The sequence below is a fragment of the Prionailurus viverrinus genome, chromosome D1 (genome assembly GCF_022837055.1).
Source record: "Prionailurus viverrinus isolate Anna chromosome D1, UM_Priviv_1.0, whole genome shotgun sequence".
NCBI classification, from domain to species: Eukaryota; Metazoa; Chordata; class Mammalia; order Carnivora; family Felidae; genus Prionailurus; species Prionailurus viverrinus.
Window position 1 is genome coordinate 111052610 of NC_062570.1, and position 67987 is coordinate 111120596.

Below are 67987 nucleotides of genomic sequence, written 5' to 3' on the forward strand. Positions count from 1 at the left end.
GCCTCCGGTTCCAGCAAGACTCACGTGCAAAACGAGTTTTACAAACTGTTCACTTGAGTCTCCATTAAGCCCAGTTCTGGATTTTTGTGTGTTTAAAAAAATTTTTTTAATGTTTTTATTTATTTTGAAGGAGAGAGAGACAGAGCGTGAGCAGGGGAGGAGAAGAGAGAGAGGGAGATGCAGAATCTGAAGCAGGCTCCAGGCTCTGAGCTGTCAGCACAGAGCCCAGCACGGGGCTTGAACTTACACTCTGCCAGATCATGACCTGAGCCGAAGTCGAAGGCTTAACCGACTGAGCCACCCAGGCGCCCCCCTAATCCAGCCCTTTAAAAAAAAAACTTTATTTATTTGAGAGAGAGAGAGAGAGAGCGAGCATGCGTGTGTGCACTCACGAGAGCGGGGCGGGGGGCAGCGAGGGAGAGAGAGAATCCCAAGCAGGCTTTGTGCTTATATCGCAGAGCCCGGGGCGGGGCTCGATCTCATGAACGCTGAGATCATGACCTCAGTGGAAATCAAGAGTCGGACATTTAACCGACCGACCAGACCACCCAGGTGCCCTGCTAATCCAGTCTTCTATCCCGGGGGCCCATCATAGTGCCTGGCACGTCGTAGGTGCTCAATAAATGCGCGGCAAAGGAAAGGATACCAAAGGAAGAAATGTCACGTCCCCCGCTGTTTGTCCCCTGGGAGTGATGGCCGCACCATGCATGGGATAGGATGGCGTTTTCCACTTTTTTACTCCTTCTTCCATCTGGGCCTCCCTCCCTCTGCCTTTTGACTCTCGCTGCCCCATCCTGGGCCTCTGCCTGGGGTCTCCAGGTGGGGAGAAGTGATGCCCCCAACCCACACTTCCCAAACCAAGGCAGCTCCAACCAAATGGTGTCCTAGCTGCACCCCTGGAAGAGGCTCAGAATAGCAAGCTCTAGAAGGCTGGGGGTCTTGGGCACCCTGGGTCCCCTTTTACGTGAGCGTCTATCTCCCCGAGAAAGTCTTAGAGGCCAAGGGCGGGGCCCTGTTGGGCTTCTGAGGGGTGGGGAGGGCTCAGGCATCCACATGGGTCTACCACTTGGGAAGCAGGACTGGAGAAGACACTATAGGTGGCAGGGAGTTGGTGGCTGTCCTTTGCCCGCTTGGCTACGGGGGGCCAGGGTGGAACCACCTGAGCTTAAAGGGCCTCGTTCAGGAGAAGGTCACTGCCAGCCAGTCCTTTGCCATGGAAGGACAGAATCTATTTTTATCATCCTTTATCATCCCTCTGAGCGAGGAGGGGGCGGATCTTGGTGGCAGAGTCACCAATTTCCCACCTGTCTAGAACACACTTCTGCCGCCTCTTCCGGGGGCCCCTCCCCCGGAGCCGAGTGGTCCCGTGAGATACTCTCAATGGCACCCACAGCACAGATGAGGCCACGTGACCAAGTAGGGCCAATCATGCGGGGCCACTTCGGTCGGGCCAGGGCTGGACACATGACCCGAGGTGGTCCAATCAGAGCCTTCCCTGGTACCCGGCTCTCGCGGAAGGTTTCCTCCTTTCCGTTTGGATTCCTTACGGCTGGGAGGTCGCGAGGCCGGCAGCCCCTCGGTCCTTCAGCCCAGGCAGAAGACCGAGGGAAAGAAACTTGTCAGGCGAAGAGAATCAAAGATGAGAGAAAGGAAACAGGGAGGGAGAGAGAGAATGAGCTGATGGCATTTGATTCCTTGGGTCCCCGAGACCTCTGGACCTGCTCTGGTTCCTGCGTCCTGGGGTCCCCAGTAGCCTTCCAGCTGGAGTTGGGCCCCTCTCACTGGCGGTCCAGGCTAGATTCTGGAGTCCTTCCTGATTCGGATGCACCGCCCCGACCCAAAGAGAGGTACTCATTCATATTAGCACCGTGGAAAATGAGGTCTTTTATTCTCCACTGGGAGAAGGGCTTTGCAGAGCCGAAGACACAGTTCAAGCCGGCCCCTGGGCAGGAATGCCCTGACTGCGGGGTGTGTGTGTGTGCACACGCGTGCGGGTTTGGGGTGGGCACGGTTGCTTCCTGGAGCTGGCCCCAGTGTTTACACTGCCAGGGCCAGGCCAATCCTGTTGTTTTCTCGGTCGAAGACGGTGAAATACAACCTCAGGAAGACATCGCCCAGGATCCAGGAGTCTGAGACCAACAAGCTGTCTCCGCTCTCGTCAAAGCCGCTGTAGCAGGTGCCCTGAGGACCCTGGAGGAGACAGAAACACTCACCAGTCAGCAGCGGCGGAAGTGGGGTGCCCACGCAGGAACCAGAACTGTCTGCAGCTCTCACGGTCAGCCGGGTCTTTCCTTCTGACTCGCGCCGGCCGTTCCCTCTGCAAAGTATGCCCTCTCTCCCCTCGCCCCTACCGGCTCCTTCCGACTGAGCTCAGCCCCTGCAGGCAGCCTTCCCGGGGACCCACGCTGGCCTTCCCTGGCCACTCAGCGGCATCTGCAGTGACGCGGCTTGGCCTCCAGGGGGGGCTCTTCCTCCCAGCTGCTCCCCAGCCTTCCTGCAAGTCCCGGATCTGAGGACCGGCCCCGGGGTTGTGGGCTCCTCACCTCCTGGATGTAGGCACTGGCTGGCACCGGGTAGTCGATGCCGTTGATGGTGAAGACGATGTCGGGCAGGGTGTTGGCGGCATCACAGTCAACTAAGTACTGTCAGAGAAAGCGAGGGAGAGGAGGTTGGCCCAGCCGACCCTTCTACGTGTGGGGAGCCCTAGGGCGACCCTGCCGCCTGACCCTTCACCTCGCCGCTGTGGGACCGGTTGGCGCCGATGATCATCTGGATGTTGAAGACCACGTGAGATGGGCCAATCAGCAGCGAGGTTCCTGTATCAATGATGGCCTGGCAGCCGCCATCACAAGCAATGACCTCCCCGTTCATGGAGATGCTGGGAGGCAGGGGGACAAAGCAGGCCAGAGGATGACTCTGCGGGCTCCCTTCACTACCCCCCTCTCCCTGGCTTCTCCCGCACACCCCCTCAGCTCAGGCCCGCCGGCTGTTTCCCTGTGTTCTGACCCTGCTGACCTTCTGTGACTTCCTTCAGGTCTGCAACTGGACCAAACTCTCTTGGGCCTCAGGGCCTTTGCATACGCTGCGGCCCCTTTCTAGAACCACCCCAACTCCCTTGGGCTAATTTCTCCTCATCCTCCGGGTTCCAGCTTCAGGCAAGTCTTACGCCCACACTTGGTCAGGTCTCCTCTCTGGGTCACCTTGGCATACTTTCCCTCATTTCTGGCATGCATCAAAGGGGGTGATTCCTTATTTGTGTGACTCGTTTCCTGTACACCTGCCCTGTGAGATGGTGAGCTCTGGAAGAGCAAGTTCTATTCTCAGGGCCTCCCTCAAGAGACCAGGACTCAGCAGCTGTTCAACATGTTTGTTGAATGAACGAACGAACGAACGAATGAAGAGGAAGCGAGCGAGGGACAATGAGAGACCCGAATTTGGTGCGTGGCTCATGATGGGGCCCCCACAGTGAACATGGAGGTTCCCCTTGGCGGACGGACGTCTCTCTGATCCCCTTTCTGTCTCAGCCTCCCCCACAGCAGGGGGCGCAGACCTGCAGCCGCTGCTTCTTCCCCGAGAGAGGTCAGCTCCCCACGTCGGCGGGCCTCCCTTGCCCCTCGCCTCACACTCCAAGATCCGGGCCTGGGCCCTCTTCCCTGGCCAGGACCTCGCCGGGAGGCGTGGGGCTGTGAGGACCCGTGGGCAGCGGGTGTCCTGGTGTCTGGGTGCGTGTGCCCGCGTGGGCATCACTCGGGCCGGCGCTCCGAGGGCCGGGCCTACCTGTCCATGGATAACTGCCAGTACAGCCGTTTGGACACTGGCACCCAGTTGAGGTCTCCGCTGTAGTAGGAGTGGTCCACACCGCCGAACATCACCACACTGCCCTCCTCGTCCTTTCTGAGGGGGGAGGGAGAAGGAAGGGCTCATCGTGAGTGGAAGATAACCGGGCCGGGGGGGGGGTGGTGGTGGTGTGGGATGCTTTTCTCAAGCTCAGCAGCACTGTCTGAGGGCTGTGTTTATCGTGGCTCACTTGTCCACACATCCTCTGCTCTCCGTCTTACAGACAGGGAGGTTGAGGCACGGAGAGGTTGAAGCCTGGCTGATGAAATGGTGAAGCCGGGTTCGAAGCCGGACAGTCCGGCTTCAGGGCTGGCTCTGACCATCCCCTGGGCCGACCCCCTCGAGCGATCGGAGCGCTCAGATAGGCGGTCGGAGGACGCGTCGGCCAGAGAGGTCTGGCCTGTCATCTTTCAGAAAATTCGAGCGCTCAGGCCCACCCGGGGTGTGGGCTACGGGCCCCGTGCTCGGCGAGGCCCCACATCTCCGCCATCCCTGTCTGGAAGTTCCCAATGCTTGTCAAACAGGGGCCCTCACGTTTTCGTTTTGCACTGTACCTGCAAATTATGCAGCGGGGCCTGGGAGCACGCAAACAATATTAGTGAGGGAGGAAACTTCTCTGCCGACCCCTCTCCTTCCTTCCATAGCAAGTCTATGGGCACATCTTGCTGCCTCTTCCACCAACGTATCTCCTGACTCGTGCTCTGTTCCCGCCCCCCCCCCTCCACCTCCCCGAACCAAGCCGCCACCCTCTCTCTCCTAAAGAGGCTGCTGTATGTAGCCTCTTCCCCGGCCTCCCTGCCTCCGCTCCACGGCATCATTCTCCGGGGCACCCCCAGGGTGAGCTTCCAAAATTGTAAATTGGATCATGTCTCTTCCTTGCCTAACCCCTGCCAGAGGCCTCCGCTCCCCTTTAGAGCAAAACCCCAGGGGAGCCATGGGGCGCCTGGGGGGCTCAGTCAGTTAAACGTCCGACTTCGGCTCAGAGCATGATCTCTCGGTTGGGGGATTCGAGCCCCACGTCGGGCTCTGTGCGGACAGCTCGGAGCCTGGAGCCTGCTTCGAGTCTGCGTCTCCCTCTCTCTCTGCCCTTCCCCCACTTGTGCTCTGTCTCTTTCCCCCCCTCACCCCCCTGCAAAAAAAAACCCCAACCCAGGGGAGCCTTGTCTCTGCCTCTCTGCCAGACTTCCTTCCCACCTCCCTCCTCCCCCAGGGCTTCGGCCGCATCCGCTCCCTTGCTGGTGCTCGGGTGGTGCTCAGGTGCTCCTCTGCCTGGAACTTTGTCTCCCCGGCCCGGCTCTCTCCCATCACAGAGGTCTCAGCTCAGAGAGGCCTTTGCCGTAGCCCGTCTGCAACTGCACCCATTGCTGTCTGTTCTATCACCTTGTTTTGTTGCTGCCGCGGAACCAGTTACCATCCGGAGGTACCTTTTCCCTTTCTTTATGTACTTATTTCTTGGCTGCCTCCTTCGCCAGCCCATAGTAGGTGCTCAATCAATACATGTTGAATGAATCTTCTCCTTCGACTGGCTCTTGTACTCCTGAGGCTCAGAGGGGTTCAGCAGCTCTGGGGTTTGAACTCAGGCCCCCCTAGAACCCACAGCCTCCACCATACTCTCTGTCCCCTACACACATCTGTGGGTCAAACTCAGCCTTGGGTGGAGAAGACACAGTCTGTCAACAGGGTCTGGGCTTCTCCCCTGCCCCCACCCCCTCCCAGACCCTCAACCGGTCAGGGGACTTCAGCTTTTCCCGTTACTGAGCCCGGAGACCGGAGACTGGAGATCTGACCTGACCACACACCATGGGGGAGAATCCTACAGGCTGAGATCGAGTCCTGCCGTCCGCAAGTACCTGCCTGGGCAACCTTGTGCAAAGCTCCTCTCTGAGCCTTGGTTTCCCCATCCGTCAGATGAGGGACTTAGACTGCGGGGGTCAGCAAAGCTCTCCCGTCAAGGGCCAGAGTGTCATTATTTGAGGCTTCGCAGGCCGCACGGTATCTATTGCGATTGCTTGGTGCGGCCGTAGCAGAGCGATGGCAGCCACGGGCAGGACGGACACAAATGGGCCTGGTTGTGTTCCAATAAAACTTTATTTACAAAAAGCAGATGGTGGGCCACCTACGGCCCCCAGGCCATTGTGTGCTGACCCCCGGACTAGGCCCTCTCTCAAGAAACGTTAGGGTCAAATAGCCTACCATTTTTCGACAAAGGGCCGGTCCAGCCCGGACTTACTTGCTCAAGTAGAAGGCAAATTGCTCCTGAGAAATGAGACCCTGCTTCCACAGGTTGTCGAAGACAGGGACGGTCCCTCTGAGGCTGAGGCTGGGGTAGGCCAGGCCCAGGATGCCGTCGAAAACTGCGTATTCCATGAACTTGCCGGGCTCCCTCAGGCTCAGGCCAAACGCCTGGGCCACGTCAACGAGGCCCCCGAACTGCGGGAGAAGAGGGTGTTACCGGGGACGGATTTGGAACGTGGGGCTGGGCTGGGCGGACGTGGGCAGGGAGATACCAGTAACACCGCAGAGAGAGAGCGAGGCGTGGCCGTGCCCTGGGCGGACCTCAGGTGGCCGCGACACGCCGGGACAGACACACACGTTCTGTCCGCGTGGCGCTGGGGATTTTAACCCACACCTGCTCCCCCGTGACGCCATGCCTTCGTCACAGGCGGGGAAACCGAGACTGGAAGTGGGACCAAACTGCTCCCACTTGAGGACAAAAGGAAGCGAGAGGAGGGTGGCCGTCTTATTGGCATTGCTATGACGCGGTGACTGAAATGGCGTGCGTCCCTCGCAATTCATTGTGGATCCTGTGTCCGCCCAAGGGGTGCGTGTGTGTTCAGGTGCTTTGGAGGAGGCAGTCCAGGGTTTTTATTAGATTCTCAAAGGCCCCCGAGGGTAAGGACCCATTTATCAGGCCACTCCCACTCCTGTGGCCCCTGCTTTTTTGCACCCAGACCCCGCCCCCCGTATCAGTTCCGCCCCCACCTCCCAAACACCCCCCACCTGTGTGAGCCCTGCGCGGCCTCCCAGTGGGAAAGGGACTCCCTTTCGTCTAGAATACCTCCCTAGGGACGCAGCCCCCCAGGGCAGGCGGCCAGCTGCCGGGGGACTTTGGGAAAGACAGGTGCTCCCCCCTGGCCCCACATCTAGTCCTCTAAGCAGTCATCGCTCCCACGGCCGGCCTGCCGCAGCCTCCGGTTTCCACGTTACCCGAACGGTGTCGTAGGCCAGAAATCCTGACATCGTCCCGGAGCCGTACTGGAGGTGGATGGGCCGGCCCGAGATCCGGAAGGTGGAGGACCGCAGAGGGTTGAAGACGTTGTGATTAGCTGCAGACACAGGAGGTGAGCGTCCGTCAGTCTGCCGAGGACCGGGGACGGGGCGGTGGGGACGCGTGTCGGAAGGCTGCACTCACCGCAGGCAGGGCTAGAGCAGTAGACGGAGGGCACCCACAAGTCAGACGAGCCGGTGTCAAAGATGACCTTGAACTCCTGCGGGGGCGTTCCAATGCTGATGGTGCCAACGTAGGCCAGCTGCAGGGGCCGGGAAGGGGTGGTTACGGCAGGCCCTGGGCCTCCCTGACTCCCAGGGTGCCTGCCTCCACTGGGTGTCCCGGGTCTCCTGAAATCATCTACCTTACAGCCTCTGCTCAGGCCAGTGCCTCTGTTTGAAAAGCTCCTCAGTGTCCCCTGCAGCTCACTAAATCCTTTCCAGCCTTTCAAGGCCCAGCTTGAGTGCTTCCTCCTCTAGGCAGCCCGCCTAGGCCAGCCCAGGCCACTTCCTCTAAACTCAAGATGTATATCAACACCATGCGGCTGGCCCTTTTACTGGACCTTCATTTACTTTTTGTCTGTCCTCCAGGCTGGGCTATGCCTCCCTGGAGAAGAGACAGTAACTCTCTGTCAACAATAACAGTAACCTCACACACTGGTAGGCGCTCAATAACTTTTTTCCTGGTGTCATTCTTGGGGCTGTAGAGGCCGAACTTCCTCTGCCTGGGGTGTCGGGCTGGGTTCACAGTGGGCTTTGTCGTTTGATCCGATAGGGCTCGCCCTTCGAGTATAACTCAGTGCTTTGCTTAGTTCAGAAAGAACAAAATCCCACCAGCCAAGCACCGTGATTCACAGGTGCCCAACGATGTATCGTTGGCACTGAAATGGATGTTTATCTGCCCCCTTGTCACTGCTGGACCCGGTCACCACGGGCCAAGTGCTGAGGTTAGGAGTGCCTTCTCCCCTGGGAATGGGGTCCCCGCTCCCCAGCGTTTCTGCCTGCAGGAGCCCCAGCCCCAGCCTCCCTGCGCACACCTCCAGATGAACCCCAACGCTTGGCCGGAGCCCTAGTGTGCTCTGTAGAGTCATTCTCCTCCCCCCTCCGCCCCCCCCACCGCACTCACATCCAGGTAGTTCCTCATCGGTTCAAAATATATCCCCAGGTCCAGATTTACAGAGTCAACAAACTTGTAGGCCAGGTTGTAAGGATGGTTCTCCAGGAAATCCTTCAGCCTGTCTTTCTCCCTGAGGTTTTCTCGCATGGACTTGACCCTCGTCAGAGGGATTCTTGAAGCCAGCATTGGGAAAGAGACACAAATGAGAGATGGCAACGGCCTGCCCCGTGTGACCCTGCCCCCGCCAGATCTTCTGCTGCCTGTCACGCTATCGGGGGTTTTCCCAACATTTTTACGATGTCCTCTTACTATCAGGACAGGCCCCCCCCCCCCCCCCCCCAAACACGATGGAAAGACCGAGACGATAAACTTAGGTTTGGATACAGGTTCTGTTGTGTAATCTGGGGTAAGCCATATGGCCGTTCTGTGCCTCACTTTCCCACCTGCAAAAAGGTGGAATGACAATAATCCCCCCCCCCCCCCGCCCACGTAGCATGTAGCATGTTTGGGCGTTAAGCAAAAGGATGGCTAGGATGCACCTGACTGGTAGGAGGCCGCGACAGTGGCAGCCATCCCTGTTGCTACTGTCACCTTACTGTGTCTTTGTCAAAGAAGCCCCGGGAGGGAGGTGGAGCAGAAATCATCGTCATCTTTTTACAGGGAGTGTGCGACTCACCTGTGGTCACACTGCTTGTTAGAGGCAAACCTGGGCCTACAAGTAGCCCCCTTGATCTTTTTCCGGGGCTCAGCCAGAAGACAGGGGTTACAGAGGAAGTGAGGAGGTGGGGAATAAATTAGGGAAATGAAGAGGGTAGAGAAACAAGAAAGACTCAAAATGGAAAAAATACAGTGTTTTGCATTCACAGAGACGTCCAAAGAGACAGAGACGAATAACAGAGACATAGACATGTGGAAATGGAGAGAGAGCAGAGAAGAGACCCAGAAACAAATGCAGGAGAAATGCTGTTCCTAGACAGAACCATGCGTGCAGTTGCACAGGTTGTGCACTGAGCAATTCCAAGGAGCACCTTTTCACATAGCTCGTATGACTGGCACCCCTGGAGCGGTACAACCCTGCAGGCCTGCCCAAGACACCCGGGGCCCCAAAGTGCACATGGTAAGCTACTGATCACTAAAGGGAGACTTGAACTTTAAGACAGTCTGGGAATGATTAGATTCTCTTCTCTACCCATGGATGGGCAGGAGAATAAGATGGCCAGAAAGAGCCCAGAAAGAGAGCTGATGCCACCTGCAGTCCCTGTACTTACGTGACTAAGCACTCTGAGAGGGCCACCAGCCCAAGGACCCAAAACCACTTCATGCTTTCTCCTCGGGTTCTGAGCATGCAGTGGCCGGCAAAAGTTGTTTGCTATATGTGCTCTGACCTGTCCTAGTTGTCCCCTTGAGGGCTGCTAAGTGGACCTGATAAGACACACAAACCTCCCCGATAAGATCTTCAGCCCATCAGTGTTTGTGAAGAGGGGATTTAGAAAATTCACAGAATACAGAGATTTCTGGTGTAATCTCTTCCTTGGGGCTTGGCTGGAAAAACAAAAAACAAAAAACAAAAAGCCCAAACCACAAGATCTAACGAAGAGCGGGGACTTTTGCTGTCTTGGAGATAAAGGTGCTGCTAATAATGTGATAAAAACAAGAGCCAGGTGTTATGCTTGACTTTTCTGATTTCTGCAGTTCCCCCAAGGGTCCTGGAGGTACATGCACTGGGAGCCTCATTTGGAGAGGAGATTGCTAGGGGGTCAAATGTCACAGTGAAGACACTGAGGGACAGCACACTGCATACAAGTGACTTGAGGTGATGGGATGGCACAGACCAAGGGCACTTACGATGTCTCTCTGTTCCAGAGATTAGGCTAGAGCAATACTATCATTGCACCATTAAAAAAAATTTTTTTTAATGTTTATTTATTTTCGAGAGAGAGAGAGAGAGAGAGAGACAGAGCATGAGCGGGGGAGAGGAAGAGAGAGTGGGAGACACAGAATCCGAAGGAGGCTCCAGGCTCTGAGCTGTGAGCCTAGAGCCTGACTCGGGGCTTAACTCAGGAACCGCGAGATCATGACCTGAGCCGAAGTCAGACGCTCAACCGACTGAGCCACCCAGGCGCCCCTGCGCCATTTTAATATTAGGAGAAATGTGATGTGTGCATCCAAAAGAGATCTTATTCATAAACAAACATTTATTAGGGGCCCACCGTGTGCTGGGGTCTAGGCTGGATGCTAGAAAGTCAGAGTCCAATAAGACACAAGTGGTCCTTGTGTTCAGGAAGCTTGCCATCTAGGGCAGGGCTCACACGCTCAAGATCCAGGAGGTGAGGGAAACGAATGGAAGGGCTGGATGGGGCATCCCCTGCCCCACCACAAGGGGGCACCCTCTACCCCATTCCAACCAGCAGCTGCCACGTCTGGCTGATGATGCCAGCCTGGCCAAGTTTTCAAGAGAGGTCAGAAGCCTGGATATTTATGTGAAATCCTTACTTTCAAATGTGAGCAACTATTTTCTTAAAAACAAAACGACCTGCAAACATAGTGTGAGACAAGCCTCAAGCAACTGTGGGCTGTGGGCTGCACAGGTTTTTATTTCTAGCCAAGCGGTGGGAGTAGAGCACAGACTGAAGGGGTGTTCAGTTCACGTTGGTTGAACGAATAAGAGACTGAATGCATCCTCGCCATATTAGTTTTCTTTGCCTTTTCAAAAATTGATGTATTTAAATTCTAGTTAGTTAACATACCGTGTAGTATTGGTTTCAGGAGCAGAACCCAGGGATTCATCACTTCCATACACCCAGTGCTCATCCCAACAGGGGCCCTCCTTAGTGCCCATCACCCATTTAGCCCACCCCCCACCCACCGCCCCTCCAGCAACCCTCAGTTGGTTCTCTGTCTTTAAGAGTCTCTTATGGTTGACCCCTCTCTGTTTTTATCTTATTTTTCCTTCCTTTCCCCTGTGTTTATCTGTTGAGTTTCTTAAATTCCACATATGGGTGAAATCATATGATATCTGTCTTTCTCTGACTTAATTCACTTAGTATAATACAGTCCGGTTCCATCCATGTTGTTGCAAATGGCAAGATTTCATTCTTTTTGATCGCTGAGTAGTATTCCATTGTATCACATCTTTTAATCCCTTCATCAGTCAACGGACACTTGGGCTCTTTCTATATCTTGGATATTGTTTTTTTTTTTTTTTTTTTTTTTTAATTTTTTTTAAATTTATTTTTGGGACAGAGAGAGACAGAGCATGAACGGGGGAGGGGCAGAGAGAGAGGGAGACACAGAATCGGAAACAGGCTCCAGGCTCCGAGCCATCAGCCCAGAGCCCGACGCGGGGCTCGAACTCCCGGACCGCGAGATCGTGACCTGGCTGAAGTCGGACGCTTAACCGACTGCGCCACCCAGGCGCCCCTATATCTTGGATATTGTTGATAGAGCGGCTATAAACATTGGGGTGCGTGCGTCCCTCCCAATCAGCATTTTTATATCTTTTAGAATACCTAGCATTTGTAAAGAAGGACCACCAGGGTCAGATGAGCCAACAAACTTACCAGTAACCTCCGTTTGCTGAGCACCTGACTTAATTTCCCAAGAGGATTCATGCCTTGAAACATTTTGTCTGCCAAGCCAACACACAAAGGAATAATTAAGTTTTAAGTTTGTCAATCAAAGAAAGCAAAAAAAAAGCTTCTGCTTAGCCTGAGATGAACAGGGCTGCCCAATTAAGCTGGTGTTATTCCAGCCAAAGAGAAGGGAATGGAATTTTCCAGCTCCTATAGGACTGCCAGGACGCTGGTGTTGGTTCCTCTGTGAGATCTGTCCAGGACTGACCCTTGAGTAGAACAGTGGGATGCTGGCCTGGTCCCCAGGCTTGGGTAGTAGATGGAGCGGGGGCCCCTTTTTAATTTTTAAATTTTTAAAAATGTTTATTTAATTTTGAGAGAGAGAGGGAGACACAGAATCCGAAGCAGGCTCCAGGCTCCGAGCTGTCAGCACAGAGCCCGACGCGGGGCTCGAACCGACGAACCGTGAGATCGTGACCTGAGCCGAAGTGGGACGCTTTACCTACTGAGCCCCCCAGGCGCCCCGACACATGCCCCCTTTTAATGTAGCGATTCTACTTCTAGGACTCTCACCCAAAGATACATTGGCAAAAAGCCTCTTACAGGCTTTTTCAACCTGTTAATTCAACCGAGTAAAATTTAAAGATCTAGTTGGCTATACAATTCATGGATCGGGCAGCATCCTGTCTAAGCAAAGAGAGGGGAGCCCCTGAGGAGCTGTATGAAATGGAGACTTTTCCTACAAGTCGGGTGGGGCGAGAAAATTACCAGCAAAAGAAAAAGATTGTGCTAGGCAGGCCTGCTTTCCCTCGAAGGGAAACTAAGGGGTCTTATCATGAAGATCACCTTACCTTCCTTTAGGGGATCCAGAGGGCCCATCAGAGAATTCCTGACTGACCGGTTAAGACCACATTTCTGGGGGAGGTTGAAGCTGCAGTGAGATTATGCGTTAAGCCTCCACTGGGGACCTGGCCTACGTGATGCCCTTGGGGCCCGTGATTCTGTTTTTTTAAGGAAGATGTATGTACTCATAAGCTACATGCACTATTTGCAAAAGCAAAAAATTAGCAGCACTCCCAAAGTGACGGTCAAGGGGAGCGTGGATACGAGCTGCAAGGTGGCCGCACAACGGGGTATAATGCAGATGGAAAAAAGAAAGGGACGGGTGAAATCTCAAGGGTATATTGTTTGTTTAAAAAAAAAAAAAGACAGGGTAGAACAGAACACAGAACAGTATTTGTAGCTTGCTGCTTTTATATATGCCTGCTTTTACTAAGCATCCGTGGAAGAAGAAACTCAAAACTAACGAGCACAGTTACTAATAGGGAAAGGCAGGGTCAGAAGTGACATTTTTTCTTGTTTTCTTGTGTGGCTTTGCAACCATGTACATGCTCCACAGAATCCCTCAACCGAAAAGACGTCCCCCCGCATGGAGGATAAACTGTGGCAAATGAACACAACGGTCCTCCAGCTGGTGACAGCTTGAATTGGAAGTCTCAGTTGGTACCAATTATTTTTCTTTCTCTAACTAAATATGTACAGTGGACCTGTGAATAATGTGGGGTTTAGGGGCGCTGACCCCCTCTCCCCAGGCTGCCGAAAACCCACATATAACTTCTGACTCCCCTAAAACTTCACTACGAATAGCCTACTGTTGACCAGAAGCCTCACTGGGAACATAAACAGCCGATTCACACATGTTTTGTACGTTATACGTATTATATCCTGTATTCTTAGGATACAGAGAGCTCCAGGAAAGAATGTGTTACTAAGAAGATCATAAGGGAGAGAAAATACACTTGCAGTCCTGCACTGTATGTATTGGAAAGACTCCAATGGAGTTTAAGTGGACCCGTGTGGTTCAAACCCGTGTTGTTCAAGGATCAGCTGTATTTCCCGGCTCTGGCAGGTGAAAAGCCTGGGAGCAGTGATAACCTGATAGCGGAGACTGCCCTGGGGTCCAGCCTGTGGCCTCCAGATACCATTTACTACTTATTAGAGGATCAGGGATTCTTGAAGAGATGGCCGATTCCAGGGCTGGGCCAAGAAATGCACAGGGTGAGCCTAGGATTGTCTCGTGGGTCCAGAAGGTTGGGAGCCTCCAAAGATCACTGAAATCCTGTCCAAAGGTTCAGGAATCAATAGGAAGAGGCTTCCGCTGGCCAAAAGTGGGACGCTTTGAGCAGCGCCTCAACTTGATCGAAACAAATCAAATATACAAAAAGTCATGAGTTCCGTAGGATATTATACGGCATCTAATTTGTCACCACGGGGCATTGCTAGGGCACCGACTCGTTAGTCTGATCATTGATGGAGAAAGGGAAATAATCATCGATATTTACGCTATTTTTGTCTGAGTGAAGTATATTTCAGGTAACTACAACTAATTGGCAAAGGCAAGTTCTTCTTTACTGAAGCATCCTAGAAATTAAATTCAGAAGGAATGGTGGAGTGAAGAAATCGCTGCTTTGCAGCCCCTGATACAACAATGGATCTGGGGGAAGCATACAAAGGGGAGACACTATTATTTATTCGAAGTCTTAAGAGACAACAACCAAATGCAATGCATGTGTACGTCCTTTCTATCCTGATCCCGAATTCAAATCAGTAAACCGTTGAAAGGCATTGTGAGAGGGGCGCCTGGGTGGCTCAGTCGGTCAAGCGTTCAACTCTTGATTTTGATTCAGGTCGTGATCTCACGGTTTGTGAGTTCAAGTCCCACATCCGGCTCTGTGCTGACAACACGGAGCCTGCTTGGGATGCTCTCTCTCCCTCGCTCTCCGCCCCTCCCCCACTCAGGTTTGTGGGCTCTCTCTCAAAATGAATAAGCTTTAAAAAAATTGTTGAAAAAAGGCATTTTGAGAGTACGAGGGAAATTCGAGCATGGACTGGACATTAGACGATATGAAAGTTATTGGTACTTTGGTTTGGGATAAAACAGCATTGTGGTTATATATATTTAAAAAATCTTGGGGTGCCTGGGTGGCTCAGTCGGTTAAGCGTCCGACTTTGGCTCAGGTCGTGATCTCGTGGTCCGTGAGTTCGAGCCCCGCGTCGGGCTCTGAGCTGACAGCTCAGAGCCTGGAGACTGTTTCAGATTCTGTGTCTCCCTCTCTCTGACCCTCCCCCATTCATGCTCTGTCTCTCTCTGTCTCAAAAATAAATAAACGTTAAAAAAAAATTTTTAAAAATCCTTACCTCTTAGAGGTGTACAATAGTCTTAAAGTGAAATGGTAATCTGTGCCTTAAAATACACCAGCAAAAATGAATGAATAACCAAAAATTTTATTTTATTTTATTTATTTTATTTTTTTTTTCAACGTTTATTTATTTTTGGGACAGAGAGAGACAGAGCATGAACAGGGGAGGGGCAGAGAGAGAGGGAGACACAGAATCGGAAACTGGCTCCAGGCTCTCAGCCATCAGCCCAGAGCCCGACGCGGGGCTCGAACTCCCGGACCGCGAGATCGTGACCTGGCTGAAGTCGGACGCTCAACCGACTGCGCCACCCAGGCGCCCCAATAACCAAAAATTTTAAAACGAGGGTCTAGATAAAACAAAGATGTGTGTAATTGCCATGGGCTGAATTGTGACCCCCTCCCTGTCCCTCAAATTCCCATGTTGGAGCCTAATGCCCAACATGATGGTATTTGGAGGGGGGCTGGTGGGGAGGGAGGGAGGTTTATTTTTTTAATTTTTTTTCAAACAATTTTTTTAAAGGTTCCTTTTATTTGAGAGAGAGATAGAGAGCAAGCAGGGGAGGGACAGAGAGAGGGGGACAGAATCCCAAGCAGGGCCCGCTCAGTCAGCTAAGCATCTGACTCTTGATTTGGGCTCAGGTCATGCTCTCACGGTTTGTGAGTTGGAGCCCTGTGGCGGGCTCTGTGCTGACCGTCTGGAGCCTGCTGGGGACTCTCTCTCTCTCTCTCTCTCTGTGTCCCTCTCTCTCCTGCTCCCTGGCTCACGCTGTCTCTCTCCAAATAAATCAATTAATTAAAAAAAATTAAAAAACAACCAACCCCCCCACACAACCCTTACATTTTGAGGTTTCTGCCTTTAGTGTTACCCCGATGGACCCAAGAAGAGCAGACTTGAGCCGGCCCCCTCTGACTGGGTCACTGGGAGCTGCTTTAGCTCTTCCCCTGGGAACTGCCCCCCCACCCCCACCCCCACCCTGGGGCTGCCTGACCAGCCAGCTGGAGATTCTGAGGAGCCACGACAAGGCCCGGATGTGGATGAGCGCATTTTTAGAAAAAACCAACCGGGCATCCCCCTCCCTGGACTCATCTTCAGTGCTGTCTGCAAGGTGAGGGACAGGCCTGGGTAGGGCGGGAGCCAAGGAGTGAGGCCGAGGGTGAGGGGGTGTGGAGCTTTGGAAGAGGAGGGAGGGCAGCTTGGGCAAGGCCCGGGAGGGACCGGGGTGTGGAAGAAGCCCCGGGCAAGGAATGGTACCTGCCCCTGGTCCAGCCCCAGCGGGTCTCCCCGTAAACTTGCGGGAGGTGGCATCCTATCTGCCAGAATTCCGGCTCCGGATGTGGAGGTGACATAGAGCCATCCTCGCTGCTGGTGAGCCACGGGAAAGAGGCACAGCCCCAGCCAGCGGCCCCTCGATTGCTCCCTCGCTGGCGGCATCATCTCAAGCCGGACTGCAAAAGGGCAGGCCATGCAAAGCATTTAAAATATTATCTGATGGAGCTCTCCTTCCTGGCAGGTCTTGTACCCAGAGTCCTTTTATCGGTATTTATGCCTTTAGGAGAGATGATTCATCAGCCTGAGCTGGGGTTTCTGTTGAGGAAGCCGCAACCTTCCCCGTCAGTAACATCTGTGTTTTAACCACCTGATCTCAGCCCAACAGATGCCGAGCGGCAGAATGTTCTGCCGGGCAGGGCCCAAAGGTCCTCCGGCTCAGGGGTGGCAGTTACATCATGGCACCTGGTCTGCCCCTGCCCACCTGGAGTCCACGGCAGACCCCGCCGGGCAGTCCTGGGCAACACGCACCCCTCAGCCACTTGTCACGCTAACCGGCACTGGCGTGCGGTCTGGACCGTCTGCTGTCCTTGAAAAAGTCCAATCCCTTCATCCTCGAGATGAAGCAACTGGGGCCTGGGGAGTGCGACTCACCAAAGAAAAGCTAGCGAAGCGCTGGGACTCCAGACGTCTGGTCCTCAGGCTGGGAGGGCGCGGAGCGGGGACAGCTCAGAGAACGCTCAATGGCATCTGCTGCCGTCGCCTCCGTGGGCGACTCTCGGAGGTCCTCGGCTGCCGGGGCCGAAGTCCTTCCCCTTTCTTCTCAAGTCTGGGCTGCTTCCGTCACCAGACCTGCCTCTGGGGGCAGCAGGAGGATGATGTTGGGAGCTGGCTCTCCCAGGTGCCGGGCACAGCGGGCACGGCCCCAGCTGGAGTGGCACCAGACGGCAGTCACACAGTCAGCGTCTGACTCAGGCCGAGCCCCACGGCTCCCCTTCCTCGTTCATGCAATCCCGGGACTGCCTGGCACTGGCCTGAATTTAGAGCACTGAGCCTCCTCTGCTCAGCCTTTGGCAACTTAGAGCCGATGTCTTATTCGTTCTTTAGGGAATGCCTAGCCAAGTCAGGAGGCTCAGACAAGCCTGCATTCAAGGGGCTTGTCCATGCTCAAGAAAGACTTTGGGGGCGCCTGGGTGGCTCAGTCGGTTGAGCGTCTGACTTCGGCTCAGGTCATGATCTCACGGTTCGTGGGTTCGAGCCCTGCATCGGGATCTGTGCTGATGGCTTGGAGTGCAGAGCCTGCTTCAGATTCTGGGTCTCCCTCCATCTCTGCCCCTCCCCTGCTCGTGCTCTGTCTCTCTCTCTCTCTCTCTGTCTCAAAAATAAACATTTAAAAAAAAAAAAAGAAAGAAAGACCTTGGAGCTTTGAAGGCCCTGATGGGGGATGAAACCACTCGCACTCTCTGGGGACTTTGCTGTGTGGATCCGGATGGAGGACAAGGGCAGACCCATAAGGACAGGCTGGGCATTACCTGGATCTCAACTGCTCGCGGGTTGAGTTCCAGCGCCCGGGCCTCAGGGTCAGGAGCTGATGCCGATGCCCCACGGCCATCTCTGGAGAAGGAATGGAGGGACCAGATCGGCCGAGGGCACAGCCACCTCGGGCGGCCCTGCGATCACACAGGGGAAGATCAGACCAGAGCGTTTTCTTTCCTCTTGGCCCTATCGGCGTGCTGGAGGTTCTGCCCAGGAGGACAAGCAAACCGAGAGAGCCAGAGTCGGTGGTGGTAGCAGTGACATCCCCTGTGCCCCTGGAGATAAACAGCTTATCCACACGGCCCGAGGCCTGCAGCAAACTTCGCACTATCTCTCTGATCGCCTCAGGACGCACGCAGCCTCGGAGGTGTTGGGGAGGAGGGTGACCGCTCATTGCTGGTAACTTGCAAGTGAGGTAGGTGATGAGGTCACGCTGGGCGACCTGTGGCCGAGGTGTCCCCTGCAGTGTGGAAGGAAGACCGGAGCTGGAAAAGCAGCCATTTATTGAATTTGGTTACCTTGGGCCTCTGCGATCGCGGTTCCGTTGTTTGGAATGTTCTTCTCCCAGGCCTTTGCATGGCTGTCTCCTTCTCCACGTTCAGCCACCACCTCAACTGTCCCTTCCTCGGCGAGACCTTCCCTGGCCGCTCCGGTTTCCCAGGCACAGAGCCTGACTCATTCAAGGGGCCCCAGAGACACCGGATACGTTTTGCCACGTGCTTCTCATGGATGCCCTGTGAGGCCGAGATTGTCCCCAGTTTACAAATGAGGAAACTGAGGCTCAGAAGAGTCAGGTACTCCCTTCAGGAGATATGGCTGGTGAGTAGGAGAGCCAAGATTTGAACCCAGATCCACCGGACTGCAAGTTCCATCTAGGACCTAAAGAGATCCTTATCACCAGGGATGGGACATTCAGCTCCAAGAAGACTATATATAAACAACCCTTGTTCATTTCTTCCTAATTTACTGCCCCGGCTCAAATTCCGTTTAGGGTTCCTAACTGAAGCTCCCCAGGTTAAGTTTTCTTTGTCCTGTTCATTCCTCACAGATTTATGGCCTCTTTGTCTAAAAGGTGTGAAAACTTGCCTTGAGATTTCTTTGGATCTCAATTTCATTATTGGGTTTCTGCGTGCTTGTAATAAAACTTTTGGTTTTTTTCTCCTGTTAATCTGCCTCATGTCAATTGAGTTCTTAGTCGGGCTCGAAGACCTTGAGGGTAGAGGAGAGTTTTTTCTTCCCTTCAGTGGCCTTGGGTGGAAAGTGAGGAAGGCTTCCTGGTGGGGGAACTGCATGGAGGGTGAATGGATGAGAAGATGGGCATAGGGAGCAGAGAACATCAAAGAAGGCATCACCAGCCTCCCAGTGAGCTCAAGGGATTGTCAGTCACCTGGCGAGGTGGAATTGCGAGGGTCATAGGCCTGAGTGACACATGCTATCAGTCAGAATAGACAGCAACAGGGGCGCCTGGGTGGCTCAGTCGGTGACGAGTCTAACTTCGGGTCAGGTCACGATCTCAGAGTCCGTGAGTTCGAGCCCCGTGTCGGGCTCTGTGCAGACAGCTTGGAGCCTGGAACCTGCTTCGGATTCTGTGTCTCCCTCTCTCTCTGCCCCTCCCCCGCTCACCCTCTGTCTCGCTCTCAAAAATAAATAAACGTTGAAAACATTTGTTTTAAATATTAAAAAAAAAAAAAAAAGAATGGACAGCAGCAAGCAACGGCCACCTGAAAAATCATGTGTCTTTCTCGCTCTTCCTGTCTGCCCATTACAGGCCCTGTGACTGGAGATGTCACCCCTCTGGGACGCAGATGGTTGGAGACTTCGCCATCTGCAGTGCCACTGGTTGTCATGGTGAGGACAGGTGTCGGCTCGCACGGTGGCCGTCACAACGTTTGCCGGGAGTGACGTGCGCCACTACCGCTCGAATTTCATTGGTCTGAACAAGTCACGTGGCCGCCCTGAATGTAAGAGACCACGGTGGAAGTGTAATCCAGCATGCGTGTAGAATGGAGATTCGAAAAATCTGGAGGACAGCCCTAATAACACACGGGCTGACGTGGGAAAGAGCAAAGACCAGGTCATGGGTGGGCCTTGAATGCCGTGTTCAGGAGCGTGGAATTTTTATCCTGTGCGCCATGGGCAGCGCTGAGTAGGTGAGTCGATGTTGTTAGGCCGTGGAAAGCAAAGGAGTAAAAAGGCACGGGAGGCTGGAACACGAAGAGGCTGCAAGAGAGGAAAGAGGGGGGCTGTGGAAACGGGTGGGGGCGGGCGTGTGGACCGGTCACGGGGAGGGGCGGAGTGGGGGGTGATGGGAAAGCGGGAGAGGCCACAGACATCCTGGGGGGCTGTTTACCCTGGAGATTCCAGACTCCCGTGAGGCGGAAGGACCAACCTCAAATCTGAAAGGTTTTCTCAGAACCAAGCGACTAGGCCTCCTCGGTGGCGAATTTTCACGGCAGAAGGGGACAAAGTTTAAACTGTGGGGAAGGCAGATTTCGCTTGAGTTGTAGAACCACTTCTGTTATCAACTTCTCGTTGTCACTGAAGCTATTTGCCAAGCACTTTGCAGGGAAAGGAGCTGGCGTAATATTTGGAAATGTGAATTTCCTTCCTGTTCTCGCGGCGATAGGACAGGAGCTCTGCCCCGAAAGAACTCCCACCGCAGCCAAGTGTTTGGAAGTTAAATGAGAGCACCCAGAGGTGTGGGGGGCAGGGTGGACAGAGGAGCAAGTCCCAGGATGGAAAGGAGGAGGCAGTCATCTCTGGGGGACACGGGGGGTGTCCCCCTGGGGGGCTGGTTCTCCTCCTGCTCAGCTCTGCGGGAAGGGGGCAGAATTTTTGATCGAAGGTGGGGGGGGTGCCGAGGTCTGATTGCTGCGCATGTGGCCTTGAGAGGAGCTGGCGGGACCCCGTGGGACTGGCCCTCGTCCGGGGCAGGGGGGGGGGGCCCTGTGTGACCTGCCCAGAGACAGAGGGCGAGCTGTGTTTATGGACCCCACCCCCAGTTTTTTCTGACACCACACGGGTGTGCGGATGTGACTGGATTCCACGGAGGGGGAGGAAGCGTGGCCTGGAAGGGGGAGAAGACCGAACTTGAGAAATCGAAGGATGTGTGAGACGCCGTTTTACAAAATGAGGGGGAGCAGAGCACGGCGCCTGAGAACGCAATGCTGGAGCCAGAGGGACTCGGCTCACATGCGAGCGTGGCCTCGACGAGCTGTGTGACCTCGGACAAGTTATTTCCTCTTCCTGTGCGTCACGTTCGCCATCCTTCATCACCAATGTGATGGGTTCATCACCAATCCTAACAGAGCCACATGCATGAATATGCGTAGGTGCTTAGACCGTTGCCAGGTGCTGTGTATTACATAAAGTCGGTTATGTTCTTTGGATGCAGATCCATGCCGGTTACACTGCCATATGTGGGGAGCCTGTCTGGGACTCGGGGGTTAAGAAGGAGCTGTCTCTTAGTGCAACGTCATGACTGAGGGCCCATCTGGTTCCATCCCTGGCTTTGCAGGGGCAGGAATCAAGGCCCAGAGAACAGAAAGGCCTTGGCCCAGGTCAGCCCAGACTGAAGTCACTGAGTGACAAAATGAATTGGAACTCAGAGGCGTTGTGAGGCCCACGCCTGAGACCGGAATCAGACTCTCACTAGCCGTGTGATGTTGGCTCTGGGACGGCCTGCCTGGGAGGATTAGGCTGCTTTGTGGGCCTCCGGGCCCGAGGCCGCCTGACCCCCTCTCTGGTGGGGTCTGCCTGGGGTCTGCTGCCTGGAGAAAAGGCTATCCTTTTTTTTTTTTTTTTTTTAAGTTTATGTATTCATTGTGAGAGGGGGTGGGCAGAGAGAGAGGGAGAGAGGGAGAGAGAGAATCCCAAGCAGGCTCCACACTGTCAGTGCGGAGCCCGATGTGAGGCCTGAGCTCCTGAACCGTGAGATCACGACCTGGGCCCAAATCAAGAGTCAGATGCTTAACCGACTGAGCCACCCAGGTGCCCCAAGAGGCTGCCCTTTTATTCTGTCACCAGCCGGTCCCCGTCCCGGGGCCCGGGGAGCCGTGTTTGACTTCCTGGGGCCTCATCGTGGCCCATCGGGTGGCCAGTGAGGATGCAAGTATGAGCAGCTGTGACGGGACCCGAGGCTCACAGTTCTTGGGGGTCCCAAGCTGGAGACAGAGCCCAGCCTGTCTCACTGAGCACTTCCTTAGTGGCCATTCCCATTCCCTGCTTCCTGCTCTTAAAATACTGGCGTGTGTGTGTGTGGGTGTGTGAGGAACAGAGTGTATAAATGAGTGACTATGTCAGTGTGTATGAATGTGTGTATGGGGGAAGGTGGGGATTTAAATGCTGAGGTGATACACACTCCAGCTGACGGCTCCTCCCTGGTTCCCCAGAATGGCTCGCTCTAGAGTCTAGAAGGGGCTCTTCCCCTCGGTGGGATTCTTTTTTTATTCTTTTTAATTTTTTTCCTATTTATTTTGTTTATGTATTTATTTTTGAGAGAGAGAGAGAGAGAGAGAGCACGTGCGAGTGAGTGCACAAGCAGGGGGGGGCAGAGGGGGAGGGGAGACACAGAATCCCAGGCAGGCTCCAGGCTCTGAGATGTCAGCGCAGAGCCCGATGGGGGGCTCCGACCCACAAACCGTGAGATCACGACCTGAGTCCAAGTTGGACGCTCAGCCGACTGAGTCACCCAGGCGTCCCCACCCCCCCTTGGTGGGATTCTTGATCCGATGCTGGCGAGAGCGGAGGGGGTGTAGAGCACGTGGACGTTGTCTGAGGTTGCATCTTCCCTGGCTTTGGTGTGCTTTTGTTTCTAGTGACATCTGCGACTTGGCTTTGGAGGATCTATTACAGCGGCTCCGCGGGCACAGGGTGGCCCTCAGACGGCTGCGGGGAGCTCCCCTGCCCTGGGATGGGCAAAAAACCTTTTTTTTAATGTTTATTTATTTTTGAGAGAAAGAGAGAGAAAGAGAAAGAGCACGAGTGGGGGAGAGGGGCAGAGAGAGAAGGAGACACAGAATCTGAAGCAGGCTCCGGGCTCCGAGCTGTCAGCACAGAGCTGGACATGGGGCTCAAACTCACAAACCGTGAGATCATGACCTGAGCCGAAGTCAGATGCTCAACTGAGCCACCCAGGCACCCCTGGGTTGGGCATTTTCTTTTTTTTTTAATAAAAAAAAATTTTTTTTTTAATGTTTATTTATTATTGAGAGACAGAGAGAGACAGACCATGAGCATGGGAGGGGCAGAGAGAGGAGGAGACACAGATTCTGAAGCAGGCTCCAGGCTCCGAGCTATCAGCACAGAGCCCGACGCGGGGCTCGAACTCACAAACTGCGAGATCATGACCTGACCCGAAGTCGGACGCTCAACCGACTGAGCCACCCAGGTGCCCCTGGGTTGGGCATTTTCGAGGTGAGACTTAACCTTTCAGAGTTCCCCGTGGGAACAGGCTTGTCCCTTCCCTGTCCTGCCTTCCCCTGGTCCTTCACTGGTTTCTCTGAGAGCAACTTTGAAAGAAATTCCTTATACATGACACCTCATCTTTGGGGCTACTTCTGGGGAGGCTGACCTAAGCAGACCTAAGACGATCTTCTTCAGGCAACCCACCAGGACCTTGACTTATTTAAGTTGCCCTCCCATGTGTTCCTAGAGCGCCCTGAAGTTTTCTCTGCCACGTGGCTTTGCCCTTTCTTGAATTTCTGATATCCCTGCTAGACCACATGTTCTGGAGGGCAGGGATCTCACATGTTCATAAGTCCATGGAAAGAGATATGGTTTCTATTCTTCACACTCTGTTGTCCAAGTAAGGCTAACACAGGGGTTGGGTACTAGGTTACAGGCTCAACTTCCATAACCCAGGCCTACATAACCAAGGCTTAAATAAAATACAATTTCATTTCTCTCCGGTGCAGTGCTCCAGGTGGCTCCCCAGTGACGGGGACTCAAATTCTTTCTTGCTGCCGTGCCACCTTCAACACGTGATATTTACCTCTTGGTCTAATGTGGCTGCTCCAGCGCCTGTCATTACATCTGCATCCTGGCTAGCAGGAAGTAGACAAGGGGAAGCAGGACATGCCCTGTTCCTTAAAGGACACAGCCAGAAGTTGTAAATATTATTTCCACTCATATCTCACTGGCGAAATGAAGTCACAGGAGTCCTTTTAGGTGAAAGACAGGTTAGGAAATGTATGTCCTCTTTAGTCTTTTCGTCTAGGTGGCCCTAGACTCGGGGTTTGATCATTAAAGGAAGAAGGAGACAACATCCCTGTTAAGCCCTCCTGTTTCAGTGCAGATAAGCTGTTACACTGTGAAGACATACAACCCCCAGATCTCAGCGGGTCAACACAACTAAGATTTATCGCACACTCATGTGACACGGGTTAGCAGAGGACCCTGCTCGTCACAGTCACTCCCTCTTGATGCAAGGGAAGGGGATGCGTGGCAAACAGGACCCTGCTTCGCGAAGGCTTCTACCTGGAAGTGACATATTGTGCACACCGTGGTGGCCAGAGAAAATTCCATAGTCATGGCAAACCTGGGGTGGGGGCTGGAGGGGGGGTGGTAATGTGATCTGGCTAGAATATTTATGACGAGCAATAATGGTCACCACCCTTCATTCACGTGCCTATACTTTACTCTTTTTTAGCTCTCCCCACCCTGCCCCTCAGCCTCTTTTGGCCAGTAGATACAGATTTGGATGAGATCATACGAGAGGATATACGCTAGGCTGTTAATAAGTCCGGAAACCAAGGGCGAAAAAAATGAAAAGAAAAAAAAATCCCAAAGCTATACCTTTAAGAAGGCATGTTTCTAATCACAATTTTGCAATGGCACAAGGGTGCATCAGTATATATATTCGTATATATATGGTTTCTGCATAAATGTAACAGGATCATAAAGAAATTTGTAAAATATAAATTCATTTACCAAACCCCACAGAATACTAATGAAGGTGTACTGTATTAATGATAACCAGATCAGGTTTAAGTTTGGGTACACGTGGCAAGAAACCTAAAATAGCCGTAACAGGATAAAACTTGATTTTTTTTTCCCCCTCCCTCTCAAACCAGTCTGGAGGTAGGCCATCCAGAGTTTGAATGGTTTCCATTTTCTAGGACACCTCATGGTCCAACACAGCTAGGAGAATTCTAGCCATCACATATGAAATCAAGGCAGCAGTTAAGAAGGTGGGAAGGCAAAAGGACTCACCTCCCAGCTGACTCCGCTCCTTTAAAGCAGCCTTCCAAGTAATTCCTCGCAATCCTTCTGCTTGTTACACAAAGTCACCGTCATAACTGGCAGCAAGGGCGGTTGGGAAATGCAGGGGTTTTTGTTGGTTGGTTTGTCCTTTTAGCTACTGGACACATTGCTGTACAATAAAATGTACTCTATTTTATTTTAGACACTTTTTTTTTTAAGTGTACTTATTTATTTTGAGAGAGAGAGAGAGAGTAGTAAGGGGAGAGAGAGAGAATCCCAAGCAGGCTCCATGCTGTCAGCACGGAGCCCGACGCGGGGCTCGAACTCACAAACCGCGAGATCATGACCTGAGCCAAAACCAAGAGTCGGTTGGACCCTTTACTGACTGGGCCGTCCAGGCGCCCCTACTCTATTTTTAAAGGAAAACGAGAGGCGGGGTAACGCTGTAGGCAGCTACCAGCCCCTGCCTTGGAGACACGACTCCTTTCTGGGGGGTACAGCCGGATCTGCTGAGCACCGAGTGGACGCCAGGAGGAAGGAGTCCGAGTGAGAAACCAGCCAGACCATTCTGACTTGCAAGTCCAGAAAAAAAAAAAAAAAAAGACAGAGTCTTCACCGCAGATCTCCTGAAGCCCGAATTGGGGATTATGCGTGCCAGGCGGCAAAGCTTCCTTCAAAAATTGCTTTTCCAACCGGGTCCCGAATCCTCGCCCCCACAATACCTCAGCCTCTCAAACACCTTCTTCGTCCGACCTCAAACTCGGACCTACCTGTTGCGCTTTCCTCACTTCTGCTTACATCACTTCTCCATCCAGTCAACCAGCATAAGGAGATCCAAGTGGAGGAGCCCAACCAACCCACCCACCCTTGGTAGAAGGGGGTAGAGAGGAAACACAGGGAATATCTGGACTTAAATATTTTTTTGTGCTGGATGAAGATCATCTGAAGGACGGAGATATCTTGGGGAAGAGAGATCTCCTGGTCCTCTCAAATTCCCACCAAAAACGTCACTGCCCCGAGGCTGGAGATGGTGTCTGTTCACCATTGTCTCTGTAGTGCTAATTCTTTTTAATGTTTGTTTGTTTGTTTATTTATTTATTTTAATATGAAATTTATTGTCAGATTGGTTTCCATACAACACCCAGTGCTCATCCCAAAATATATTTATTTTTGAGAGAGAGAGAGAGAGAGAGTAGGGGAGGGGTAGAGAGAGAGGGCGACACAGAATTCAAAGCAGGCTCTGGGCTCCGAGCTGTCAGCACAGGGTCCAACGTGGGGCTCGAACTTGCGAACCGTGAGATCGTGACCTGAGCCAAAGTCGGACGCTTAACTGACTGAGCCACCCAGACCCCCCTGTGTCTGCAGTTCTTAGCAGTGAATGTATGTGGAATGACAGAATGGGAGAAGAATACGGAGCTGTCTTCTCTTGCTCTCGCGCACTCTCTCTCTCTCTCTCTCTCCCTCTCTTTTGCATGTATCAGGCTCACTCTGAAATATGAATGAAATTGGATGTAACTGAGGCACGGTATAAGGGACATATGTGCCAGCAATAGGACACCAGGACTGAACGGGGTGGGCTTGAGCCTGGGGAAGCTGAAAAGAGCCAGAAGTGGAAAATAGGAGGAAACAAGGTAGGAAGAGCACCCTCTTCCAGGGCCACCTGCCTCAGACGACTCGCCACGTTTTCCTCCCTCCCTCCCTTTCTCCCTCCCTCCTTTGCTCTAATTCTCTATCTTTGCTAATTCAGCCGTACCCCCCCCCCCAAACCTGGATGACTTGGCAATGACCTACTTGATGGGGAAAGTATAGAGCAGTTTGTTATTTCCCCTGGATAGAATCATTGTGTCTGTCACATTCACAGGTTATTACTGTCATTGCCTCAGGAGTTTCTAGCATTTGTAGAAGATGATGTATAAAATAGTTCCTGCCCATCCTTACAGAAATTACTCTCCGGAGGGAGCGAACGGTCCATTACAGAAAAATGTAGCAAATGCTGAGAAAGGAAAGGGTGTGGGGTGTTTGAAGAACGTACAAGCGGGCACTTACCCAGCCTTGGGGGTACAAGAGGGGCTTTCCAGAAGTGGAGTCTAAAACCTGAAGGGCACGAGTGACAGCAAACCCGAAACGAGAGAGGCTTACCCAGGGTGGTCTATTTCCCTCTCCTGTGGAAGTCCAGATGTGAGTATCCAGCAGGGTCTCGACGCTCCATGGCGTCAGGGCTCAGGGTCCTTCTGCTTTGTTGTGCCTCCAAGTAAGGCCTCCATTCCCCGGTCACCTCACAGCTCAAGATGGCTACTCTAGCTCCAGGCATCACGTCTGATTTCACCTGCCAACACAGTACCAGTGGGTGAAAGGCTTGCTAAACATAAACTCAAGCTAACCCATCCTCGTGTTTTCTAATTTTTTACCACCAAAGTAACATATGCACAAGATTAAAAACTATATAGCACAAAAGGCTTATGACACAAAGCTAAGGTCATCTGTCTCGGTCCTCCCGACCCCTCGGAAAACAGCGTCACCCCAGCTGTCTGACGGCGCTGCAAAGGGGAGCCACTCTGACATTGTGCTCAAAGTGAGATGTTTGCAAAAACCAACCGTGGTATCCCTCACGCAAGTCAGTAGCTGCGACTGTCTTCCTCACCGTCCCTTCTGCCCTCTAGAGGTGATCACTTCGTGGTCACCTGGCCCAAGGGTCCTTAATCCATCTGCTACCTGGCAGCCCGAGAGGTGGCAAGAAAGAGGAAGGAGGCTCTGCCCAACAGGGACAATGGCGATTACCATAGCCAATCAGATCCATTCTCTCCATAATTTGAAATGGAAGTTTTGAGACTCTCTGCTGAAAGGAATTTTGATATCCCAAAAGAAAGAACAGAGTCAAGTAAGGATGGGACCTTGAATACTGCTGTGCCTGGTGCTATCGAGCTCCTGGACTTTACAGTTATGTGACCCAATAATTCCCATTTTGCAGATGGTGGCCTAGAGTTGGATTTCTACCACTAGCAACGATGGTCTTAATTCCACACCTAATATGGTGGCCAATTTTGGGTGGTACGGTTTCCTTGGTCTAAGAAGCTCTCCTCCTGGGATCCCTTTTTTTTACAAAGCTGCAATCATGGACCCCGCTGAAAAGCCAAACAGGAAATGGGGTTCACCCCCAGGTCTGGTCGTTTAGTACACGGTGCCCAGGGAAGAGAGCACCAGCTAGCATCGGGGGCTTTTCTTCTCAGGTCATCGGTCTCGGGATTCTAGGCAAGTGAGGATGTATAAGGACGTCTGTCAAGCGCTACGCACACAGAATGGGCTACACGTGCAATCTCGGGCCTTGGGAAACAGGTTACTTGGGAAACTACTCAAGAGTTGTTTTGAAAAACCCGCCAGTCAGTTCCAGACTGACAGGCACTGCTCTCTGCCAGGGACACAGGTCTGTGGTCACTCCCGGCCTGGAGCTGACTGATGTCACGGCCGTGGGCGTGTGGTTGGCTTGGGGGCCCCTTAGTCCGAGCTCAGACCACCTAAGTCGTTCCCTAGGTGCTGGGATTCCACTCCTTTCTTCTCGGGCCCCTTTCGGCCGCTTAGAGCAGCCTGCCCAAGGCCAAGCCCGGTAAAACAGAAGAACCCTGGTCTCGCCCACCACATGAACCGCGGGAAACCCGCGCAGGCGTACTCGCCCTGGGCGGCCGGGTCTCCGCCCAATGGGCGGTCCCCTTCCAGGGGCGGGGCGGAGGCCTGCGGGGGGCGGGGCCGGGCGTCCGCCGCTCGCGGGAGGGGTCTCGCGAGGACGCCCGTGGGTGTGGCCCGGGGTGGCTGAGCGTGTGTGTGTGTGTGTGTGTGTGTGTGTGTGTGTGTGTGTGTGTGTGTGTGTGTGTGTGTGTGCTGGGGAGGGGGGCGGGGTGGGGCGCTACCGTGGTGACTCGGGCCCGCGGGTCTCCCAGCGTGGTGCGGGACAGCGGCGTGGACCCCACTCCTAGCCCCGGACGTTGGAAGGGTGTCACATCCGGCGGGAGGGGGCGGGCCTGCGGGCCCCGGAAGTGTGGGCGCGGGCCGTGGTTTAACCCGCGGCGGCTGTGGCGGCGGCGGCGGCGGCGGCGGTGGCCGGGGCAGGTGAGCGGGACCCGGGGAGGGGCGAGGACGGGGAAAGGGGTGGCGCTGGCAGTGGCTCCCGGCGCGCCCCCGCCTGTCCGCCTCGTCCTGGCAGACGCCGGTGATTGGGCGCGAAGGGCGCGTGACTACCGCCGGCGCCCCTGCCCCTCGCAGCGGAAGGGAGGGAGGCCGGCGCCCCTGCCCCTTGCGCCCTCCCCTCCCTTCCCCCTGCAGGTGGAGCGTCTGGCCCCGCCCCACCCCACCCCCTCACCGCCACCCTCCACCCCCCACCCCCCATTCCATATTTGAGCATCTTGTTGGCCATAGTTCTAGTGCCGTTGGAGTCCGTTTGCCCATTATACAGATGGGAAAGCAGGCCTCAGAGTGGGATCTGACTTGCCAGAGGTCGAACGGGAGGCCGGTGGCAGAGTAGGGTCGCAGTGATCCTGGTCTGTGGCTCCCCGCCTGTGCCCTTTCCCCAGCGCAGGGAAAGAACCAGAGCTTTCAGCCTTTAGCCTGTTCTGACCTTTTTTTCCAGCGTCCCTGACCAAACCCTACCCCTGGACCTGCTGGGTAGAAAGGCATTGGTGTGTGTGTGTGTGTGTGTGTGTGTGTGTGTGTGTGTGTGTATTTTATACGTGTACGTACATTATTTATATATCTCTATATATCTATCTGTCTAACTTTCTCCAGTACGTGTCTGGTTCTTGGGTACAGATGGCAGTGGTATGCGTGTGTCTGTGTATCTCCTGTATGTGCCTGATTCCTCCTTTCGTCCCCACAGCCAATGAGGTGCTTGTTTTCCCACTTTATGGATGGGAGAAGGACTAACCCGGGGCTATGTTGTGAGTTCCTGGCAGAGCTGACCCTACACCTTGGCGTTTCAGCCTCTGAGACCGTCAGGACTTTCTTAGTACAGGGTCTGGGCTCATCTACCCTAGGAACGTCCACCTTTAGCTCTGGAAACTTCACAGACTCACTTCCCTTCGCTTCAGCAGTGATACAGTGATCCTCTTGCTGACTCAGCCCTTTTCCACTCCCTTCGTTGGCTCCTTGCCTCTTTTCCAGGAGTCATTGCACCCACGATGCTGCCACCTGACTCTCAGGACTGTCAGTCTTGGAGCTGGAGGTGGCGGTGACAGAGGGACTTGGGAAGGAATGACTTTCCTGGGCTCTTGTGCAGAGCTGCCGCCCTGCCCAGGCCTGGACTTTGTGGTCCTGGGTGGGAGGAAGGACTTGGGTGAAATATCGGCCGCTGAAGTGAGAGAGTCTTTGTTCTTGGTGGTCCTAGTGGCCAGAAAGGCTTTTTTCCTCGATTATCTTGGAAACTGGCTTGGTGCCTTTGTAGTTTCCATTAGGTGGAACATTTCATTTTAGACTTGTTCATTTAGATAAGCAGTTGGTCTGATTTCTTGACTGCCATGTGCTCTTGGCACTGTTCTAGGGGCTTTGTGAACATACTGAATTCTGAGAATACTTCAAGGTAGGTGGTGACCCCATTTTACAGATGAAAAGTGAGTTGTAGGGGTGTTACATGATTTGGTCACACAGCCAGGAAGTGGCCGAATTGGGATTTTTTAACCCGGTAGTCTCATTTCAAAGCTCATGTGTTTGCTGGACCTTAAGAGTAACCTGTGATGCAGGGCACCTGGGTGCCTCAGTCGGTCAAGTATGGGACTCTTGATCTCAGCCCAGGTCTCGATTTCAGGGTCGTGAGTTCAAGCCCCGTGTTGGGCTCCACGCTGGGCGTGAAGCCTACTTCAACAACAACATTAAAAAAAAAAAATCATCTGTGATGCTTGTTAAAAATACAGTCAAACCTCTGGAGATTTGTCTGGAGGGGTCCCAGGAATCTGTATTTTTAACACATGCATTGAGTAATTCTTACTGTAAGTCAGATTTGTGAAGCACCACCTTTTTTTTCATTAAAAACTTTTAAATGTTTATTTATTTTTGAGAGAGAGAGGGAGGGGCAAAGAAAGAGGGAGACACAGAATCTGAAACAGGCTCCATGCTCTGAGCTGTCAGCACAGAGGCCGACACGAGGCTTGAACTCATGAACTGTGAGATCATGACCTGAGCCTAAGTTGGTTGCTTAACCGACTGAGAGGGAAGCACCACTTTCAGGGGCTTGTAGATTTTTGTTCTTGGAGTTGAGATTATTTCTAAGGATTCTCATTTTCTTTTTACTTACTGCTGTGCAATTTGCTACTCCGACATAGATCTGCTGTTGAGAGGGCATCAGGCTAACTAGCCATGCGGATCATTTCCCGATACTTTTGGCCAGGACCAGTAGGGTTTTTCCAGGCTGACATAATTAGGTCATTGAAGACCTTGTTTTAATCCCACTGGATCTCTGTTGTTCCAAAATTCTGTTAGTTTCTGCTCAGAGTTTGGAGTTTTCATAAGGTTCCGGTTTGTTCCTGGACAGTTGCCCTGTAACAGAGATCTCTGTCGTGGCGATGTCTCTGAGGATTCGGGAGCTTTAAAAGGCATGTTTACTTCACAGGTGCTCCCTCCACTGCGTTTCTCTTTCCCTCTGCTGGTTTCTGTGAAAGACTTGAGCAAATACCAAACAGGTTTGTCGTGATTTAGGTGGTGCCCCTGGGGCTTAGGATGGGCTGCAGAGTGGAGACAAGGAGAGACTCAACCATGAATACGTTATCAGAGAGCCCAGGTCAGGTATGCCTAGCATTGAAGACATGGCAGTACTTTTAGTCCCACTGCTAATTCATGTGATTCCTCCTCAGCAGGATTACAAATAGTAGAAGACACAAAGTCAGCCTTATACTCTTACTTTACTGTCTTTCTGTCCAATAAACGCTGCTTTCTAACTTAATGTCTTTGTAAACAGTGGATGTAGCTTGTGTGACTTGAAACGTTTTAATGTACTGAGGCGTGTTTTGTGGCGCAGGATATGATCTTCCCTGGTAAGTGTTCTGTGACTACTTGGGAAAAAGGTGTTTCCTGCTTTGCTGTCTGGCGTGTGGTATAAATGTCCGCTGAGTTGGTTGGTAGTGCTGTTCAGGTCTTAACTGCTTAGTGCTTTTCTGTTTACTTGTTCTATCAGTTATTGAAAAAGGGGGGGGGGTCATTGAAACTTACAACTGTAGTTGTTGGTCTGTTCATTTCTCCTCCTAGTTTTATCAGTTTTTGCTTCATGCAATTTGAAACTCTGTTATTAAGTGCATAAACATTTGGAGTGTTTTTGTTGGATGAATTGACCCTTTCAGTCCCTGGTAATATTCTTTGGTCTGAAATCTACATGGTCTCATATTAATGTAGGCAATCCAGCTTTCAAAACATTGTTGGATTGATATCCAGAATGTATACAGAACTACAACTCAAAATAGAAAACAGAAACAAATGATATGACTAAAATAGGCAAAGGACTTGAATAGACGTTTCTCCGAAGATACACAAATGACCAATTAAGCACATGAAGATACTCAACGTCACTAGTCATTAGGGAAATGCGAATCAAAATGACAAAAAACCCAGAAGTGGTGGCAACAGGATGTGGAGAAATTGGAACCCTTATTGCTGGTCGGAAAGTCGAGGGCACGGCTGCTGCAGAAAACAGTATGGCAGCTCCTCCAAAAATTAAATACACAATCACCGTAGGACCCAGCCATTCCAATTATGTATATGCCCGAAAAAAGTAGAAGCAGAGACTCAAACAATATGTTTGTACACCAATGTTCACGGTAGCATTGTTCACAATAGCCAAAACGTGGAAGCAGCCCAAGTGTCCATCGACAGATGAATGGATAAACAAAATGTGATACATACATAGAAATTATCTCGCTTTAAAAAGGAAGGAAACTTTGACACATAGTACCACCTGGACGAAACTTGAAGAAATAATGCTAAATGAAACAGGCCAGTCACAAAAGGACAAATACTGCATGATTTCTCTTACGTAAGGTTCCGAGAGTAGTTAAATTCATAGAGACAGAATAGTGGTTGCCAGGGGCTGAGGAGGACGAATGGGGAATTAATGTTTAATGGGTATAGAGTTTCGTTTTGGGATGATAAACTTCTGGAGGTGGGTGGTGTTGATGGTAATATAACCGTGTGAATGCCCTTAATGCCACAAAAGTGTGCACTTAAAAGAGGTTAAAATGGGGGCTCCTGGGTGGCTCAGTCGGTTGAGCATCTGACTTTGGCTCAGGTCACGATCTCATAGTTTGTGAGTTCGAGCCCCACATCGGGCTCTGTGAAACAGCTCGGAGCCTGGCGCCTGCTTCGGATTCTGTGTCTCCCTCTCTCTCTCTGCCCCTCCCCTGCTCACGTTCTGTCTCTCTCTCTCAAAAATAAATAAACATTAACAAAAAATTTTAAAAAAGGTTAAAATGGTAAATTTCATGTTGTATATGTTTTACCACAATTTCAAAATGGATAGTGTTCAAAAAATTAGTGTTTACTTGATGTATTTCTTTTTTTTAAATTTTTTTTTCAACGTTTTTATTTATTTTTGGGACAGAGACAGAGCATGAATGGGGGAGGGGCAGAGAGAGAGAGGGAGACACAGAATCGGAAACAGGCTCCAGGCTCCGAGCCATCAGCCCAGAGCCTGACGCGGGGCTCGAACTCACGGACTGTGAGATCGTGACCTGGCTGAAGTCGGACGCTTAACCGACTGTGCCACCCAGGCGCCCCTTGATGTATTTCTTTATATTTTATTTTTAAATTATTTGTGCCTTCGTATTTAAAGTGGGTTCTTGTAAGCAACGTATAGGTAGGTTTTGCATTTTGTAAAATTCAATTTTGTAATCTCTGCCTTTTAATTGGGGTGTTTAGAATATTTACACTTAATACGATTATTAAGTGGGCTTAACTCTTAATACGATTATTAAGTTGGGCTTAACTGTTATCTTGCTATTTGTTTTCAGTTTGCCCAATATTCTTTGTTCCCATTTCCTTTCTCCTCTGGTCTCCTTGGGGTTGAGTAATTTTTATGGTTTCATTTTGTTCCCTTTGCCTAGTTTATTTGCTATAACTCTTTTTTGTTTGTTTTTTAGCAGTTGCCTTAAGCTTCATAGTTTGAGTCTTTAACTTGGCACAGTCTATCATCAAATGGTATTATACCACTTTACATATAGTATAAGAACCTCACAATAGTATACATTTATTACTTTCCTCCTGGACTTTGTATTGTTACCACACGTTTCACTTGTACATGTGTTATAAATCCAAAAATACATCGTTATTATTATTTTTTAAAATTGTTTGTTTATTTTTGAGAGAGAGAGAGAACTCATGTGCATGAGCGGAAGAGGAGCAGAGCGAGAGGGAGACAGAGGATCCGAAGTGGGCTCTGTGCTGACAGCAGGGAGCCTGGTGTGGGGCTTGAACTCAGGAGCTGTGAGATCAGGACCTGAGCCAAAGTTGGGCGCTTAGCCAACTGAGCCACTCAGGTGCCCCACATTGTGATGATTTTTGCTGTAAACAGCCGATGATTTTGTAAAGAGATCAAAAAGAAAAAAAAATATATTTACTTACATGTTTATCATTTCTGGTGTTTTCCATCCCTCTGTGTAAATCCATTTTGTTTCAGAGTCTTTCTCACTTTACTATTTCTTGCAGTGCTGGTCTGCGGGTGATGAATTCTTTCAGCTTTTGGATGCCTAAGAGAGTCTTTATTTTGCCTTTGGTATTGAAAGGCATTTTCCCTGGGTATAGGATTCTTAATTGACTCGTACTTTCAGCATTTTTAAAGATGTGGTTCCAGTGTCTTCCGGCTTGCATTATTTCAAATGGATAATCTGTCGTATCTCTGATTTTCGGGCTTCCATTCCTGATGTGCCCTTTTTCCTTCTGGCAGCTTTTCTTCTATTGCTGGTTTTGAACAATTTAATTATGATATGCCTTGGTGTACTTTTCTTCAGGCTTCTTGTTCTTGGGTCAGCTGAGTTTTTGGGATCTGTGGGTTTGTATAGATTTTGTCAAATTTGGAGAGTCGAGTTAATTCTTCAGATACTTTCTGTGTTCTCCTTTCTCTCTCTCCTTTGGGGACTCCAGTGAACATGTATTTAGGATGCCTGAAGTTGTTGCACAGCTCTCTGATGCTCCCTTCATTTTCTTCCCCGGTCTTTTTATTTTTCTCTTTGTGGTGGTTTTGGGTAGTTCGTATTGTCGCTTCTTCAGGTTTATCAAGCTTTTGTCGTTCGCCTCATCTGTTGCTACGTTTGCCCGGTATACTTTTTATCTCAGACATCATAGTTTCCATCTCTGCAACTCAGTTTTTTCTTTTAGCTTCTTGAATATGTGGAACATGGTTATAGTGGCCATTTTAATGTCATTTTCTGCTAATTCTGTTCTTGAATATGTGGAACATGGTTATAGTGGCCATTTAATGTCATTTTCTGCTAATTCTGTTATCTGTATATATATTTTTAAGTTTCTTTATTTTGAGAGAGAGTGAGAGAGAATGCAAACGAGTAGGGGAGGGGCAGAGAGAGAGGGAGAGAGAGAATCCCACGCCAGCTCTGTGCTGTCAGCTTGAAACATGATGCGGGGCTCAAGCCCACAAACCGTGAGATCATGACCTGAGCCAAAAGAAAGGGTCGGACGCTCAACTGACTGGGCCACCCAGGCGTCCCTGTTATCTGTATTTCTGAGTCTGTTTCTGTTAATGGAAAAGCTTTCTTGCTTCTTTGTATGTCTGGTAATTTTTGATTGATGTCAGATGTTGAGAATTTTATGGGTGCTGGATATTTCTGTATTTCTATAAATATTCTTGGCATTGTTTTGGGACACTGTTAAGTTACTTGGAAACAGTTTCATCCTTTAAAGACTCGCTCTTAATTTTGTCATGTGGGATCAGAACAAGGCAGTACCTTCTTCATGCTAGGTTTTCCACTTTGGCTGAGACAGAAATTATTCTTGGCTCAACTTTGGGTCCAAGGATCGTTCCCTCTGATCCTGATCTGTACTACGCAGCCAAAAAGTGGAGGGGGACCCTTCATAGATTTCCAGAGCTCTCCCTTTGTGTAGCTATCTCCTCTCTGGTTTTAGGCCCTGTAAAGTCTGGCTGCCTTGACCTCCCTGGACTCCCAGCTTGCTTTCCCCAACCCGGGGAGACTGTCGGGCTCCAAGACTGGCAGGCGTTGCCTGGGTACTTTCTCCCTGCATCGTGGCCTGGAACCCCTTTCTGGGCAGTGAGCTAGGGCAGTTGTTCCTCCCTCTCAGAAATCACTTTCCCGAAATGCCTGATGCCCATTGTCTGAAAAATCATTGTTTTATTTATTTTGTCTGGCTTTTTGGTTGGTTGAGGCAGGAGAGAAATCTAGTCCCTGTTCCCATGTGTTGGCCAAGAGCAGGTGCCCTTTGCGGTCAGCTCTCATCGAGCGCCTTGTGTGTGCTAGGCACTGACCCCGTGCCGGGTTGCAGACCTGAGTGACACACGGGCTGTGTGGGCTGTGCCCTTGGGGAGCTCACAGTCTGGCTGATTCCTGTATCCTAAATGCTGGGCGGTTCCAGAACACCATGGGAGGGTGGGAGAAGGAGCTGGCATTTGAAGGCTGGACAGGCATTTTCAAGCTGGAGGAGGCAGAGGACAGAGTATTCCAGGCAGAAGAGCAGGAGGAGCAAAGGCTGGATGGCAGGGCTGGGAACGCCTTGGGGGCAGAGTCCCCGTCCCACTCATCTTTATTCAGGTGCACAGTGATTGTCCTGGGACCAGTGGGTAGAACAGAGAGTTGGGGCAGGGTGAGCAGCCCGTGAGGGAGTGGAGGGCGATCTAGATGAAAAGGGAGGTTTGGGATCAGTTGATCTAGGACCTTGCCTGTCAAGCCAAGGAGCAAAGATTTTGAATATAATACCAAAGCACTGGGGAGCTATGGAAGGTATAAGCAGGGATGTGAGTGCCCTGACTGGCTGTGTCCTTTAGAGATTACTGGGGTCTGTGGGAGAGGGCTGGTGAGGTTGGAGTCTGTTAGAACCAGACGGGCAGCTGCTGGAGAGGCTGGCTCGGAGTGGGCATTCTGCCAGAGGATGAAAATGAGTGCAGAGCCCAGGGCAGCCGCTGATAAGGCGTTGCCTATTTGGTAATGGCCTTTGCTTGTTTGATAATGACCTTCGAGGGGCCCTGCCTGAGTCGAGAGCAGATATGAGGAGGCTCTGGCCTAGTTTCTCTTTTCCTGTGGCTACCCTGTTGCCCTCGGCACACCTGCCCGCCTTGGGGTGCAGGGGGGCGGGGCACCGAGAAGTTCATAGTGTCAGACGTCATCGGCAGAGGGTAGGCTCTACAGGTGTCTCACCTTCTACCAGCCTAGGGTGGCCCCAAACCGGTAAGAACAGCGAGTTTCATTGCCTTGGACTTTGAATAGACAAACCTCGAGGGGCCTCATACAGACTCCTGGATATGTGTCCTGAGTGTGCCTTTGCCTTGACCTCAATCCTGACCCTTCCTAAACGGATGATTGAAGCTGCCAGCTCAGCTCGCTCCGTGCAGATTAGCCAGTGTCGGGTGTGGGGAGGCCGACAGCTGCAGGCTGAGCACCTTCCTGAATCACCTGAACAGTTGGGGCAGAGGAAGAAGGAAATGGCAGGTGGGTGTGGACGGTTTTCTTTTCACTGAGCCGTGGGCCAGAGAAGGAAGAGGCTTTGCAGAGTGTCTGGGTTGTGTTTCCCTGTCAGGAAATTTCAAGAATGGGCTACTTGTCAAGTAACCTGTTTCTTGGCCACCATCCTGACTGAAGCGGAACGTTATTGATCTGAGTCACATCCAGCCATTGGATTTATGTTGTGCCGTTGGTTGATGGCGTCTCTGGAGGAATCTTAAGTTCCCCCTCCTCAGTGTCCAGGGAGGGAACGGGCCATGTGGGAGCTCAGCCCTGGTGATGAAGATCCTGACCACTCGTTGAGCCTGGCCTGAGAGCCGGGTATTAGACTTCCCGGGCAGTGATTCATTTCATCCCCGTCAAAACCCTGTCTTCTAGTAGAAACTGAGGTATAGAGAGGTGAAGTAGCCTGCCCAAGGTCTCTAGCCAGTAGTGACCGAGGGCTCAGGGCTGTGTGTCTTCCAGAGCCGTTAGCCACTGGGCTTTCCCTGCAGGGCCGAGGCCCGAAGGAGGTAGTGTTCCCAGTGCTATCGAGAGAGACCAGGCCCTGTTCTTTAGAAGTCGAATCGAAAGGCATCAGTAATAACGATCACTTAGTAAGTTTTTCCCCGGGGCCGGGCACTGCGTTCCAGGGACATGCGCTTGACCGAGAGGCAGTGGGAGTGTGGCGGTGGGGGGGACGGGCCGTAAAGCCAGACCCCCTCAGTGACACTCAGGCTCTAGCATTTCCTCGTTGTGAGACTGGTCAGGCACGACACTCCTTCGACGCAGGTGTCTTGTCTGTAAAGCGAGAAAAGCCGAGGGGGACACAGCCGTGAAGGCGCGTTGTGAGGACCATACGAGCTGCTGCACGCAGAGCGCCTAGAACACTGCCCTGTACCTCGCAAGTGCTCTGCACGCCATCCGTGGGGACTGTCCTCCTTCCTCTTGTGCTGGTGGGACAGTGAGGCTTGGGGAGGGGCACTGAGCGAAGCCTGGTTCGCCCCTGCCCCCAAGGAGTTCCCAGCTGAATGACCCTGGCTTTGCCCTTGCCTTCCCCGGGCCGGAAAGTCCTTTCCCGTGCCTTCCCCATCCTGCGAATGCCTGCCTGTCCTTCAGATGTCAGCTCTCCTCTGGGAAGCATTTCTTGCTCTTTCTCCCAAAGTGTTCATCCTGCTCTCTTCCTCCCTCCCTCTGCCCTGCTGCTGAGATATCACAGCTGCAACAGAGTGGAGGAGGGGGGCTTGGGCATAGGTGAGGAATGAGGGCAGGGCTTTTCAAAATGTGCTCTGGGAAGGTGCCCTGAGGGCCCCCTTGAGGCTTTGGGGGAGACCAGCTGGGAGAGTAGGGCTCTCCCCCTCCCCCTTCTGGGAGGAGCATGCTTCCGGGATCTGTTCTGTGCCCTGGGGGCTTGGGGGAATGTTCTAAAGGAGAACAACTTTGGAAATTTGGAAAACTAGCAAAGCAACAGGGTGCGCCAGGCAAGTGGGAAAAGAGGATGGAAGTGGAGGTCCTGACAGCTGGAGGGATGGGGACCAGGGAGGGAGGGGATGGCTGGCTTTCAGGGAAGCTGGAGGGCGGAGGGTGCCGGAAGCAGTGCTTCCAAAAATTAATCCGAAGGTGCCCGGATCAAAACACTCTGGAGCAATGACCAGATGCAACCTGGTGATTGGACATCACAGGTGTCTCGGGTGGCCTGGAATATCGGGAGCGAGGGCGCGAAGCTGAGGGCATGATGGAAATGGGGGTCAGGCAGAGAGTGTGGTTTGGGGAGGGAAAAAGGTGACGGTTGAGGTAGTCACTCCTGGAATGCCGTTGAGGAATGCTGTTGAGGGGAATATGCCCCGCAGGCATGGGAAGGGTCCCTTTAGGGGACGGGCTGGGTCATCCAGGGACTTTATGTAACCAGGGGCTCCACACCCTGCTGTCTGGCTCAGGCTCCATAGGTTGTCCCCTGCTGATGGACACCCCCCCCCCCCTGCCCCCCGCCCCCAGCCTGGCCACTTAGCCCGTAGAGGCAGTTTGCAGAAGTCTTGGGCCACTCTGGAGTGCCCCCTGCGTCTGGCACAGTAAATGGGCTCATCATTCCTGGATCTTCTCACTTAGGGGCCTGCCTCTGGGAAAAGGGGGTCAGAGAGAGTTATTCAGTAGACCTGAGGAGCATGTGGTTGTTACATAAATACTATGTAAAGATGACAGTTGCCTTCCGAAAGCCTCGTCCTGAGAGGTTGTATATCCCTCCATCGATGTACAGGTGCACTTATATTTGAGGATCTTTGTTCAGATTAGTTTGGAGCCTGTTTCCGAAAGCCACATCCTTAGCTTTCCTGGGGACCTGCCCTCCCTCCTGAGCCTAGCTGGGTATCTGGCCAGGTTGTCAGGCAGCATTTTCCAAAAGTAAGGTGTGAGCGTGTGAATTAATGCTACCTAACGCCTGCCTGGTGGTTTTTCTAGCACCTCTAGCAGTGATCTCGCTGAATTCTCTTTAAGTCCTTAAAACAACTCATGATGTTGGTAGCGTTAGCCCCATTTCACCAGTGAGAAACAGTAAGAAAGGCAGAATAATTTGCCCAAGGTCATACAGCTAGTAAAAGGTCAAGCTGGGATTTCAGTCCAGGAATATTTGGTTCTTAGGCCCTGAACTCTTTCCACTTCCCTTCATGCTGTCGTAACTATTTAGCACTGGGGGGTGGGGAGGAGTTCCCAACCCCAGAAATTCCTTAGAAAGAGAGAAAACTTAAGAAGGCTCGCTTCTGGTGCTTACGTACCAACTTTTCAAATTGAAGGAAAGGTCAGTTCGATGGTGCTTTGGGCCAGGTGAGCAGTGCCTGATGGTTTGATCTGTTTTTATTAAGTCCTGTGGGAAGTCAAGTGACTGAATGGTCTGATACTTGGGTGAGCAGCTAGAATCATTCTACGAAAAGAAAACTAGATCAGGTCAACAAATATATCCTCATTAAGCTGCAGGAATAGGAAGGTTTCTAAGGCAACCGCAGGTGTTTTTGACACGAGGGGTGGGATGGGGCCAGGCCTCTCTAACTCAGGCATAGGGAACTGCACGGGTTGCTATGGTAACTACTTGCTACTTGTGGGAAATGTACAAGAAGCCCACGGCCTTTACAACGCTCCCTGCAGGGTGATTTTGGGCTTGAAGTAGCTTGCAAGTCAGTGTGGTGTGGTAGCGGTGAGGAGGGGAGCGACTGGAACCTGTGCTTTATCTCCAGCCGGGAGCCGGGAAATCCAGAGGCACCCTGCCCAGTCACAGTCTGGGTCCCGATTCAGTTATGGCAGTCATTTTGCTTGACTCGATATCGAGCTCCAGGGGCGTCAGGAGGCGCCCCGAATCATCGGATTACCCCCAAGAGGGAGAATAATTAACATTTGTTCAGTGCTCTGGAGCTTGCAAAGCCATCTCGGGGCCGTGTGCTCATCTGAGGCACAAAACCCCTACGGTAGGATTATCGTCACAGAGCCCATTTTCCAGGTAAGGAAACTGAGGTGAAGAGACTTGATCAGGGTCACACAGCTCCAGGGTTGTGGAGCCAAAGCGCAGACCCTGGGCATCAGTCCACATTCCGTGCTTTTCTCTGCATCCTGTTGGGGGAAAGCTGGCATTAACTGTTCAGACAGAGACAAGGGGCATAAGAGGCACCAGGCAGCTCCCGAGGCTGGCATACCTTGTTCTGATATGAGCTCAGAAAATACTGCATTTTGCTTTACTTTTTTTTTTTTTTTTTTTTTAGTTCATTTATTTTTGAGAGAGGGGGTAGGGGCAGAGAGTGACAGGGAGAGAGAGAATCCCAAGCAGGCTGGGCACTGACAGCGCAGGTCTCGAACTCACAAAGGTCGTGAGATGGTGACCAGAGCTGAAACCAAGAGTCGGATGCTTAACTGACTGAGCCATCCAGGTGCCCCTCTACTTTCTTTTTTTTTTTTTTTTAAGTTTATTTATTTTGAGAGAGCGAGCGAGAGCGCCCGTGTGAGTGCATACGTGCACAGGTGAGCGGCGGAGGGGCAGAGAGAGAGAATCCCAAGCAGGCTCCAGGCTGACAGCGTGGAGCCTGACGTGGGGCTCGAACTCCCGAACTGTGAGGCCATGACCACAGCCGAAATCAAGAATCAGGATGCCCAACCGACTTTTTTAAGGCACCCTTACTTTTTTTTTTTTTTTTTTAGCGTTTACCCTTGTAAAGGATCTGATATTTGTTTTTGAGCTGAACAGTCCTGGCAAAGATGCAGATTGAGCAAGAGCCCCAGTGCGTTGTCCCCCTCTCTCCCCCATCAAGGACAGATCTGGAAGGTGGCCCTGAGTTTGAACCCTTCCCAGCACCCTTCTCCCTCGAGACATCCTCAGCCCCCTCCACCCCACCCCAGGGAGCAGCGGGAAAGGGCACTTCCTCTGGCCTCCACCCCCCAGGGTATCACATAGTCACCTTTGGGCCTCGCTATCCTCGCTAGATCGTGTTCCTCTTGTTCCGGACGTGTGAGATCGATGTAGCCGAGATATCAAGTGATGGAAAGAAGGCGACACCGAGAGATGCAGGGCCAGTGGCCAGAGACTTCGTTTCCCCTCCTGGTTGCGTGCGTACTACCCGGGCCCCGGGGCCGCACCTGCAAGCCTGTCCCCTTGCTTCTGGTGGCTGCTCCAGCCTCGTCGGCCCCCATTCTCAGCGCTTGGTGGCAAAAGCTGGGCCCAGGGTGCCCGTGCAGTGCCCTTGTCACCTCATCCCCCGTCCTCCCTGCTTTTCTGTGGCATCTGTCCTCCGGGCACGCGTCTCTCATGGAGGGACCCACCCGGCGTTTCATTGTTTTACAACTTTTGTGTTGGCTACTGGAATTTTAAAAAGGGAGAGGTGTCCCCTGCATCTGCATTCCTGGCTTCCCCGGGAGACCTGGCGGCTCTGGGCCGCCCTCCTTCCTGCAGGAGGTGCCTGCGCTGGGCTGGCCCCTGACGCCAGTGCCTGCCTGGCCCTGGTGGGTGCCCGAGTTCATGAGCTCGGGTGTAGGTGAGAGCTGCGGAGGAGACAAAACAGAACAAAACAAAAAGTTTTTCTTCCTTTTTATTAGCAAGGAAACAGTGACTTTTTCTCTCCTTGCGGAGGGAACGCAGATTAGCACATGCGTTGCCTTTCCCACTTTGTTCCCAGTCTGATTCCCTTTGGGTCGATGGTGTCAGCCCCAAACAGAGGTGTTATCTCGCTGTACTTGTGAATGCTGTAGAGCCACCTGCCTGCGCCTCCAGCCTTCTCCTCCCCTCTCTCAGCTGTGTGGGTCTGCAGCGGCTCCTTACGAGGGCCCTGCTGTCACCTGCCCTTGGCCCTCTGGCTCCTGTCCCAATACCAGCTGCCCCCCTTCAGTGAGGACTTGCAGGCCTCTGACACCCCCACCCCTCAGAGCCGTCCACCTTTCCCCTCCTCACTCCACTGGTCCCCACCTGTGCTACGTCCCCTCGTCCCTGCATTCACCGTGATGGGTTCTCAAGGTTTTTGCTTTTTAAAACTGAATCGAGGGGCGCCTGGGTGGCTCAGTCGGTTAAGCGTCGACTCTTGGTTTCGGCTCAGGTCATGATCTCACGGTTTCGTGAGTTCCAGCCCCGCATCAGGCTCTGTGCTGGCAGCGCTGAGCCTGCTTAGGATTCTCTCTGCCCTTCCCCTGCCCACGCTGTCTCTGTCTCTCTCAAAAATAAATAAATAAAAACTGAATTGCGTCGAGGGGAGTTGGCCTCAGATTTTTTTTTTTAATGTTTATTTATTTTTGAGACAGAAACAGAGCATGAACAGGGGAGGGGCAGAGAGAGAGGGAGACACAGAATCCGAAACAGGCTCCAGGCTCTGAACTGTCAGCACAGAGCCCGACACGGGGTTCGAACCCACGAACTGTGAGATCATGACCTGAGCCGAAGTCAGATGCTTCACTGACTGAGCCACCCAGGTGCCCCTGGCCTCAGTTTTATATGTTGGGGTTGTGCCTGGTGCATAGTAAAAACTCAGAGTTTATTTGCACCCCTCTGCCCCCAATCATCCTTCCTCCTTTTAGTTGGGGTCTTGTGCAGTTCTTGGCGGGTAGTAACTGCTCCGTAAACATTTGCTCAGTGAAGGCATAGAGAGATGAAGGAAGGCGTGGTAAAGGGAAGTAGGCCTGTTCTCGAATCTCCACATCTTGCATATGACTCTCTGCCAGCTGACTGACCTGTCCTCTCCCTCCCTGCCGTGGTCTGTTTTTTCTGGAAGCCCTGCTGTGAGCTATCAGTGGGCCAGGGTCTGTGCCAGGCACTGGGGAGACACAGTGAACAAGACCATCCCCCTGCCTTCAAGGGGGCCCGTGTCTTTTCCTCTGTCCCCTCCTGCAGACCCCATCTGAGAAGTACCCAGCATCCTCTTGGGCAACTTGGCCAGCAGAAGGGGGTCTGAGTCAGGGCCCGGGGTGCTGAGGGGCATGGTGATTGCACTTGTCAGGCTCCAGAAGCAAAGCCCATGGACCGGGGGTCCCCAGATGACTTCTCCATAATGTCCCAGTTCTCTGCGTTGTAACATCCCTGGTCACAGCTGCTTTGAGGAGTGCCGGTTTGGATTTTCCTGGCGGTGGGTGCCCAGGCTTCAGGGGCACCTGCTTTGCGGGCCTTGGGAAGAATGTCCTGTTCGCCCCTCCTTTTCCAAATTCTGAACCCAGAGAAGTGCTTGCTGTGTTCAGCCTCACCGGGTGGCCCTGAGAATCAGGGGGTGGCTCTGTGACTTCTGAAAGGCCTCGGGAGCTTCCAAGGGCAGGGGAAGCCACGATAAATCCCTACAAGATTACACTTGCCAGCCCAGGCCTGAGCTGTTGCCGGAGGGCGGGGTCGTGAGCCACCTCTGTCCCGGAGGTGGGGACCCAGGATGGGCCTGGATAATTGGCGTGCTCGTGTGGGATTGTAATCTCTGCATCTCGGGCCACCTTATAACTAAAGCACCTTCGTGGCTCTCCTGTGAAGGGCAGGGCAGGTGGGGCAGAGGTGCTTGTGATGTTACAGCAGCAGGGGTGGAAGGAGACTTGGGCCTCCCGTGGTGTGACCCCAACAGCTTATAGGACCTTGGGTAATACCCTGTTTGTTTCTGGGCTTCCTGTCATCTCTGAAATAGGGATAATTAAGCCTCGTGTTTGCTTTAGTTACTGGAGTGATTATATAAACTAATGGCAGAGTTGGCTAAGGGACCTGTTCTGAAGCCTGCAATGAAATGGCATCGACACAGGAGAGTGGTCTTTTGCAACCACGGGGCTGAGATGTTTCTTTTTCTGGATACGGGGGCGGTCATCTTTCCCAAGTCGGGGAGCGGCCGGGATAGTCCTCACAGACAGGAGCCAGAACACTCTCCCGTCCCTTTGATCTTCCGAGTTCAAGAAGGTGCACGCGAAGGTGCCTACCTGGGAGGGAAGTGGGGGCAACCTTGGCACCTAGGAGCATCTCCCCTGGGGATGGGGCATCCCAGGCAGGGACAGTGCCGGGAGAGTGTGGTCTCTGAAGAGATCTGTGTGCTTCATTCATGGCCCACTTTGGGGAGAATTCCCGCTGTCTGCAAGACGGTGATTTTTCGGGTCACCAGCTAGATGTTACAGGGATTTGTGTCGCAGGGATTTCAAGGCCATCAAAGAGCCAGGTGTGGGGCTTTAGATGGCAGAGAAAGATTGTCACGTGGAGCGGCCACACACCTCCGTGCACCGCAGCTAATTTTATTTCTTGATTGGCCACCATTCTTAACACAGCAGAGTCCCCTTTCTTGCTAAGTGTCTACAGTAGCTTCCCGCCAGACTTTGATGACCGGTGACATCCTCGGTGCTGTGGCCGTCCCCGTCCCTGGTGAAAGCAGCAGTGGCCTCGTGCAGGTTGTAGCAACATCAGGCCCCTCTTTTTGCGACCCGGGGAGGGGACTGGGCCACTCTGCTTTCACGGACGTCCATCGAACGCCCACGCTCACTGCCGGTTCAAGGAGGGACACTAGATACACGGAGGTATCGAGAGCTGTGTGTCAGCCCCAGCGGGAAAACAGTTCAGAAGGTTATAAAATACTGGAATGTTTGACAAAGGTTTTGTTTTGGTGGCTTTTCTCTAATCAAATCATTTCCCTTTTTGTGGGGGGGGGGGGGACAGGAAAAGTGGTCGGTGAAGGCAAGCCCATTGAGGAAGCCAGTCTCCTGGGGTGGCTGTAGGGTGGCTCCTGTGTCAGTGCCTCCCAGTCAGGCCGGCTCCCAGTGCTTTCTGGGCCTCCAGCCCAGCGCAGACCCTCCCCCTCGACGTACCCCCCCACTTGGCCTCTGCGTCTTGTGGGTCTCCTGGCCTCTGGAAGCCTGACAGCGCAGCAGGCATGCGCTGTATGAATCTCCCCGTGGACGTGGCCTCGCCTGGACTCTTCTGGAGAGCGGTAGCCTCCTTGTTCTGCTGGTTGGTCTTGAGACCGTGGTGGCCGCTTCTGACGCTGCCTCACTGGGCCCACGGCCACGGGGCTGCAAACCTGGAGCCTCAGTCCCCGGGCTGAAGACCCCTGTCTCCTGCCTGGCCCCACCGTGCCTACACGAGCCAAGCCCTAGGTGCCCGAGGGAGGTGCGTTTCGGGTCCTGGCAGAGGTCCCTCCGTAGCAGCAACACAGGAGATTGAGACCTGCGTTCTCATCGTGCCTCCGCCTGGACTGGTTGACAAATCCCTTCCTCTCCAGGGTCTTTGCTTTTCCTCTGTCAGGTGAGGCTGGGCCCGCCTGAGTTCCCTCAGAGGGAGGGGAAAGCAAGGCAACAGTGCCCAACTGGTTTGACCCTGGGTAGCTCAGGTAAAATGAAAACTCCGTTAAAATTCATTTAAGAGCCCTAGAGAGTTCTGGGTCTGGGAGAAGACTTGGAACTCAGGCGATTGTGAGGCACGTGGTGCGAAGTCCCGGACTGGGGAGGGCACTGCCCCGGTCACTCACCCAGCTGTGTGACCTCGGGGGAGTTACTTCTCCTCTCTGAGCCTCCTCCGTGAGGTCGGGTGACGGTGGTACTCACTGTGGTCAGGGTCCTTGTAACGGCAGGCATTTGTGGAGTGTGCACTTGAGTGCCAGGCATGGACGGAGAAACTAAGGCACCGAGAGGTTAAATGAGCCGGCTCCTAAGTAGCAGGGAAGGAATCACACCCAGACAGCCTGACTGCAGAATCCGTTCTCCTAACTGCTAGGCCAGTGGCTCTCCAAGTGTGTTTCCAGGGCCTCTGGGGGTCTTTGAGACCCTTTCAGGCTGCCTGTGAGATCAGGATGATTCTCATGAGCTAAGACATTTCCCTTTTTACTGTGTTTCTCGCGTGAGTATACAGTGGGGTTTTCGGAGGGTACATGGCACGTGATCACATGATTGTTCTAGTGGCTAATGGAATACGGGGGCTTGCATATTCTTTTTTTTTTTTTTTTTTTTTTTTTTTTAATATTTATCTTTGGGAGAGCGCAAGCAGGGGAGAGGTAGAGAAAGGGGGACAAAGGATCCGAAGCAGGCTCTGTGCTGACAGGCTGACAGCAGCGAGCCTGATGCAGGGCTCCAACTCACAAACTGCGAGATCGTGACCTGAGCCGAAGTCGGGCGCTCAACCGACTGAGCCACCCAGGGCGCCCTGCGTCTTCTTGTATTTGAAAAATGTCTCTCCCTGGGGCGCCTGGGTGGCGCAGTCGGTTAAGCGTCCGACTTCAGCCAGGTCACGATCTCGCGGTCCGGGAGTTAGAGCCCCGCGTCAGGCTCTGGGCTGATGGCTCAGAGCCTGGAGCCTTTTTCCGATTCTGTGTCTCCCTCTCTCTCTGCCCCTCCCCTGTTCATGCTCTGTCTCTCTCTGTCCCAAAAATAAATAAACGTTGAAAAAAAAATTAAAAAAAAAAAGAAAAATGTCTCTCCCTGGCCACCATGAACAGGTGTATTCATCTAGACAACCTCCTCATCTTAAGAACGTTATATATATATATATATATACATATACACACACACACACACACACACACACACACACACACACCCACACACCCCTATGTTATATAAGCAGCATGTTTATAGAAATGACTCTTCACCCAGAAGAATCCCCTTGAGATCCGTTCATGTTGTATACATCAATTCACTCCTTTTTACTGGGGAGTAGCACATAACTAGTGCAGCCGTACCACAGATCGTATGATCGTTTACTAATTGGGTGGTTTCCCATTGGGTTGTTTCCAAGCCCAGGATATTTCACTTAAAGCTTCTAGGAACATTAAAAAAAAAAAAAAAAGAAAAAAATGGCTCGCTTTTAATACCTAATATGGTCAGTACTGACACCTAAACTCCACACAAGGGAACCTTCTTCGGGTTCCTCCATAATGTTCGGGGTGGGAGGTGTCCTGAGACCAAGAGCTGTATGCGACCTGTTGCTCGAGGCCACGTTGCCTTGTTTGGGACACGGAGGGCGACACCCGCCTTGCGAAGTGGTTGGGGGAGGGTTACTCTGCTCAGGGCTCCCCCGGTGGGTGCACGGGACCCCCCCGTGTGGAGGAATGAAGCCTGCACCCGCTGGGGCCTCCACACACGCCCTGCCGACCTTGCCGGGGGGGTGTGGTCCGCCAGCTGCCCCCCCCCGGAGCTTCCCTTGGCCCCCGGCTCTGCGCTCAGCCCCGACTGCAGGAGCGGGCAGACACCCTGTTCTGTGCTTGGACCCCGGCTGGGCGCTGCTGCTTTTGTGGGTGCGAAGGCCCGGCAAGTTCTCAGCCGGATCTGGGCCACGCTGGAGGCCTAATAAGTAATTTCTGTGGTGTTGGAGCCTCGGGCCGGCATTTGCAGAAGCCAGACTTTGCGCTAAGCTAGCGCTTTGTCTGCCTTCCCTCTCTGAGCCTCACACCGGCCCATTCTGCTGATGAAGGCCCGGAGGCTCAGGGAGGTTCCCGTTTGTCCTGCGGGTCCCGTCGATGGCCGACCCCCTCGGTTGGCCGCGTGGTAGCAGCGTGCCTCCGGAGTTCTTCCCGGGGCCTGTTCTAGCTGCTGTTCCCCTGCTCCAGCTTTTAGGCCAGGGCTTTTCGGAGCAGCAGGGTGAGACGTGGACCAGAGGGTGTTGAATTTTGAGGCTGCCGTTTCCTGATCTTTCTGGTCCCCACCCGGAAAGAGCCAACTGCCTGCCCCCAGGGCAGGATCAGGAGGGACCACACATGCAAAAGGCATGCGCTCCGGTGCCCAGTAACCTGTGGCACCCGACTGCCGTCACCCGACTAGCAGGGAGCTGTCGCCTTTCTTGGAACCTGGCCCTGGATCAGCTGGATCAGCATCCCCAAGGGAGATTCTGGATTCTGGGCCCGCCCTGGCCTAGTGACACAGAACTCTACCTTTGGGACAGGGGCGCCTGCGTTTTCAGAGGGCTTCCCCCTGGGGTTCAGGTGCGTACCTGCACTTGACATTCCTTGCCTCGGAGGTTCGGGACCACCCTGAACCCTCAGGAGAGAAGAGACGGTGGTGGTGCCTCTGTTTGGCTAGCTCTTTCTCAGGAGGGTGACCCTGTATTTTGTTGCCGAAACTAGGGCACTTCTGAGCATCAGAAGGGAGTACCGTTAACAGCCGTGCCGGCACATGAGGAGTAAGCCGGTGCTTTGCTGGTGAATGGGGTGGGTGTCCCTGTTTATCTGTTTCTCCTTTCATCTTTCTGATGACCTGGGAGATACCAGCCCCTTCCATTGCAGACGGGGAAACTAAGACCTGGACAGGGCCGCTTCCGACCACACGGGCGTAACGTTGGTTCTTGATTGCAAAGCACCTCCTTGGATTAACCATCACTGTCGGCCCGCGCTAGCTGAGCACAGTACCCGGGAGGATTGGGGGCCTCCAGGTCTTGCTATCTTTCGAACCTGGAATCTTTTGAAAACTAACATCACTTTCATAATGAGAAAAATCTACATCGAAGCTATAAAATGTGCTTCTGGAAAAGATAGCAGGGGAATCCTGTCAGCAGAAAGGAAGAGCGTGCTGGGGGTGTCTGTGTTGCCTTCTCCAGGTTCCCGGGGCTCCCTCTCGGGGCTTGGCTGTGACCCCTCTGTCATACAATCGATGTCCCTCTGGGCAGAGTGACAGGGGGAGGGTTGCTAAAACCAGCTCTCCCGTCCCAGCAGATGTTCTTTGTGGGTCGGTCAGCGTCCTTTGCCTTCCGATTGCCCTAGGGGCCAATTTGATTATTTTTTTGTGGTCGTTCTTCTCCAAGGAGACCTGCATGTGACGGTCCGTTTCTGTGGCACGTGGAGGGGACTGCAGTTGCAGAGAATACTTGAGGGAAGCCCAAGGTTGTCGGTGCACTAGATAAAACTAGCTGCGATGCCCTTGAGCCTGTGATGCTGAGGCCGCAGAGCCCCCGTGTGTGAAGGTTTGGGTGTGTTTCTGGTTCAGACAGAAATAGACGCTTAGCGGAGGTCATGCTGGCATCGGGGCTCACAGGCAGCCTGGGGCCAACGTAGTCTCTGTCCCTGGCCGCCTGTCCTGTCCTGCCCTGTCCCGTGTGCACTTTGGGTAGTTTCATCCCGCACCGTAAGGAATCCCAGTTTTGGCTCTGGCTGCCCAGTGCTTTCACATACCTGTTGCTCATGGTTTGGGAGAAGGAGTGGCTTCCTGGTGTCCCCGGGGACAGGGGATGGCAGGGTGGCCGGAATGTGCTGGAAGCATCGTCGGAAAACCGTGGTTTGTCTCTCGCTTCGCTCTGTGTTCACAGGGAGGATGGAGACACTAAAAGACAAGACCTTGGAGGAGCTGGAGGAAATGCAGAACGACCCGGAGGCCATTGACCGGCTGGCCCTGGAGTCCCCTGAGGTAGAGCAAAGCTGTCCTGGGGCCCAAGGAAGAAGGAAGGCCAGCAGGTGGGACTGAGGCCCTGCTTCAGGACGCCGGCCTGGTGGGAGTTTGGGCCATATTCTCCTCCCTTTTCTGTGGCCTTCACCCTGGTTTGGATCAAGGCGGAGGAGCCCCCGAGATCGGGATCCAGTTCCCGGGCCCTCTGGGAGTTCTAGGGGGCGGTGCTAGGGCGTCCAGGGCCCCCATGTGAACTCGGGGGGACTCACCTGCCCCAGGAGTCCCCACGTTGTTGTTCCAGCCTGAATCTGGAGGTTTCTAAAGGTACTGCTACTGTTCTGTAGCCGCCTTTCCCCAGGGGCCTTGTGTGGCCCTGCGTCTCCGGAGGAGCCCTTCTTGGGCTCATCTCCTGTGCAATCCTGTTTCCTCTACCAAAGGGCGCCTAACCAGCTCCGCTCTCCGCAGTCCCCCTGGGATAAAATCACCCTTGCAGACGTGTAGAGCTTTACACTTTATAAAGGCTTTCCTGCCCTCCTGTGTCCTCAACCGTGACTCCCCCTGTGAGGTCAGGAGGCTGGACGTGGCCGAGAGCTGGGTATACCGCGGTCCTGCCCTGAGCGGCGCCAGCCTGCCCACTGCTCTGGAAGCCCCTTCCGCTGCCCCTAACGCCGGGCGGAGACCCAAGCACAAGCGATGCCGAGCTCGTCTGATGGGCGCTTGGAATATTTTTTTATTTTCACTGATGAACCGGCATGGTGTGTCTTTCCTGGGGGTTCACGACCTGTTCTCGACAGAAGGGAAGCCACCCCGCCTAGCTTCTTCCTGCTTTCTGTAGGGGTGCGTAGTGAGGCTGTATTTCCTTGCCCTTCCTCGCCTGTGCTCTCGCTGCCTGCCCCGCGACCTGCCCCTCTACCCAGATGAGCAATCTTTGCCGGGGGGTAGGGATCGAAGAGGGGGCAGGGACGCAGTAGGGGGCAGGGTCTGAAGAGAGGTGGGGGCGCTCCGTGGCACATCCTGGTGCCTTGAGCTCGCTTCGCGAGGACAGAAAGCAAAGTCTGTGTCGGTTAAGCTGCAGGCCTGCCTCTGTGGTCAGTTAGGCCGTGACTCTGCCGGGGTCTGCCTCAGCTGGCATAGTGCTGGGCCTAGAGCAGGGTTTTTTGTCTGTTTGTTTTTTTAATTTTAGAGACAGTGTGTTCGAGCAGGGGAGGGGCAGAGAGAGAGAGAAAGTGAGTGAGTCCTAAGCAGGCTCTGTGCTCAGTGAGGATCCCGATGTGGGGCTCCCATCCCACGACCCTGGGATCATGACCTGAGCCACAGTCAGGAGTCAGATGCTCAACCGACTGAGCCACCCTGGCGCCCCGGGCGCAAAGTGCTTCTTGACTCTGCCGTGAGCACAGGTTATAGGAATCCCAAGGCCAGCTCTGATTGGCATGTGAAACTTGGCAGAAGTGAGCCTTCACAGAAGTATCACTACTTGACTTCCAAGCTGAGCAGGCTGATAGAATCTACGACGAAGTGCAGAAAATGGCCGCACAACGTCTTGGGCTGCAGGCAACGCGAATTTTGTGGCGTGCAGCCAGCCTGACCGATCGATTTGAATCCTCAGCGGGGAAAGCTTTCTGGGATCAAGGGGAAGTGAAAGCTTTCTGGGATCAGGGGAAGTGAAGCAGGGCAGGCTCCTCAGGCTTGCAAAAGCCCTTGGATGAGGTTTCCATCATGGTCCGTATAAAACACAATTTTACACGTCCTTGTCGCCGTGTGGCTGTGCAGAGAGAGAGGAGCTGGTTCACTTGGGGATGTGGACACTGCTTGGAGAAAAGAGAGCTAGGTAGCAGGGGGCCCGTGTCCACACAGGGCAGTGAATGGTGGGGTCGCGGCAGGCTGGTGAGCTCTTTTGACGGGGGTTCCGGAACTGTGGTATCGACCTCTTCTAAGTGACAGCTGGCGGGCTTCATAATGACCCCCCCAGTGGAGAAAGATTTGGGGGAGGCTGTGGGAGAGGGGGCAGAAATGCATAGGGCCAGGCGTAGGGCAGAATGACACAGCTTAGATATATTTGTTGGTCAAGACCCAGGGAAAAGGCAGTGGACACATGAGGGCCAGACGTTCTATGTAAGGGGCAGCTGAGCAGAGGCCTTCAGGCCTCCTGCTCTGGAGCTTACCCAGTGACTCAAAAGAGTGTTAGTGGCAGCGAATACAGACGGCCCAGATGTGGAGGCAGCTTGCTGTCATAGGGAGACCGGAGAGACCACAGCCAGGCCCATGATCCCTGGGCCCCAGTGGCTGCACTGTGGAGGGAAGGCGGATGTGACGTCCCTCTTCCCCGTCTGGAGCATGAAAAGCAGGCTCCAGTCCTGCCCCTGAGCTCGGATCTCAAGGCCCTGTGGCTGGGGATCAGCAGGAGGGCAGGCTTCCCGGAAGCCCCCTCTTCCCAGGTCCCCATGGCCTGGTGGAGGACGAGCCGGCCCATCACGTGCTGACCAGGGCGGCCCCTGCATGGAAGTCGCCCTTTGCCGAGCTGTGCCCTGAGCCCTCTGCTGGGTGCTGAGTGCTCTCTTTGGTGCCACGTGTCACTGTCTCAGGGGTGGTGGGTCTGAGCCTCCGCCCTCCTCTCGGTAAAGGGGACTCCCTGGCACGTGGAGGGAGCTTTGGGTCAGAGCAGGTCCGGGAAGGGTTCCTGTGGCTGTTGCCTCAGCCGCTAGTGGCAGCCAGGGACCTGGCCAAGGGCCAGAGCGCTGCTTGGCTTGGGGAGGTGCTCTCAGGGGGCGACGTCCGGGGGCAAAGGCTGGCTTCAGGTGGCCACAGGTCGCCCGTGTCGGTGGGAGCCTTCTGCTGGCTGTGAGACTCCACTCCAGTTCTTGGGGGCCCCCTCTGCCCGCTCATCTGCACAGCTTCTCTGCAGGGCATGCCTGTGGCCTTGGAGGCGAGGACAAGTTTCTCCTGAGTCAGCGTCACGGTCTGGCCCTGCCTTTCTCATCCCTCAGGGTGACTGTTTTGGGGCCTTGTGCACGTCCGGCCTGTGGTCTGGCTTTGGCCACCTAGTGCACCTCACGGTGGGCCTCTTGCCTCCGAAGCTTGGGGGGAAGTGGCTTGGGAGTTTGGTCCCTTCCCTCCTAGAAAGCCTCTGACTTGTTCCTATTAATTGGTCCCCCTGCTTCCTGGAGGCGTCCGCGGCCCTTGGTGGGCCTGGTTCCTGCTCCCCCTGTGGCCGTGGGCAAAGCTGCCGACCGTCAGTGCGTTTTCCGCACGGATCCGCCACAGAGGGTGTGGGATGAGGTGCCTGGGTCACAGTGCTTTGCTCGGGGTCCGAACCCGGGTCTGTCGGACTCCAGTCGGGGGCATCGCCCACTTCTGCCGCGGTGGGCGATGCGTCCCAGAAGCCCCCGATCCAGCCTGCTGCGGTGGTGAGTGGCGGTGGTGGGGAGGGTTCTCCCGGTCCACATCCTGTTCCCTTAGGTCCAGGACCTGCAGCTGGAACGAGAGATGGCTCTGGCCACCAACCGCAGCCTGGCCGAGCGGAACCTGGAGTTTCAAGGTCCCCTGGAGATCAGCCGCTCAAACCTCTCGGACAAGTACCAGGAGCTGCGGAAGCTCGTGGAGCGGTGCCAGGAGCAGAAGGCGAAGCTGGGTAGGGGCGGCCTGGGAGCTGCTGGAATAGGTCCCCGTCCTTGCCCCCGGACAGGAAAGGGCCAGCAGTGAGGACGACCGTGTCCCCAGCCCCCGTGCTAAGTGCTTTCCGTACGTTTTCTCACAACAGCCTATAAGTGGAGGTACCACTGTTCTTGTTTCAAACATGAGAAGAATGAGGCTCAGAGAGAGTCAGGGACATGGCCAGGGTTACGTGGCCGGATTTGGGCTGGATCCAGACAGCCTGCATTCCGTGCTGTTGCTCACAACGCCACCAGCCCAGCTTCCGGTTTCCAGGGCTGCCCTGGGCTCTCCGCGTCCCGGGATCTGCCATCTGCGAGGTGGGAGGGGCTGTCCCGGTCTGGACAGTGAAGAAAGCCGGATGCTCCGAGAGTGAGGCTGAGCAGGCTTGGGGCTCGCCGGTGCATCTTTGCTTCCTGCTGGCATCGGGTGGCACTGGGGAGGCCGGCTAGCCAAGGTCTGGGCTGGGCTCGGTGGATAGAGCTCCTCTCTGCCTAGGAAGGCGACCTCAGGGAACTGGGCCACCGGGGGCTCCACAGCAGACCCCAGGGCAGCGGCCGGACCTCGGAACACACAGGGGTCACTCCGAAGGTCTTCGCCCAAACCTTAGCCTCCAGCACCGAATCAAGAGGCGCTTTCAGAATGTTGATCTTTCTGCCCTCCCTTCCAGAGAAGTTTGCTTCAGCACTGAAGCCAGAGACCTTGTTAGACCTTCTGCAGATCGAAGGCATGAAGATTGAAGAAGAGTCTGAGGTAAGATGGCCGTCGTCACCCCCTCTTCCGGCGGTAGCGTCGGCCCCTGGAGCAGGAGCCCTCGGAACGAGCACTGGGTGCCTGTAGAGTCGGGACAGGGGGCTTTAGACGGTGGCACCAATGAATGACGCCATCGGTCCCGGTGGATGGGGTGAACAGGAGCCTGGTCCCGCTGGCGGGAGCCGGAAGGGCAGCTGCCGGCCGGGCCACAGGGCAGCTGGCAGACCTGGGTACAAGGTGGCGCAGCAGGAGGCCCCCAGGACCGAAGCCAGGCCCCCGGCCCCTCCCTGGCGGCCTGGCCTCTCTGTTCGGCTTCCCTCTGGCCGTCTCTTCCGTCTGCGGGCAGACTGGCTCCCTCCAGTTCTCCGTGCTCTGGGTGCCGGAAGCTACCAGGTCCGCCCAGCCCGGGGCCCGCCTGCAGTAGGAACCGAGTAGCTGGTGTCCGTGCATTTATTTATCACATACGGGCAGCAGCCACTGTGAGCCCGGCACAGCGCCAGGGGCGGGGGACAGCAATGGCCACAGTAGTCCCTGCCCTCCAGGGGCTGACACCCTGGCGAGGGAGACGGAATACACCAGCGAGCGCAGGTAGCCTGTGTCGGCAGTGATGAGGGCCGCGAGGAGAAATTCCCAAACGGAGGCCAGAGAAGATAGGGGGTGGCTGCAGTGCGCTGAGGTGGGGGGGCCGCAGCCGGGGAACACGGGTGGCCTCGATCCCAGGCAGGCCCGTCGTCACCAGACCTTATCTCTTCTAGGCCATGGCCGAGAAGTTCCTGGAGGGCGAGGTGCCCTTGGAAACGTTTCTGGAGAACTTCTCCTCCATGAGGATGCTGTCTCACCTGCGCAGGGTGCGCGTGGAGAAGCTTCAGGATGTGATGAGGAAGCCCAGAGTTTCCCAGGAGCCGGCTGGTGACGCCCCTCCTCCGCGCCCCCCGCCCCCGCCTCGCCCGGCCCCCCCGGCGACACCCCCTGTGGCCGAAGAGCCGCCCCCGCCACCGGCAGCCGTGCCTCCCTACCCTTTGCCCTACAGCCCGTCTCCTGGCATGCCCGCGGGCCCCACCGCCCAAGGCGCGCTCCAGCCGGCCCCCTTCCCCGTGGTGTCCCAGCCCTCCTTTTCCTACAGTGGGCCTCTGGGCCCCCCTTACCCGTCAGCCCAGCCGGGACCCCGGGCTGCCGCGGGCTACCCCTGGTCCCCGCAAAGGAGCACGCCCCCCCGGCCAGGCTATCCCGCGGCCCCCACTGGTGCCTCTGGCCCCGGATACCCCTTGGCGGGGAGCCGGGCCCCCAGTCCTGGCTATCCTCAACAGGCCCCTTACCTCTCGACTGGAGGAAAACCTCCTTACCCAACACAGCCCCAGCTCCCCATCTTCCCAGGCCAGCCCCAGCCCTCAGGCGTCCCCCAGCCGCCCTACCCTCCCGGGCCTGCCCCTCCCTATGGGTTTCCACCACCTCAGGGGCCCTCCTGGCCCGGGTATTAGACACAGTCCCGGCCCTCGGCCCTTCCCTACTTCTACGTGTACCGCAACCTTTGGCCCGCCCACCACTGAGATTCGAGGTTAAATTGCAAGTGGACTTGGGTCCTCCTTGTGGACTTGTGTCAGCACGTGGGAGCCTCGGGGGGACCTGGTCGGGAGCGTGCAGGCCTGGAAAGGCGCCGGCAGTGTGACTGGCTTGGCCGCACCAGACGGTCACGGCACTTAGTGGCCTCCTGGGGGAGGGGAGCGCCTCCTTTCGGTGACTGGCTTCAGCTTTTCTGGTGCTAGCCAGGCGGGGAGCTCGGTGCCTCCCCCGTGGGTGTCCGTGTGAGTGGGCAGGTGCGTGTGCTCGCGGGCACGCACTTGTGTTTGCACTCACGGACACCGGAACCCAATGCAATTATCTTCGTGACGAGGGGGTCTCCGGCCCCCGCTCACCCCCTGCCTCTCTCCTGGGATCTGGCACATTCAACCTGGTGCCCACAGCAAGGGACGCGACTCTGCGTCCGTCTGGTCCATTCAAGGATGGCCTGGAGCTAGAGTGGGATGGGGGAGGGAACAGTAAGGAGAAACACTGATTTTTAAATCACATAAAGCCATAATTGAACTCCGATAGGTTGATGTCAGATAAGCTTGTCCCGCGTGCTGGTTTGAACGACGGCAGCAGAGCCAGAGCAGCGAGAAAGCGGGGGGCTGTGAAGGTGGACCCCAGAATCTGAGGCAGAATCTGGAGGGGAGGGGCCAGCTCCGGCCCAGGAGATGGTGTCGCACCGGACTCCTTTAGGAATGGAGCGGCCGCCCTCTCTTCTCTGAGGCCCTCCACTTCCGGTTGACTGCTGAGGCCCGCCCCATCCATCCGCTCCTTTAGTGCCTTGAATCTCATCCGCAGCAGCCCCCTCCCTCCGTCTGCTGCCTCTGGCTCCCTCGTGTAACTCCCCACCCCGGCACCCCTCCTGAGACACACATTAAAGGATGCCCTAACAGCGACTTCCCAAGTGGTGCTTCCTCAGACACCGTGACCGTCACCGGGTCAGAGTCCGCTCCTCTGCTTCCCTCTTGTCGTCAGAATGTAAAGGCAGGGATTGGGACTCAAGCCGCCTGCAGCCCCCACCCCGGGCACGCCGGGGATGTTGAGCATGTTCGGTGATAACAGAGACAATAGACCAAAGGGGTGTGGTGAGCGGAGCTTTACCTTGGTTGTTCCAGATGGGATCCAGGTCTCGAGGGCAGACTCTGGAGCTGCTATTGGCCAGGAAGTCATATGTGCCTTGAAATGTCCACTACTTGAGTACCCAGCGTCCGGTGGGCCTGGGGTGCTGGGGGCCAACGAGGAAACTCAACTTTCCGGTGCCTGCCCCCCTCCCCGGCCCACGCACCATCGGTGGGTGTTCGCGACGAGATGCTCCATTCGCTGTTGGGTCCTTGCCAATTGTTCTTGCTTCTCGTAAGTTATTTATCAAGAGAAATCACTAATGGACTCTACTGGTTCGAGTGCTTCTGAACTGGATGACCGATCGCCGGTGTGTTTGTGTAATTAATGGCCATAATAAACTTTGATGAGTTACAAGTTGTGCTGTGGCTCGTCTAGTGCGTTTGCGAGGTGAAGATGTGGCTGCCTGGGGTGGGTGTGGAATCCCTTCAGGATCACGCTCTGCTGAGAGGCCTCTTTGATTCCTGTCCACAAAGCCTCATCTATCTGGCTGTCCTCTCTTGAGCTGCTGCCCTCCCCTGCGCCTTTGCCCTGGGGCTAGGCTCTGACGACCTTCCCCTTTTCTCCCCTACTCTCTGGTTTTCTTTCTTTCTTTCTTTTTTTTTCAATATGAAATTTATTGTCAAATTGGTTTCCATACCACACCCAGTGCTCATCCCATTCTTCGGTGTTTTCTTTCACGCTGGGGGCCTATGTTTTTGCCTCTTCCTGGGCCAGAGCTTGGGCCACGCGAGGCCACAGGCCCCCACCAGGGGGCGTGCGGGGCTCAGCCTAGGGAGCCTGGCGTCGCATTCCTGCCACCCGCTTGGGGGACAGGGCCTGCCTGCTGTCGGCCTGGCCAAGACCCCCGGGTGGGGCCACGTCTTCCCTTCCAGGTTCTAAACGGATAGAGGGACGGTGGGGCACGAAACTGGCCGCGTACCGAGTGGTCTTCAGCCACCGCCCAGCCTGCTCCCTCTCCGCCGTGAGCTCAGCGGGCTTTTTATCACGAGGGTTGGGAGGGCACCTCCCGCTTTCAGCAGTAAGGGCGGCTCCGGGGGAGGCAGGAGACCAGGCTTCCAATGGGCCCTCAAGTCAGCCCTTCTGCTTTTCCTTCCCTGCAAAGTGACAAGGACGGGCTGCCTGTGGACACCACGCAGGGATGCTGTGCATCGCCAGCATTGGATATTCAGCAGGGCCAAGTGACCTGCATGAGCTTGTTGGGTCCTTTCAACAGCGCTTGGAGCCCCAGATCCGAAGCAGGCGAGGGAGACTGCACGATGGGTGGGCCGGGGACCAGGTCGCCTAGCCCGGGGGCGCGGGGGCAGGACCCGCTCCCGGCTGCCTGACCGCCCGCAGGGGCTCCTCCACTGTGCGATGCCTTTGTGGTGTCTGAAGCCGTCCGCCTTCCAGAGTCACACTCCTGAAAAAAGCTCGGGGGATCTAAGCCCACGTTGAGAATCCCTGGGTTGAGAATCCCTCAAAGTTTTAGGGCCTTCCCCCCCCCCCCCCCCGAACTCGGGCCCTGCCTTGCAGGTGTCCAGGACTAGGGACACAGGACACCAGGGAGGGCTAGAAGACAACTTGGCTTTGTAGGAAGAGGCCAAAAATCTCTGGCAGCACAATCTGGTCCCTGGCTTGGCCTTGGTCCCAGAGTCGCGGCAGGGAGGCGGCACCATTTTCTGAGGAAGGGCTTGATGGAGAGATGCTTCAGCTGGTATCCGGGGGCACGGGTGCCCCTGCTGCTCCTGGCCCTGCCTTCCCCGCAGGCCCTCCACACCTTAGATCTCGCAGAGGCTCGCCACGCCTCTCCCCACCGCCCTGCATCTGTGAAATCACCAGGCGCCTTCCCCGCCCACCCACCGCAGGGGGCCTCCCCTGGCCACAGAGCCAGCTGCCCAAGGACACACCCTGAGTGTCAAATTTAGAGCCTGGAAGGAATCTTTCAAAGCGATTCCTGGCTTCAGTGAGCAGGGCCCTTCGCTGAGTTAGCTGTGGCCAGGCCACTCGAAACGTCCGCTCGGCCGTCACGTTAGTCCCGTTCTGTACTCCCAGGTCCTAGAGGCACGACAACCTCAAAGCTAGACTTGTTCCTGGTTACTCACGGTGAGCTTTCCTCCGGGGCCTCAGTCTCCCGGACTCCGCTCGAGGAGGGTGTGCTTGAGCCGGGTTGCACACTCACACACCCCCCCCGGGGGCGTCTCCGAGGCCGAGAGCGTTCCTACTCGACGGTCCAACCGAACAGGTAGATCTTTTTTGGAGCGCACCACCCAAGCCCGCCACCACTTGGAAAACGAGGTTTCTAAAAAGATTTTTATACTTCAACGCAGCTCCTTTGGTTGGGGGGGTTGGGTGGGTTTTAAGCAGGCCATGGTTGTGTTGAGGCCGTGCACGGTGGCCAAGCTAGAGAGTCAAGAGCTTTTATCGCGAAAGGTGCTGGTCGCCCTGGAGGGACTGGGGGCACAGCCTCTGCCCTGGAGGGACTGGGGGCGGGCTGCCCCAACACGGGCCACTTTGGCTTGAAGGCTATTTTGAGCTGAAGGCCATCAGACTCTGAGGGCTCCAGAGAAGCTTTTGCCCCGCCCTCTACTACATGGAAGAATCTAAATTGGAGGTCTTTCCAGAATAGGTGTTCTTGCCAGAGACAAATGTTATCTGAGTGACCCATCTGTGCGGCGGGGCAAACACCCGATTCCCAAACATCTGCGCTTTTTATCGCCCCGCGAAGCGCAGTGCGTTCCTTCCCTTGAAGTCCCAGAGCCCTACCCCTTCTCCTGAGTTCAGAATGACACAGAGACCTCATGTGGTCCACGTTTGGGATTTCCATGTCTGCGTGGATGCCCCGTACGGATGCCGATTACGTTTGGTTTTCTCCCGTTGATCGGGCTCATGTCAATTTGGTTCCGAGTCCAGCTCGAAGGACCTCTGAAGAGACAGGAATTCTTGCTCCCCGACAGCCCTCCCGAAGAAGGCTCTCCGGTCCCTTTTGAGGAACCCCTCCCCGCCTGCCAAGTGTAGGAAGGTGACTGCGTGCCCCTGGTTCTGGATCCCCAGCGTGTTTGGGGGCAGATCAGAGAGCTGGGCTTGGCCACTGGGCTCTCACAGGACTCTGGGCCCTGGGCAGGGGAGGACGGGAGGCCTGGGTGGAAGGTGTTGGCAGGGCGCTGACTAGATTCTTCTGGAAGGCCAGTACCCCTGGCTCCCCTGATTCTGTGGGCACCCCTCCCCCATATCGTTCTAGTAACTTCCTGTCGCCTTTTCAGAGTTGGCGTCTGCAGCTTGGACCGTAAAGAGCTTTTGCACCCAGTGAATACAGTGACAGATGCGTGGAGGAAGGTCCCAGACCCAAGATGCCTTCTTAGGGGACCGGTGCCCAAGGGCTTAGCGGGGCCCCGCGCGGCCTCTGCCTTTACTGGATCTTCAAGTTCCCAGTGAGATGCCCCCGCTCTCGATCATCATTCCTTCCTTTTGCTAAGGAAACCCAGGCACTCACTGCAGGGTAATGTGTGCTCTTGTGTGTGTGTGCAAGCATGATCTCTCTCTCTCTCTCTCTCTCAAATAAATACACTTAAAAAAAGAAGTTAGGGCGTCTGGGTGGCTCAGTTGGTTAAGCGTCTGACTTCAGCTCAGTTTATGACCTAGCAGTTTGTGGGTTCAAGCTCCACGTCAGGCTCTGTGCTGACAGCTCAGAGCCTGGAGCCTGCTTTGGATTCTGTGTCTCCCTCTCTCTCTCTCTCTCTCTCTCTCTCTCTCTGCCTCTCCCTGGCTCATGCTCTCTCTCTCTCAAAAATAAACATTAAAAAATAAGTACATAAAAGATTAAAAAAAAAAAAGAAGTTAACTGTGATTGGCTGAAACCACTACAGCTTTGAACTTCAAACTGCTGTTGGAAATAAAACCCCAAATCGGCTAGGGATTTCCTAGGTGCCCCCTTTGTGCCAGGCAGTGAGGTGGCCCTTTGGGCTTGGCAGCCAGCGGCCCCAGAGGTCTAGTGTTCTCTGTTAGGGAAGACGTCTTGGAGCGGGGGTGGGGGGCGAAAGGGGGGTGAAGGGTGGCCGCAGAGGGAGGGTGGCGATGGGCTCCGAGGCAGGTGGCAGTTGCGGGCCACACAGTGGCTTCGTTTAGGGTGTGAAGTCCTCTGACCACAACAGCCACACCGATGTCCCCAGAGGGGTCCGGGGGCCGGACCCTGGACAGAGGATGTGAGGCCCCCTAGTTCTCAGGAAGTAGAAAAGCTGTTATTTACAAAGAACATATTAAACATCCACTGGAGAACTGAGCCCCCACCCCCACGGCAGAGAGGCGCTTCCTTGTTTGTCCTCACTGGGGGCAGAGTCTGAGGACAGAACTGATTCCTCTCGGCGCTGCTCCCCGCGTGTCTGTCTCTGGGCTCTGCCTTTCACGGCCTCCGCACTCAGAGGCGCAGCCGAACTGTTTTGGGGGTCCTCACTGGGCCAGGCTCCCGCGGCATTCGGCGGCAGGGACGTAGGACATGTCGGAAGGCACCCTTGCCTCGGTCCCTTTCCTGGTTTGGGGGCAGAAATAATTTCCAAGGGGCGAATGCAGAGTGTTCCGGAAAAAGGCCGGGCTCTTGCCGTTCTGTGCCTGGTGCTGGTTCTGTGGGGTGAGAAGGGAAGGAAACCTCACACCCTGGAGATGGTTCAGGGAGATGGGGGGACGGGCCCCAAGCCCCCGATCTGATGGCAGGGACAGAGGGGTGTAGGTCCATCAGGAAGTTCACAGGGGCTCCTTTGGGTGGCCTTCTCGGATGGACTTTAGGAGGAGGTGTTAAGGTCGACGATCCTTCTGCCATAATTGCCAAATCAGCGCCCATCCCCTAAATTGTTAACGTTATCCTCTCTCTCCACAGGAGTCAAGATGTGCCGAGTCCCCCGCTCTGGACGGGCAGGGTGGGCAGGAAGGGAGGAACGGAGGGCCGGGGAGCCGGGCTCACCTTTCACAGCCTCTGAGCCCCGTGCAAATCGTAGTCACTGTCGGAGGAGTTATCGGGCTGGGTGGAAACACGATGCAAGGCCCCTTCCAGAGCTGCAGAAAGAACAGAAGCCATTTGCAGCAGGCTCTATCCCCCCAGGCCACAGAGAGAAAGAGAGAAAGCCCAGAAGCCCGTGGGGGTTTGAAGATCACAGGGGCTTTATGAGCTGGTGGCTGGACAGTCCCGGATCTGTTTTGATCAAATCAGCCAGCATTCACTAATGATACTGAACTCCAGGCTCCCTGGGGCTTAATTGTTAGTGCCAGTCAGGGAGCATTCGATACAGGGCTCCTGCAGGCCGCAGATAGCTCTGTTCTGCCTCGAAAGAATCCGAGGGGCCTCGTTTACCATCCGGCCCTCAAGGCCCCGCAGAGAAACAGGCCTGTTAGGTCACAGCGGTGCCGCGGTTAATGGCATCCCCAGCTTCTTCTTCTCTCTAGTTGAGTGGCTCATGGTCTCCGGGGGGACAGCTCAGGCCTGTTAAGGCCGTATCCCTTCCGTACCCTGCTGTGACTGCTGTCAAAGGGCAATCGGAGCGCCCCCCACCTCCCGTCCCCGGGGGCATCGCTTCTCTGGGCCGTCGCATGACCTGTGCTCCCACCTGCCTTCATCCCTGGAAGCATTGGCCACTGCTCACCTGGGCAAGCAGAGATGTGGGAGTTCCTAGGAGGGTGACTGTATTCATTCTCCACGTGTGACACTGCGGGGTTCTCAACCTGGGACCGGACGGTGGCCGTGTGGTTGCGATGGAAAGACACTGAACAGGTGCAGGAGATGGTGTCATTAGCCTGGCTGCTCTGTCCTCTTCCTCCTTCCCCACAGGGGCCCAGAATTTCCATGGCACCCACAGCTCCTGGGATGCATCCCTCTACTCCTTTCTTCCTGGGCGGGCTCACGCTTGCAGGGGTCAGACTTTGAGAGCAGCTGGGGGTTGACCAGCAATCTGATTGGCGGGATGGGCCTTCAGCTGGTCAGTTAGTCATTCATCAAACATGTATTAAGCAGGGAATTGGAACACAAGTGATAGGGGCAGACGCAGTCCCTCCTCTCCTGGAACTGAGGGCTTTGTCTTGTAAAACAAAACAGAACAGAACAAAAACCCTCCACAACACGGAGCCTTCTTGAAGGATCTGACCCTCGACTTGCAAAAGGGAAGGAAGAATGTGGAGTGGAAAATGGGAGGAGGGCCATAATTCCATCCATTAGGGTGGTCTAGGAGAGAGGATGAAGAACAAGGGTAGAGGATGGGCTAGCTGCTTCAAAATGTTTTAACACTGGCCTTTTAAAGTTGTTCCGTGATAAAACTAGCTTGGCCAACCTTTCTTGCAGAAATGCCCGTTAAGGTTCTGATAAGTCCTGAAATAAAGAACCAACTCTAATTTTGCTTAACTCCTCCACTTCTAAACCTATGTGATCATGGAGTCCTCCTTTCGGAGCACCACCTGTTCACACCTGTTGACCACAGCCCCACCTTAGGACACCTGGTGACCACAGCCCCACCTTAGGACACCTGGTGACCACAGCCCCGCCTTAGGTGAGCACGGTGGAGGTCAGAGGCCTCAAGTAGCTGCTGGCTCCTCCATCTGTGGTCAGCAGTGAGCCGTGACCCCTGTGGACACTGGCTGGGGCTGAGGGAGGACCTTGCCTCTGGGGACACTTACTGTTCTGGTTCATTCCTGTCGGGCCAATCCACTGGCGTTGCTTCTTCTGGCGGACTGGGCAACAGGAAAGGCACGTGAGGACAAGGGCTGGGCAGGGATCGTGGGAGGGAAGGATGGGGGGAGTAGGGGGTGAGGGAGTGGAGAAGGGAGGCAGGTGCAGCTGAAGGCAGGACTGCTGAACTTTGTCCCCTGAAGTCTTTCAGGGTCTCAGTTTTCTGACTTGCTCAGGAGGGTACCTGGACCAATCTCATGCTGAAGGAGCTTGTCTAGGGGCTGCTTCTCCAAGAGAAATAACCACAGGGCTTTAGAACCAGAACCTAGGAGGGCGCTGGGGACCTGGCCAACACTGTACTCTTCCAGGCCTTCTCTTTTCAGCCTCTCTAATCTCGCTTCCTGTCCCTGAAGAATTTTCTCCAAAGTTCTGTAAGGCTAGGATAACAGCCCCCTATATTCACGACAATCGCCCATTAGATGGATGAACAAACTGAGGCTCAGAGAGGAAGCGGCACGATCAGCATCCTGTGGCCGCCAGGGGGTGGAGCCAGGCCTGGGACGTATTGCCCGGAGGCTGGGGGGCGTGCCCCAGTCTGAAGAATGGCCACGCCCTCCCCCGGTGTGCGCCAATCAGCACTTCTTACCATGTTCCTGACTTTCTCTTTCTGTTCCTATGGGCAGGAGAGGGGTGGGGCTGGGCGGAGCTGGGTGGCGAAGCAGAGGTGCCCTCCCGCCCACCCGGCTCCTCTTAAAGGGGCTTGAAAGGGAGGGTGTTTGGAGCGCCCGCACCTACATTTCTTCACCAGTTTTCGGTAGGCATGAGGGCCGCACACGACCAGCAGCACGGCCAGGAGCACAAGGCCCAGGATGATGCTCATCACGGTGCCTGCGCCCGGGCCTGCTGGGTTTGGGTCATGGCCTGGGGGAGACAGAGACGTCAGGGCGGTCCTGCCCGGGGTATCGAAACCGTAGGCTTGGAGAGAAGCTACTGGCCAGTTGGCTCCCCCGCCCCATTTGTACCCCTGCCCTTCCCTCTTGCTCCTTGCAGTAATTCACCAGCTTGTCCGGAAGGCAGTTATCTACTCCTCCTCCTCTCCCCCCTTTCTCGAATTCTCTGTTACCCATTCATCTGTCCCCCATCTGTCATCCAGCAATTCATCATCCAGCTATCATTTGCCACTCTTGTTATCAACTATTTAACTTCCTACCCTTGCCCATTGCTTATAAGTGATCACCTTGCCATCATATTCTAATTCCCATCCCTCCCTCCCTCCCTCCCTCCCTCCCTCCCTCCCTCCCTCTCTTTCACACGTTATTCTATTACCATTTCTCTCTTGCTTTTCTATCTTCCATCCCGGAAGAGTAGAAGATAGGATGAAAATTCCCTACTTCATTGTGGTCAGTCTCCTACGTGCCGTTCACGTTCACTGCTGTCTGAGCACAGTCGCCCCTTCTCCCCCATTTGCCACCTCTCCATCCTTTTCTAGGGCTCCGGGGCTCCTGGATCCTGTCCTTCAGAAACATGCTCACTGACTAGGTTCTAGAGAGAAAACCCACCGTGGGCCGTGGCCAACTCACATGTGACAAACACCCTCCTACAGTAGGCTTTTTTCTCTTGAAGCTGATAGCACTGGGACAGCTTCTCCTGGGGACAGAAGAGCCCATGGGAGGTCTCGATGGCATCCAGCACCCGGTAGGAGTCGACGCTGCCGCACTGCAGCTCCTGGCACACCTCCTCCCACCGCGCCGTGCCCTTGGGCCGGGGGCTGTCGCACAGGACTTCCCACTGCTTGCCCTGGCGCACCTCCACGGACCCCTCACACAGGCTGCGGCGTCCCACCAGGCGGCTCTGCACCTTGGGCTGGAAATCTGGAAAGGGGACGCAATGGAGGTCAGGTGGGAGGTTTGGAGGGAGCTCCCTCGGCCCCTGGCCTACACGCCCGGCCACGGGGGCCCCAGGTCGCCGGCCAAGAGGGGGCCCCGGCAGAGCCCAGCTCATGGGCGGCTGGGAGCACCTTTCTTCCTGTCCTTCCCCCCTTCTTGCATCTTCTGGCATTTCCCCCATCAAGCTCTTTCCCTGGCACCTCTGGGCAGCGGCCGGTAGCTATCTGGAGGTGTGCGGGCACCGGCGCTTTCAGGGGAGAATCTGGCGGAGGGGAGACGCCCGCGGCAACCACGGGAAGGAGTCGGCGCCCGGCGCCCGAGCAGGTGGAGGTAAGACAGGAGCAGCGAGAAACAGGCTCCTCCTGGGTCCACTTCCCTCTGGGAACCATTCTCATTTTCCTGCTGCTCCTTAGGGGAGGGGGCCGGGTGGGAGTGCTTTTCCCGAAAGGAGAAACTGAGGCCCGGGATGGGACAGAACCCAGGAATCCTCTGCCCAGCCTCGAGGGGTGGGCTTTCATGAAAGGGCCTGGTCCTTTCAGAGAGAGACACCGAATCCATTTCTGCTTGTCAGGGTGGGGCCTGGGGTCCACTGCCGGGGTCCTCAGCCGAGGCCCCCCTGAGCCGAGGCTCAGGGTAGAGTGACTTGTGATCTCACCGGCTTGGCCAGTTTCCATAGCAACATCTGTCTTCAAGGCCCCAGTAAGTGTTCTATTTAGAAAAGCCATTCAAAGGCAAGGCCTCTGGGTCTGTTTTGCAGGCTGTAGCCTGCTGGAGGGCAGGGGTGGGTGGGGCTGAGAGCCAGACCGTTTTTTTCCCTCGTCAGGCCAGGAAACCCTGGGCCTGGGGTGGGGGTGGGGGGCGTGGAGGGGGCTGCTTCTACTTGGAGGGGCAGTGTTTTCACTCATTCACCATAAGTATACACCTGGGCTGGGGGTGGGGAGGTTGGCGGATGGGGAGGGGAGGGGTGGGGGTGGGAGCAGGTCTGCTAATGGGATAGCCCAGTGGTCCAGGGCAAAGCTTCCTAGATTCATGCATGCACCTCCCGCCCCGTCCAAGGACCCTGCTGAAATGCAGATCCGGGTCAGTCCAGGACCGCACTTTAGGCAGCCAAGGCTGAGACAGGTGGGGGCCTGGAGTGACACCGCTGGAGTAGAAATCCCAGCTGGTGCTCTGGGATGCTGGGCAAGACATTTAACTTCTCTGAGCCTCAGCTTCCTCATCTGTAACGTGGGCATAATAGCAGCCACTTCCTTGGGTTGTTGTGAAAATGAACGAATGTCCTGGGAACGTCCCTGGCCCCATGTGAGTGCCGGGGAGGTATGACTTCTTACAGTCTGGACTCCACTAGAACCCTCCGGGGATGGGAACCCACCGCCTCCCAAGGCGTGCTAGGATTATTCTCAATCTGACCTGCGGTCCTGGTTTTGGGGTCCCCTAGGCCTCCCTCTTTGGCCTCCTCCCCTCAGCCACGTCGGATACCCAGGCTTCTGGTTGCCCTCCGTGCAGGAGCCTCCGCAGGAAGCTCTCCGAGGACCTGCTCTGGTCTCTCTCTGCCTGCTGTGCCTCGGGGACCTCCTGCTTGTCACCACCGCTCCACCCTCTTCGGTCTCTGGGATTTACAAACTCCCCTCCGGCAAGGCTGCTTCCCCTCCAAGCACCCCGTCTGCTCTGGTCCTTGGCACAAGTCACAGCTCCCACCTAAAACGCCCTCTGTGCTCTGCTCCCCCCAAACCCATGCTCCTCTCCTCCTTCCAAACCTAAGGGAGACCTGGCTTCGTCCTGGAAGTCCTGCTGACCCCACCTTCCTGAGTGGCCGCCATGCCAGCAATGCATTGGGCTTGTTCGGTGTCACTTTGCAGGGACTCCCCAGGCGCTGGGTGTTGAGTTGCAGCCTCCCCACCCGGGCCTCTGTTTCCCTCCCGTTCGTAGTGCCCAGTGCCCTGTGCTACATGCAGGGGTTTCCAGACACAAGCGTTGACTGACCGTCTGGGGGCGCC

The 67987-nt window shown here is 54.6% G+C and overlaps 3 protein-coding genes across 9 annotated transcripts in view; 1 reads left to right on the top strand and 2 right to left on the bottom strand.

Moving 5' to 3' along the window:
- Window positions 1-1865: 1865 nt before the first annotated feature.
- Window positions 1866-31351, bottom strand: LOC125176186 (pepsin F-like). Of its 3 annotated transcripts, none has more exons than XM_047877208.1 (11): window positions 31274-31351; window positions 27139-27325; window positions 25009-25168; window positions 8231-8393; window positions 7250-7367; window positions 7045-7163; window positions 6068-6267; window positions 3778-3894; window positions 2734-2878; window positions 2544-2642; window positions 1866-2190 (listed from the first exon to the last, which is right to left on the bottom strand). In XM_047877208.1, exons 4-11 carry the CDS (start codon window positions 8366-8368, stop codon window positions 2038-2040), a joined length of 1089 nt encoding a protein of 362 aa, XP_047733164.1. In that variant the 5' UTR covers window positions 8369-8393; window positions 25009-25168; window positions 27139-27325; window positions 31274-31351; the 3' UTR covers window positions 1866-2037. The 3 variants fall into 3 exon arrangements, with proteins under 3 accessions (XP_047733164.1, XP_047733165.1, XP_047733166.1); XM_047877209.1 differs by lacking the exon at window positions 31274-31351 and adding an exon at window positions 28902-28981; XM_047877210.1 differs by lacking the exons at window positions 25009-25168; window positions 27139-27325; window positions 31274-31351 and adding an exon at window positions 9490-9542 and having other exon boundaries at window positions 1867-2190.
- Window positions 28892-57836, top strand: VPS37C (VPS37C subunit of ESCRT-I). Of its 4 annotated transcripts, none has more exons than XM_047877207.1 (5): window positions 28892-29100; window positions 50317-50461; window positions 53850-54021; window positions 54712-54794; window positions 55550-57836. In XM_047877207.1, exons 3-5 carry the CDS (start codon window positions 53877-53879, stop codon window positions 56270-56272), a joined length of 951 nt encoding a protein of 316 aa, XP_047733163.1. In that variant the 5' UTR covers window positions 28892-29100; window positions 50317-50461; window positions 53850-53876; the 3' UTR covers window positions 56273-57836. The 4 variants fall into 4 exon arrangements, with proteins under 4 accessions (XP_047733163.1, XP_047733161.1, XP_047733160.1 ...); XM_047877205.1 differs by having other exon boundaries at window positions 50317-50414; XM_047877204.1 differs by lacking the exon at window positions 28892-29100 and adding an exon at window positions 31570-31658 and having other exon boundaries at window positions 50317-50414.
- Window positions 57837-61674: 3838 nt separating this feature from the next.
- Window positions 61675-67987, bottom strand: part of CD5 (CD5 molecule) — a 19593-nt gene continuing 13280 nt past the window's right edge. For both annotated transcript variants that reach the window (XM_047877203.1, XM_047877202.1), the window contains 6 exons: window positions 65685-65975; window positions 64900-65025; window positions 64113-64166; window positions 63089-63208; window positions 62413-62504; window positions 61675-62075 (listed from right to left, as the gene is read on the bottom strand). In XM_047877203.1, coding sequence (XP_047733159.1) covers window positions 62416-62504; window positions 63089-63208; window positions 64113-64166; window positions 64900-65025; window positions 65685-65975 — 680 coding nt within the window. In that variant the 3' untranslated portion in view covers window positions 61675-62075; window positions 62413-62415. The remainder of the gene's footprint in view (window positions 62076-62412; window positions 62505-63088; window positions 63209-64112; window positions 64167-64899; window positions 65026-65684; window positions 65976-67987) is intronic.

Bases quoted from the DNA above. Each gene is read 5' to 3' on its own strand.
- LOC125176186 (XM_047877210.1), bottom strand. From the start codon at position 9,542: ATGAAGTGGTTTTGGGTCCTTGGGCTGGTGGCCCTCTCAGAGTGCTTA. The intron at 3,895-6,067 runs GTAAGTCCGGGC...CTCCCCCCTCAG, and splicing joins TTTGCCTTCTACTTGAGCAA to AAAGGACGAGGAGGGCAGTG. The intron at 2,191-2,543 runs GTGAGGAGCCCA...TGTCTCCTCCAG, and splicing joins CCAGTGCCTACATCCAGGAG to GGTCCTCAGGGCACCTGCTA.
- VPS37C (XM_047877204.1), top strand. From the start codon at position 31,574: ATGTTTACTTCACAGGTGCTCCCTCCACTGCGTTTCTCTTTCCCTCTG. The intron at 31,659-50,316 runs GTTTGTCGTGAT...CTGTGTTCACAG, and splicing joins CTTGAGCAAATACCAAACAG to GGAGGATGGAGACACTAAAA. The intron at 54,022-54,711 runs GTAGGGGCGGCC...CCTCCCTTCCAG, and splicing joins GGAGCAGAAGGCGAAGCTGG to AGAAGTTTGCTTCAGCACTG.